Source organism: Eriocheir sinensis, chromosome 19 (assembly GCF_024679095.1).
Source record: "Eriocheir sinensis breed Jianghai 21 chromosome 19, ASM2467909v1, whole genome shotgun sequence".
Lineage (NCBI taxonomy): Eukaryota > Metazoa > Arthropoda > Malacostraca > Decapoda > Varunidae > Eriocheir > Eriocheir sinensis.
Genome location: NC_066527.1, coordinates 5,227,363 through 5,293,101, shown reverse-complemented (window position 1 = coordinate 5,293,101; position 65,739 = coordinate 5,227,363). Strand labels below are relative to the sequence as shown.

The window sequence follows — 65,739 nt, the reverse complement described above, 5'->3', positions numbered from 1 at the left end:
CCGGTGTGTAGTCACGAGGGACAGGCGGTGAAGAACGGCACTCGGGGCGACCCTCCCATTATTCGCCCACGCTGCCGTGTCATTAATTTTCATTCACTGGTGTAATTTTGTTGGCCGAGTCTTTTCTCGAGTACCTCAGTCCATTCTAGTGGCTATATTTCTGTTCATAGAGCTGTACTGACCACTGTGACCTATGGGCTGATGGCAGCCTATCTATCTATCTATCTATATCTATCTATCTATCTATATTAGGTAGGCATTAGATAGGCGGTGGCCGAAGTGATAGCGTACTGGACCCACATTCGCCGCGTGATGGACGACGCGGGTTCGAATCCTCACGCTACCACTCGGATTTTTCGGTCACCGCCGAGTGGCTTAAAACTACCCACATGCTGTCCTGAAGACCACCCATCAACCCGGACTCTAGAGGAAGCCGTCCAAGCGAATCAAGTACGAGTTCCGGGGGCAGCATGAGCCAATGCAAGATGGCGCCACTATAAACACTCGCCTGCGCCAGAACGGGCTGGGCCGACCATCAGGCCCCACCTGGAAGAAGCCTTGGGCCGACCATCAGGCCCCACCGGGAAGATGCCTACCGGCGCAATAGGCAACAACGTAAAAAAAAATAAAAAATATATATATATATATATATATATATATATATATATATATATATATATATATATATATATATATATATATATATATATAATAAAAGAATACCTGTTCTGGTATTCGTCTGAACACGCGCCAGTCCTACTGTTCTGTGCCCTCTCTCATAAGAACTCTGCGGGGCTACTTGTCAGATTTTGTTTACTATCTATTTATTGTTTACTTTCTCTAACTACTCAGACACAACTGTAGTGGAAAGCCAACAGTTTTATGCCCTCACAAAGACTGTGCCTACCCCATAATAGTAGCACTGTTCAACTTATCTACTAAGCGCCTCCGTGGAGCAGTGGTTATTGTGTCTAACTAAAAAATCCGCGGGCCTGGGATTGAATCCCGGCCTGCTGGACAGTTAGCGCACAGCCTACCCAGCTTTGCATCCTTCCTCTCGGGCCAGTCGATAAATTGGTACCTGGAGAAACCTGGGGAATATAAAATTGTGGTGACCTTAATGTTAATGGGCTCTTACTCACCACAGGCTTAAGGGCCAATGGTACGGGGACAAGCACCGAGGCCGCGGGCAGCTACAGTGTATGCTCCTAACCTTACCTTGCTCATCTTTCTGTCTTCAGGAAGGGTTGGAGGTTTTCTGAATCCGTCCATGAGGTAACAAGGAAAGTATATTGTTTAGCTAACTTTTTGTTTAGTAGATTTGCAGAATTTCTACCACAAGTGTTGCTACTACCATCATCACTACTACTACAACTACCACCACTACTACTACTATCAACAGTGATAGTAACCTCCATCTCTTCCCACACAGCAGCTGACAATGAGAGAGATCCAAGTCCATTCTTCATTTTATTGTATGAAAAAGTAAGGAGCTTTGAATCTATAACATTATAATAATAGTAATGATAGTTAAATAACCATACATCCCTCCATTTGATTCTTGGTAATGTACACTATATACACAACCTTATTATGTACAGGTATATACAGGAAACACCAACAATATATTACTCTGGGTGAGGCTTCTTCTAAAACATTCTGTCAACAATAAAAAAAAAAAAGAGAAAAAAGATGATGAGCTAACCTGGCATCTTCCACAGCAGGTTATTTAAGGCCTAGGATCTACCCTTAACCTCTCGGGGGTGAGGGGGGCGGGGGGCTGGCTTGTGCCTTGTGGGGGCGGGGCGGAGCGAGACAGGCAAGGAGGGGGAGGGGCGTCAGGGAGGGGCTGCAGTGTAACCCTTCCTGCACGCTGCATATACTCACTAGGAAAGTACATTAAAAACAGGATAAAATATGTTTGTTAATTTGTACGCATCGGTCCATTGAATACTCGGGAAAAAACTATACTCGGAAAAATTTAACCATGGTGTAAAAATGAAATAGTAAAATCTTGGATCCCACTTAAATTTTTCCGACTACCTTTTTCCCTACGACGAGTACTGAATGGAAGGCTGCGTACATACTAACAAACGCCCTTAACCGACAAATGGGAGTGAGCAAAGGATGTCCCACCACACATGATGACGACAGCCAATTCCGCATTCCATCAAGTCCAACAATAGTACTTCATTATACCTAAGTTTTGAAGCAGTCACAAAACCTAACCTCAGAATGCTGTGTTTGGCATCGTTGTTACAATTCATTCTGCAAAATATTCCTTTGTTAATTATGCTAGAGGACTTTCATTACACTCAACAGTATAGTGACTGAGTTAAATTTTGAAGCAGCTGGATAACAAGTATATAACCTAACCTTAGAATGCTGTGTTTGACTTTTGGCTTCGTTGTTACAGTTCATTCTGCAATACATTTTTTTAGTTCACTATACTAAAGGATTTTCATTACACTCAACATTGTAGTGACCAAATTAGTTCTGTAGCAGCCAGATAACTTAACCTTCGAATGTTGTGTTTGGCATGGCTGTTACATTTCATTCTGCAATACATTTTTTTGTCATGTATCACTTTGTATTGCTTCCTAGGTCCTCCTCTTGATCTTCTCTGCTTATTCACACACTCAGCTTTCCTATTGCATTAAACTGGAGGACTTTCAAAGGTGCAGAACTGTATACACTGTCCTTCTGTCTGGAGTTACAAAGAGAAGGGATGATATACGAGGCGTTCAGTGTAAAAGGGGCGACCAAACCAATTAAGGTGATATTTTTCTGTTTTTGGAAGCATCTAGCAGGTGTTGAATTCTTGCTGCATCATGTAGTGGAGCAAGTTAAGGAAAAAAGTGGCCTCAGGTGACTCGTAGGCCTAGAGTTCCATGATTATCCTGTCAAACTTGGTTGGCGTGGGGAGTGTAGAAACTGGAAATCGCTTTATAACATGATTTGCTCAAAACTATAAAACGTCAGGTCACCCCTCTTACATCATACACCTTATACACAGTGCTGCCCCGACACATACACTTTTCAAACTTCCCCTTTATACACATCTTTCTTGATCACAGTTGACAATGAACCGTGGGACTTATACACAAGCACATAAATTAACCATACCTCTAGACGCTCCCTTTCAGATTAGCAGCTACATCATTTAGCAGGACGGGGAGCACTATGAAGGTTTTGGATTTGGCAGCGAAAGTATTAAACGTTATCTCTCAGTTACAGGAATCTATGCATGTACGCCTAGCTAGTATAGACTAAACTTTTTTTTAAGCTGTCCTGCAACTGTCCCATGCAAAACGTAACGGTAATTTTACTATGATAGTACGTACAATGAAAATCTTGTCTTGGTACCGGAGTTCACTTTCTCCTTGCACAGTTTGCCGCGTACAATGTTATGTAATACTAAAGTTCCTTAAGCTCTCCTGTAACTATCGCATGCAGAACAGAACAGAGTAACTTCACAATGATTTCATGATAATAAATTTGTCTTGGTACCATATTTCACTCCCTTTGCACAACTTGCACCAAAAAACTGCAAAACGACAAATATGAACACAATAGCTTTTAGTCACATTGTACTCCCTCCACTCCCTGTTTCCACGATTTCCTGTTAATATTAGTAAAATGAAAACTATGACCACAATACAGCTTTTCGTAAATGTGCTCCACTCCCTGTTCACCCAAATGTCTGTAAAAAATTATTAGAGGTTATGAAAATAGTTGTAGAGTGAAGACTATGAACAAAATAGAGTTTTTAGTGATAATGTACTTCCCGTGACAATTTTCTGAGGTCACCAGACATCTGCCCCGCCCACCTGGCTGCTCCCTGACAACGACAAGACCCCACGCTGTCCTTGCCCGGCCCTCACCCACACCACCACCACAGCATCCTCCCCAACACACACACACACACACACACACACACACACACACACACACACACGCATTGAACGCTCTGAGAATTAGACACGTAACCACTAAAAGAATGGATACTTAAAACATAAATATACACGGGTAGAAAAAGAGAAAAAATATAAAACGTTTACCTCGTAAGGAATAATAATCCACCACCAGCCTCCACCTTACTTATACGGTTGTGTGGCTCACGTTTGGTAAGTCTGTGTTTGGTTGAGAGAGGAAAGGAGTTTGTTCCGTATCTTTGACGTGTTGCAGCACCCTAAAATGATGATGACGATGATGATGATGATGATGAATACCTGTCTCTTGATGATGTTAAAACTGCATGTGTGTGTGTGTGTGTGTGTTGTGAGATGCACCACACTGATCAGGAACACAATTGTGGCTGAGAAGCATAAAAAGAAAACACACACAGTAGTTATCAATTTGTACACACCGCTCCAATAAGTACGAACATATAAGAAAACCAAATAAAAAATACCGTACTTGGGAAAATGTAGGCGCGAAAAGGAAATATTGCCCCTCTATAAAGTAAACTAGTCACCCTTTATATAAACTACCGACCTTTTTTCTTGAACCGTAAACATGAAATTGTCAAAAATCAAGTGAAAAAAAGAGAAGGGATGTAAAAAATAAAAGGAAGAAGATTTTTACTAATATTTCACTTATAATTTTCTACCTCATTGATATTCCTGAGTAGATTTTTAAATAACATGGAAAAAAAAAAGTTGTACAAAGAAAAAAGAGGATATTGAGGACATTTCACTTACTTTTCTGCCTCATTAAAAATCCCAAAGCAAATTTTTTTCCGATAAGAGTACAGACTGAAACGGCAGACACAAACTGAATGGAAAATAAGGACAACAAACAAGAAGAAGAAGACAAACTGAACACCCCATAACTCAGGTGGGAAGGAAGGAACGGAACACCTTGCACCCAGCACTCGTAGGAACCACATAGCAGAAGCTTGGGAACAGAGGAGGAACAGCGGCAATAATAATAATGATAATAATAACACAGTGCGAGAGGCTGGCTCTGGCATCAAGGTTGAGATATCACATAAAAACACCAACGAGGATCGACAGTGCGGAGAACGCGCTCCCATGGCCTTCGGCGCTCTCCTAACCACCTCATTATTTAGTTTATCACAGTAACTCATATAACGTTCATCCACCTCGCACACACACACAAACGTTCACACACCTGATTCATATTTTTTTTTTTTGTCGCTGCCCTGCCAACTAGTGTCTTCCCTCATCTCTGCCCCCCCCCTTCCTGTATTGATTGGGGTATATCATGTCCAATAACAGTATTTCATCACACTAAGCATAAGTGTCATGTTAAATTTTGTAGCATCTGGATAACCTGACCTTAGAATGCTGTGTCTTATGCTAGCCTAACCTAACCTAACGTGGCGATCCTTTCCCTAGACTCCTTGCTGATTGGTTTAAGGCTATTTTTTGATACGCTTCATGGAAAAAAGGACCTAAACCATGAAATAATCTCATTGACTTACGTATAAAAAAGTTTGGGTTAAAGTTGACATTAAAAGCCATGAAGATAGAGGAGTCCAGATAGGTGATTGGTTGGACTATTTCTTGTTACGTTTGACAGAAAAAAATGACGTAAACCATGAAATAATCGCACCTTAACTTACATATAAAAAAGTTTGGGTTTAAGTCGACATTAAAAAACGAGATTAGAGGAGTACAGGTTAGGTGACTGGTTGGACTATTTCTTGTTACCTTTGAAAGAAAAAAATGACGTAAACCATGAAATAATCTCACCTCAACTTGCGTATAAAAAAAGTTTCAGTTGAAGACGACACTGAAAATGAAAGAATCTCGCCTGAACTTATGTATTTAAACGGTTTGGGCTGAAGTCAATAGTAGGAAGAGATATCGCCACTGTTCCTGGTTGGTGATTGGTTAAGGCTATTTTCTGTTATGTCTGTTAGAAAAAAATTACCAAAACCATAATATAATCTCTCGCAAACTCATGCATAAAAACAGTTTGGGTTATAGTCAACTGAAAGAACCGAGATCACCGCAAATCTAGACAGGTAATTCGTTGGGGCTACTTCTTGTCACCTTCGACGAAAAAATGGCCTACACCATAAATCAACCTCTTTTTAACTTAGGTATGAAAACGGATTGAGTGTAAGTTGACCATACGATTAGAGATCACTGTTAGACTTGGGAAGTGGTTGATCAACCCGTGGGCTTCGGCTATGGGAAAGACGAGAAGTGGCCGAGAAACGACAAAATTACACTGCATTTTGAGACTAAGAAAACAGCATGGAACGTACATCAGAGTACTCCTCTCATAACCATTAAGCTGTTAAAAATATTTGCTTTTACTCAAACTCCATTCTTTTAGGGTGGTGTTTGTTACAAATTAAATAGTCTCGTGACGCGTGGCATCTAGCCAAGAGTCGCTTGTTGTCTGCTATAGAATTTGACAAGTGATTACTGTATGGATAGCTAATTCAGTATGCCATGACCTTACAGCACCACCTATGACAAAAAAGCCTACCTCAATATCACTCACCCACCACAATGACCTCAGGCATTCATGGTGGGTTGCGCTATGCCACCACCGCCTACAATTAGCTCGAATTAGGGGTTTTATGGCGAGCCCTTTTTAGGGTCCACCGTACCACAGCCACGACTCGTGAAAGCCCTGAAAAGGGTCTGCCGACGTTCTCGAGTTAAGACTGTTTTGTTACGTTTGATGGAAGTAATAACCTAAGCCATAACATAATCTATTAACTTGGGTATAAAAAACGGATTGAGTGTAAGTCAACCATAGATTAGAGATCACTGTTAGCTTCGATAAGTGGTTGATTAAGACTGTTTTGTTACATTTTATGGAAAAAATAACCTAAGCCATAACATAATCTATTAACTTGTGTATAAAAAATGGATTGAGTGTAAGTCGACCATAGATTAGAGATCACTGTTAGTTTCGATAAGTGGTTGATTAAGACTGTTTTGTTACGTTTTATGGAAAAAATAACCTAAGCCATAACATAACCTATTAACTTATGTATAAAAACGGATTGGGTGTAAGTCGACCAAAGATTAGAGATCACCATTAGTTTTGGGTAGTTGATTAAGACTTTTGTTACTTTTTATGGAAGAAATAACCTAAGCCATAACATAATCTTTCACTTGTGTATAAAAACGGATTGAGTGTAAGTCGACCAAAGATTAGAGATCACTGTTAGTTTTGGGAAGTAGCTGATTAAGACTTTTATTACGTTTGATGGAAGAAATAACCTAAACCATAACATAATCTATTACCTTGTGTATAAAAGCAGATTGGGTGTGTCGACCATACGATTAGAGATCACCGTTCATTTTGGGTAGTTGATTAAAACTTTTGTTACGTTTTATGGAAAAAATAACCTAAGCCATAACATAATTTATTAATCTAAGTAAAAAAACAGATTGGGTTGAAGTGGACTGTAAGACTTGAGATCATCTTCAACAGGCTGAGGTTATTTTTTGTTATCTTTGATGGAAAAAATTACCTACACCATAAAATAATCTCACTAACTTGTATATAAAAAAAATGGTTTGGGAAGTCGACTGTAAAATTAGAGATCACTGAAAATTTAGGAGGTTGAGGAAGGGGGCGAGGCATGAGGGATTAGCCCAGTGACATCAACTATGCTTACTCTCATTGTGACATAGAACTCACAAATGTATGTCTGCCAATATTCCTTCAAACTTCTTCACTGCTACACATTATGCTTGCCCCTGCCTTGACCTGACCTGACCTGACCTTACTGCACACACCAACACAGACCACCACCTTGCTTATCGAGGTGGGGGACGCTTAACTTTCCCTAACCTCACTACACAGCAACACACACCACCCACCCTACACCTTGCCCTATAGAGGTGGGATATGTTTAACCCGGTAGCTGCGGGGATCGTTTCTGAAAGGCCCCTCTAAGCGAGAAAAATGAGAAAAAAATCATCACTCACAAACCATTTCATAATATATATCAACACATTTGTGATCAGTTTATGCATCATCTATTTTGGGGGTTTATATCATGGCAAAAATTTGGCCCGTCGCTGCTACACGGTAAAGCCACAAATTTGGCCCGTCGCTGCTACCGGGTTAACTTTCCCTAACCTCACCACACACACCAACAGCCCACACCTTGCCCTATAGACCTGGGGCACACACTGAACAGCGGCTCACACTACAGCAGCTCAAACCCATTACAATGTTCATTACCTAATAAGCCAATCTGATGTGAAGTTTACGTATGGAAAACCACATTCATTCACACACATACATTCACTTACACACACATACACACACACACACAACCTCCCTGTGCAATATCAAAGCACCAAGATAGCAAGAATTCCTGTCTCCAAGCGGCTACTACATAACAAGACTCCACTAGAAGCTACGGTCAGCTCCCCGGGCCACACCCTCCCCTGATTGTTTGTACATAGCCTAGTGTGTATGCGGTCAGCTAGAGCATGAGAGTGAGTGCTTAATCTTATGTGTATGCATGTATTAAATGGCTTATGGAAATGTGCTTCTAAATGAAAGTATGGAACATCCCTTGGCGCGTAGACGTACAAACATTCCATCTTCCAAACGCACGCCACACTAAGAACCAAAACGCTAGGGTGAAAACTGCTCTCGCGTCGGAATGAGGAAGCGAGCGGATTATCGCAGGGCTACACAACCTGGGCAGCTTCTAATGACAGGTAAGGAACACGGCGCTGCACCCCAACCCTTTGAGAAATGCACCCGTCCCCTCCCCTCCCCCCTCCCTTCCCTTCCCTTCCTCCCTGGCAAACAACTACCTTAGCCTAGTCTTGTCACGTTGCCCACCACTCCCCGACAAGGCTGAGGCTAGTGCGATCTTGAGTGAGGAATGGCGCGGGAGGAAGGGACAATATTGCACGAAAAACAGGACAAGATTGCCATTCAAAAGGACAAAGAAACCGAAAGCCTGGCTACGTTACGAACTGCTCTTGCTACTGAGTGCTGTCTCTCCCTCTTGCCTTCCGTCCTTTCTTTCTTTAGCACACTTTGTATCTTGAGGAGTGTGTGTGCTTGGGATGGTCTCGCTTATAACACATCAATTCCACATGACAGTCACCAGAGTGCAGCACTACCACATGAAGTCTTGCTTATACACTGTCGTTGCAAAGAAAAGGTTTAACAAAGTTTCCAGTGTGAGGAGAAACACCTCGTAACGCGACTCATCTACTCTTCGTCCTGTAGGAAAATATTGAACTCTGCGAGAACAACGATCGTGTTTTCCTCGTGGGTCACGCTTGAGACTGTCGGAGTAAGGCAAACAGAACTACATTTGGCTTCCCCTGGCTTAGGCTTAATACTCCTTGTGTTGTTCGTTACGCACACACACACACACACACGATGGAAGGACACACTGCTCTCCTTGTGTTGTTCATTACGCACACACACGCACATGACGGAAGGACACACATGAATTCACGCACGAAGATATTTGCAGCGGAGAGAAAGTGGTGTCGTGTGATTTCTCGGATAATGCGGCTTTTTAATCTTCGTTGCGACTGCCGTTTGTATTAGGGCAGAACAAGATGAAAAAAAACTATGCATCCCTTGATAATGTCCCCTGAATCCATGTATGAAATGTGCAATGATTCCAATTTGTCAGTTGTTTTTTTGCTCAATTATATGTTTGTCAGAAAGAGCTAGAATGTTTATGGATGGGATGAGGGAGAGAGAGAAGGAAGAGAATCACACACACACACACATTAGTTCAGATATATATATGTGTGCAGACTCTTCACACACACACACACACACACACACACATTAGTTCAGATATATATATGTGTGCAGACTCTTCACACACACACACACACACACACACACACACTCAAGCGCACTCCAAAAATGTTATTATACATATTAGTTTACGGAACCTTGCTTTTTACCCTTCCCTCTTAAACACAAAACATACATATAGCACCTGTTTTTTTCACTGGGATAACTGCAGAGACACATAAAAATAATAATAATAATAATAATAATAATAATAATAATAATAATAATAATAATAATAATAATAATAATAAAGAATAAAGTAGTAATTCAGTCTGCTTTCGACCACTCATCCAGTTATGTGGCAACCTCGCTGGGTCCTGAGTGCCTGGATGAGTGGGTGCCGTCCCTTTTTTGTACTCTGTGGGCACCCAAAAACAAGGGTCGGATTCGTCAAGCCATTTACGAGACATGCCGTTGGTGGTGAGTCTTCTGGTAACTTCATCCGCGAGATATGTTACGAACTGATATCTTTCCCTCTTGCCTTTCATCCTTTCTTCAGCACACATTGTAATCATCAAGCCTATTACTGTCACTACTCCTGCTACTAACTCCCCTCTCTGCCTCTCATAGTTGCTACATTCTACAATTAGGTGTTCCACTGTTTCTTTCTCCCCTGTCCTACAGCTACAGTTCTGGTTTACCCCGTCCCTGTTCCTGCCATTTACCTCCAGGGTTCCCGTTCTTGCTTTAAACAATAGCTTGCTCCCCCAGTCTCCTACATGCCAGTCTACTCCCTCTGGCTTCTGTTTCCTACTGTACCATCTTAACATCAACTTGCCACTCATTCCATCCTGCCATTTGACTTGTCCGTTCCTTTCAACTTTCTTCTTCACATCCCTGATCTCCATCTCATCCCACTCCCCTCCCCAGCGGCAACGAACGAAGGGACGACCTGGCCAGCACTTCCTTTGTTGCCATCGGAGTCGCCTAAACAATAGCTTTCGTAGTGGACAGACATACCAGAGGACTTTCCGACGACAGGTCTTGTGAGAGGCTTGATGAATCCGGCCGCAAGACAATAGCCACGGCACACTAACCTGGTTCAGCAGCTCCACCGCCCCCTCTCTCATCCTCCCTCCATACTAACACCGACTCCTAACTCCAACCTCCTTTCATCCAACCAATCGCCTCAGCTGTGGAAGAGGGGGCGGGGCTTATGGACCAACTTAAGTGTACGGTGTCTATGATTTCGCTCCCCACTTTGAAGCATAAACGTTAGATGGAGAAGAGTTCCGAGATGGTGCGCTGGCTACTTTACACGCACCGCTGCTATTAGTACTTGTATTGGGTAAAAAAAACTAGTCTGGGGTTGAGTTATGAAGATTAACTGTTGTCGAGATGAAGATTGGTGAGAATTCTGTGTTGGCGACGGTAATTATTTTGTACCTCACTATTTTTTATTTCTACTTTTTGCTCCATCTCTCTATTCTCCACTTTCTCTCTTGTCACTATACTCCACTTTCTACTCTCCACTCTCTCTCTCTCTCTCTACTCTTTACTTTCTCTATTCTCTATATTCTCTTTCTTTTCTCCACTTTCTCTCTTTTCTCCATTCTTTAGTTGAGCTACAAAGATTAACTAATATCAAAATGTAGATTGGTGGAAGTTCGTTTTTACAATATTAATCCCTATATCTCACTTTACTTTCCAGACTATTTTTTTTCTAATACGAGGACTAATGGCAAGGGTGTACACAAACTGACCCACCAAACCTACAGGAGTCAAGACGAACGGAGGAATCCAAGCCTTCAACAACACATTACAGAAGACTTGAAACCTCGTCGGCTGAACACTGTAAACTTTGGCTTTCCTCAATGACCATCGGAACAGCTTCTCAAATAATGAACTCAATAGAAACACTGGATTTGAAGCACTGTAGAGCAACACATGAATGACAATGCTCGCTTTCGTTAGTTTTTTTTCTTTACGTGATGGGATAAGATTCTCCTATTGTGTTAGCTTTCTAGAGCAACAACACATTAATTGCTCGCTTGTTTTCCCCTTTACGTCATGGGATCAAGTTTCTCTGATAACGTTTCTCACCTGAACCCACAAGAAACTATTAAATATGAATAACGTGCCATCGCCAAATGCAAACATTCAAAAATATAATGAAAGCAAGTCCTTAAAGAGTACACACACACACACAAAAAGTTCATCATAAACACACCACTTTGTAACTAGAGAGTGATATCAGGATCTTCACAAATCAACATAACCCCGTTCCCCCTTCTTCTCACACTAGGACGAACACAAAAGGATGAAAAAGGAAAATGTAAGACAAAATTCACTCTTCCAAATGGATACGAAGGTTGACGGCGGACTCCCTCACAACAGCAACAGCCGAAGATCACACGAGTCACCGAGTTATCAGGTCCTGAACACAAACACTGGAATGACAACGTTTGAGCTCCAGAGAACATCGCAGCTCCCTCCCTCCAGCCACACACCAACCCCTCCTAAGTACAGATGAGGATCACGGCTCAACGAAGCTTGCCGACACGAGGCTAACACTTGGGTACTTCTGAGGATCGTGGCTTTGTCTCCCCAACACGAGGCTATCATTTGGGTACTGGTAATCGTGGCCTCCTCTTGCCGACACGAGACTTAAGGCTGTATTTTTAAATGTATCGGAGCCTCAGTTCACCTGTTTGAAAAGCCTCTTGTAGAAGTTACTGGGGTTGTCATGAACTATTTCGTGATGCTACGGATAGTTTTGCACGATCTCTGCATTCTGAACAGGAAAATCAGTCATAAAAACCTGGTCACCCTTCTCTGTGGCCTTGGAAAATGGTCGTAATGGGTGCCCGATACATTTAGGAATCTTACATTGTGGTACTTCTGATTATCATGGCTTTATTTTGCTAACACGAGACTAACCTTTGGGTACTTCTGCGTGTCACAAATTTATGATCCCTCCCCAAATGGCTTTATCTTGCTGAGACGAGACTAACTTTTGGGTACTTCTGAGGGTCACAAATTTATGATCCCTCCCCAAATGGCTTTATCTTGCTGAGACGAGACTAACCTTTGGGTACTTCTGAGGGTCACAAATTTATGATCCCTCCCCAAATGGCTTTATCTTGCTGAGACGAGACTAACTTTTGGGTACTTCTGAGGGTCACAAATTTATGATCCCTCCCCAAATGGCTTTATCTTGCTGAGACGAGACTAACCTTTGGGTACTTCTGAGGGTCACAAATTTATGATCCCTCCCCAAATGGCTTTATCTTGCTGACACGAGACTAACTTTTGGGTACTTCTGCGTGTCACAAATTTATCCTCCCTCCCCAAATGGCTTTATCTTGCTGAGACGAGACTAACCTTTGGGTACTTCTGCGTGTCACAAATTTATCCTCCCTCCCCAAATGGCTTTATCTTGCTGACACGAGACTAACCTTTGGGTACTTCTGAGGGTCACAAATTTATCCTCCCTCCCCAAATGGCTTTATCTTGCTGACATGAGACTAACCTTTGGGTACTTCTGGGGGTCACAAATTTATCCTCCCTCCCCAAGACTAACATTAAGGTACTTGGAGACATGGTACAGAAAGAGCCCATGACACCCTCACGCAAACATGACCGCTTATGCCTCCCCGTTGCCCTCCTAGAGATCACCACACGACATTTACCAACACAAGTCTACCGTCACAGCAACTCAAGCCTGGATGCAACATACGAAGGGGAGTGTTTGTGTGTTCCCCTCGCCCTTGCCCCTCCCAAGACTCAGCGAGGGACTGCAGAAATGGACGAGCTCCCTTGAGGATCAACAAGAGTAGAGAAAAGCCACCCTTGGGCAACCCTCGCCATACACTGTTCACACCAAGACCACCGAAACTTGTTGCCTTTGTTAAGTACAAAAAGCTGATAAGGAATTCGTAGGGTTGGTGTCCGTGAGTGTGTGTGTGTGTGTGTGTGTGTGTGTGTGTGTGTGTGTGTGTGTGTGTGTGTGTGTGTCCTCTTTTGTGCAGACTAAGTCACCAAGGAGTCATTCTGGACACCCATGGATTAACAGCCTTGACATCACCCTTGACCTGACCCACACTTCTCCAGTACTGACCTGCTTTGTGTTCTTGCAAATAGAAAAATTATATTACACACGGAAGCACATGAAGAACAACAGGGCCGGGTAACTTCTGCTCTCCTCTCCCTTGGTGTGTGTGCCAGGCCCTGTAGGGAGAATGTACAGTCTTGGTGGTGTGCAGGGAGTCTTGAGTGTGTGAGACGCTGCACAGGGCACATGCTTCCTTCCCTTCTTCATGCGCTGTGTCCTGCCCTGCGCTGGATGGCTCACAGTGAGAATAGAAAATGTTGCCTCCCACCCCTTAGCACAAGTCCCACACATGTACCCCACTGACACATTTGGTTCAGTGTTGTTTTCTGCAACTTCAGCCGTGGATATATATCACCTGAGGGTGCGATGAACTGCAGGATGAGGACGTGTTCATGGCACACGATGCTTTTCATCACAGGAGAAAGAAATTCAATAAGCGACATGAAAATGAGAAACGCCAAGCAGGGACACCGGCACAACGCCCAGCAAGCTTTGGGCGCCAGGGGCCGCGGCGACATATAAAAACAGGCGTGGTCGGGCACCCCCGGACACTGGACACCCGCCCGGCTACACCTCCGCCCCCAGGTCCTGCACCGCTCCCTGGGCCACGGGCACAAACTTGTCCTCGATTTGCACCAGCAGGATACAGCGGTCCACGTGGGAGCGCAGGCGGGGGTCGGGGTGGTGCGGGGTCCAGGTGTGCACCACGGGGCCCTCCATGCCCTCCATGGGCACCCAGTGACCCCAGAAGCTCCGGCCGCCACGCTTCCTCATGCCCTCGTCCGGCCACAGCACGTCGATGCGCCGCCCGAGGTTGAGCGTGTCGTAGACCTGATTGGCATCGATGATCTGTGGCAGAAGAGTTTTAGGGGTCAGCAGGGTGAGCAGGTCATTGTGGAGAAACCTAAATGATCACTAATTTAATTACATGTAATCAACGTGCAGTGTTGACATTCACCCCGGCACGCCAACACTGCACACACTGCTGTGGGTCGGCCCTGAGTCCCGCCTTACCCGGACGCGCTGGATGTGCCTCTCCGGCGGTGGCGGAGTGGTGAACTTCTCCTCTGGGTCCTCCTGCAGGGTGGTGCAATCCTCCCGGGGACTGGCCCCGTCCCAGGTCACCTCCCGCTGATGCACCTCCCTGGCACCCGATGGGACCGCCGGGGCCACATCCCGTGCTGGGGTGGACAAGGAGGAGGAGGGGGTGCTGCGGCTGCCAGAGGACAGGCCCTGCCGGGACCTCTTCTCCCCGCTGGGCAGTGAGCCCTCCCGGCCCCCATGCAGGGAGGCCTCCCGCCCACTGTGGAAGGACTCTCGACCCCCATGGAGGGATGGCTCCCGCCCACTGTGGAGGGAAGGCTCTCTCATGCTGTGGAGGGAAGGTTCCCGCCCGCTGTGCAGGGAGGGTTCCCGTCCGCTGTGCAGAGACCCCTCCCGCCCACTGTGTATGGAGCCGCCATCCCGCCCCCCGTGGAGGGAGGGCTCCCGGCCGCTCCACTCCCTGTCCTTGCTGCTGGCCGAGCCCTCGCTGAGGCCATCCCGGTCCCGGGGGTCGAGGCGGCCCAGCCCGGCCGTGGTGTCCCACAGCAGGCCGGCCATGCTGGCCAGGGTGGAGGTGGACTGCTTGTTGGCCGGGCCCACCACCAGCGAGGACACGGTGCTCACGATGGAGCCCCGGTTGGCCTGCAGGGAACCCCGGGAGAGTGAGCCGCCCCGCCCCAGGCTGCCCGTAGCCGTCACCAGGCTGAGGCCGCCCACCTGGGACCCATCCTGGCTGCCCCCAGACCCCAGGCTGGGGGGCACCGTGGTCATCACTGCAGGAACACAAAGATTACTGCCACACCCCCACACCCACCTCCTACACACATCCACTGCTAGACTTCATCAACAACCATGTGAAAGTCAAACTTTAACAAAGCTGTGCATGTGGGTGACCATCTCATCTAAACACAGCATCTTCTCTCTATGTCTGCCTGCCTTCCCCTCTCTCAGGCAGTGACAGTAATGGCTCACCTTGGTGGAGGGGAATGTTGGGGTGGTGGGGCTCCGCAGCGCGGCTACACTCGTCATTGAGGCCGGAACTCCCACTGGAGCAGCCCTCGCCACACCGCTGACGCACCCTGGGGGACCAGTGTGATGTTACCCACCGCTCACCTCAACACAGCCTCACCTCCTTCATCTCACCTTACACAAACACACACACACACTCACTCACTCCAACTTAGCTGAATAGCCTCACTCACTGCCATTTACTGACCTTTATTTTTAACAATCAATTACATTTTAACTAACTCCATGACTGCTTTTATCTCACACATTACCATTAGCACATTAAACTCAACCATTCACCATGTGTCCTTTCCTATAAACCTGACTGATTATATTTTATGTCTACCATCAACACAATAAACCAAGCCTCGGAACATCTCTCCCTTCCTCGAGAACACACCTTTTCCAGTATCCGATGAGGGTCTCCTTGTTGAGTTTGAGGCTGATGGGGTGGCTGCAAATGGCATATTCCTGACCTACAAGACTGCTTTTATCTCACACTAACTCAACTTTACATCCTTTCCTTCCACACAAGAAAGAACACACCTTTTCCAGAGTCTGATGAGGGTGAGGCTGATGGGACAACCTCAAATAACACTTATATTCCTTACTTACAAGACTACTTTTATCTCACACTAACTCAACTTTACATCCTTTCCTTCCACACAAGAAAGAACACACCTTTTCCAGAGTCTGATGAGGGCGAGGCTGATGGGACAACCTCAAATGACACTTATATTCCTTAACTATAAGACTGCTTTTACCTTCCTTACTTCCAGCACACCCTCTAAACATTCCTTCCTTCCACACGAGCTAACCTTTTCCAGAGTCCGATGAGGGTCCCCTTGATGATGGTGAGACTGATGGGACAACCTCAAATGGCACATATATTCCTTAACTTAACTTTTACCTTCCTTACTTCCAGCACACCCTCTAAACATTCATTCCTTCCACACGAGCTAACCTTCTCCAGAGTCCAATGAGGGTCTTCTTGATGAGGGTGTGGCTGATGGGACAACCTCAAATGACACTTAGATTCCTTACCTACAAGACTACTTTTACCGTCCTTACTTCCAGCACACCCTCTAAACATTCCTTCCTTACACACAAGAGCTAACCTTTATCTGAGTCCAATGAGGGTGAGGCTGACTGACTGACTGAGGGCGACTGCAAATGGCACTGACGTTCCCTAACTACACAAACTTACTACAAGCACCTAAAACTGAGCCTCCAAGCAGCCCTTCCTTCCACGCACAAACTAACCTTTTCCAGAGTCCAATGAGGGTCTCCTGAATGAGGGTGAGGCTGATGGGGCGGCCACATATGGCACTGATCTGCTCGTTGGTGTCGCTGTAGGAGGTGGTGAGCGGGGACACATAGATGGGGTAACCGATGGGCTGGTCACAGGACGAGTTGATGATATTCCGAAGGGCCTGCTTGGCGTTCTGGATGGAGCCTCTCTCGGGGTTTCGGTTCCGGAGGTAGACGAGCTCCTGCTGCTGCCCCGCCCACAGGCCCCTCACGCACTCCCTGTTAACCTTGATGACCCGGAATGACAGGTGGCGTTTATTGAGCATGATGATCTTGTACTCGTCTGCCCCGTCGTCCATAACGTGCCTGTGTGAGGGTGAGACGAGGGGAGTGTCAGTAGTGTGTGTGTGTGTTAGGAGGATTACGGTGAAGACAGAAATATACAATCATCCCTCAAATAGTACGGTTTTGGTTTTATGTGGATTTTCATAGAAGATTTTTTTAGGATTTTTGAATTTCCCGATGAGCAGGAAATTCAAAAAGATCTATGACAATCCGTATAAAACAGAAACCGAACTATTGGAAACTGTACTATTTGAGGGGCGACTGTACTAGAAAGAAAGGAGGATCGGTATTTGTAAGTTGAAAAAAAGGAAAAGGAGAAAAATTAATGCTGGAAAAGAAGGAAGAGACAAAAAGACGTTTGGCAAGAAGGATGAAGAGAAAAAAGGATGTTAGAAAGGAAGAGGAGACTCGTTGTTTATACAGTTGAAAAAAAGGAAGAGGAAAATAATGTTTGAAAGGAAGAGGAGGGAAAATAATACTTGAAAAGATTATCAGAGAAAGAGTGAAAAGGAAAGAGGTATAAAAAAGATATATAAAAAAAAGGTTTGTAGAGATAAATTTTAAACGGGAAAGGGAGAAAAAAAGTTCATAAAAGGGAAGAGAAGGAAAAAAAGATACTAAAAAAGAAGGAATAGGAAGACAGACGTTTATACAATTGAAAAAACAGAGGAGTTAGGAAAAAAAAGGACACTGGAAAAACTATGAGGAGGAGCGAGAGCATGCCACTCAAGGGTAAATAAGGACGCTAAACGAAGAAGAAAGAAGCAGCATAAAGTCGGGCGGGTCACCTTAGGGCCAGCAGGGAGGGCTTGCCGGAGAGCACAGCATTGCGCCAGGTGGGGTCGCCCTCGTGGGAGATGACCAGCTGGGCCTCGTGCTCCAGGATGGCATTGTACAGAGACTCATGGTTGTCATACTCGTCAGGCAGCATGAAGTGGTCCTGGGGGAGGTGGATGATGAGAAAGGAAAATGGGAGGAATGGAAAAAGATGGGATACTTTGGTCGGTATTATCAGACACTTTCGCTCCTAACATCAGGTATTTCTAAAGGTCAAAGAGGGGGTCAGACGAGTTCTAATGAGTGTTTCTTCAGGTTCATGGTACAGGGGAAGGGTCAAACTACCACCAGGGTCATGAAACTACTCCTGGAAATGCCCACAACTCCTTGGAAAGCCTTGTCAAATAGGTGCTCTTGGGCAATGAAATGTTTGCTAATACGACCCTTAGATTTTATGTACATTAGCGTAAAAAATTTGGCTTTTACCCCAAGATCATTAATTTGATTGGTTATATTTCATCCCTTCACTGGAAAAATTAGCGCTTTTGGCTTTTACATAATACTTCTTTGTCTTCACAGCTTTAAGCCCTTTTTTTTTGGGGGGGGGCTTGGGATATGAGACCACAGAGGCAGAGAAAGACCTGGGACTATATCTTACCAGGCTGACCGTGAAAGCCAAATCCATGCCAATCACAGCAGAGGGGTTAATTAGTCTTCCATAACAAAGGTTCAGTCTCTACATCCTCACCTGGTGCAGCTTAAGGCTCATCCTAACCCCCGGCGCCACCACCTTCCTCAGCAGCTCCATGTCCGAGAAGACCCACTCGTCCCGCATGGAGGTGATGCGGAAGTCCCCCTTGAAGAGAGTGTGGAGCCCGTGCAGGAAGAAGTCCACGCTTGACATGGCGTTGTGCGAGGCTGCCCACAGTGCTCGCCTCCCTGCGGTGACACGTGGAAATGACAAACTGGGAACATGTCGCCTTAATACAAGTTTGCGTACAGAGAAGTGATGTGATGCAGTATGTATTTGTTTATTTCCTTTCATTCTTTTATCTATTTATTTTTTTACAGGAAAAGGAGGATTGACAAACAGACAGACAAATTAGCAAACAAAAAAACACACAGAAGGCAAACATATTAAGAGACGAAAGACAAACAGAAGCAAAATTAACACACAAGAAAACAAACAAGACAAACAGATTAATAAACAAAAGACAAACTAACAGAAGACAGGCAAACAGAAGACACACACACACACACACACAAACAAATAGATAAATATATAAACAAGCAAATATAACAATGATAAAATGATAAAATGAAGGCAGGGAGAATCAAACCACTCGGAAATCACTGCCGCAACTCACCCAAGAGACTGAGTGCCAAACAAAGGGAGATCAGCTGAGACTCCCGGCCACTCTCCAACGGCTCATCCCTCTCCTCCGGGTGCTCACTCTCACGGCGGGACACACAGTACACCACCCACTCATGGTACACGTTACAGAAACTGGTGCGCGTGATGCCGGACTCCTTGAAATCGTAGTCCTCGTCGATGTTGAGGTTGAACATGGGGTCCAGGTCCACGAATTTCTTGTCCCGTGTGTGGGCAAGTGAAGCGTCGATCTCGGCCTTCGTCAGCCACTCCCGCAGCCGCCCCGACCGCACCGTGTAGAAGATGATGCTCTGTGGGGTGATGAAGGGTGATAATTGGAGTAATCTTGTAGAGCACACTTGTCTCATCCTCTCCCTTGCTGTCTACCCAATACCTCCCTCCAGACCCTTGCTGTCTACCCAATACCTCCCTCCAGACCCTTGCTGTCTACCCAATACCTCCCTCCAGACCCTTGCTGTCTACCCAATACCTCCCTCCAGACCCTTGCTGTCTACCCAATACCTCCCTCCAGGCCCTTGCTGTCTACCCAATACCTCCCTCCAGGCCCTTGCTGTCTACCCAATACCTCCCTCCAGGCCCTTGCTGTCTACCCAATACCTCCCTCCAGGCCCTGCAAGCATTTCCACACCTTTAATATAGAAGGAGAATGTGTTGATTGTTGTACTCTCTTCTTTTTATAGAATCTTAACCCGGTAGCAGCGACGGGCCAAATTTGTGGCTTTACCATGTAGCAGCGACGGGCCAAATTTGTGGCTTTACCGTGTAGCAGTGACGGGCCAAATTTGTGGCTTTACCGTGTAGCAGCGACGGGCCAAATTTGTGGCTTTACCGTGTAGCAGCGACGGACTAAATTTGTGGCTTTACCATGTAGCAGCGACGGGCCAAATTTGTGGCTTTACCGTGTAGCAGCGACGGGCTAAATTTGTGGCTTTACCGTGTAGCAGCGACGGGCCAAATTTGTGGCTTTACCGTGTAGCAGCGACGGGCCAAATTTGTGCCATGATAGAAACCCAAAAAAATAGATGATGCATAAACTGATCACAAATGCGTTAATATATATTATGAAATGGTTTGCATGAGTGATGATTTTTTTCTCATTTTTCTCGCTTAGAGGGACCAATAAGAAACAAGATCCCTGCAGCTACTGGGTTAATCTTTGTACTTCCCCTCCCTGAGACCTCATTCTAGGCCCTCTTACCTTCATTATGCATCACTCTGCCTTTCCTTACTTCCCTAATACATCACTCTTGACCCTCTTGCTTTCCTAATCCTACATTCTGGCCTTACCTGCATCCTAATACATCATCCTATAGATCATTTTTAACCTTCTTACTTTCCTGGTACTTCACTCTGCCTTCCCTTGCCTCCCTAATACATCACTCTTGACCCTCTTGCTTTTCTAATCCTACATTCTGGCCTTACCTGCATCCTAATACATCATCCTATAGATCATTTTTAACCTTCTTACTTTCCTGGTACTTCACTCTGCCTTTCCTTCCTTCCCTAATACATCACTCTTGACCCTCTTGCTTTTCTAATCCTACATTTTGGCCTTACCTGCATCCTAATACATCATACTGAAGATCATTTTTAACCTTACTTTCCTGGTACTTCCTTTGCCTTCCCTTCCTTCCCTAATACATCACTCTTGTCCTTCTTGCTTTCCTAATCCTACATTCTGGCCTTACCTGCATCCTAATACATCCTATAGATCATTTTTAACCTTCTTACTTTCCTGGTACTTCACTCTGCCTTCCCTTCCTTCCCTAATACATCACTCTTGTCCCTCTTGCTTCCCTAATCCTACATTCTGGCCTTACCTGCATCCTAACACATCATCCTATAGATCATTTTTAACCTTCTTACTTTCCTGGTACTTCACTCTGCCTTTCCTTGCTTCCCTAATACATCACTCTTGTCCCTCTTGCTTTTCTAATCCTACATTCTGGCCTTACCTGCATCCTGATACATCATCCTATATATCATTTTTAACCTTACTTTCCTGGTACTTCACTCTGCCTTTCCTTGCTTCCCTAATACATCACTCTTGACCCTCTTGCTTTTCTAATCCTACATTCTGGCCTTACCTGCATCCTAACACATCATCCTATAGATCATTTTTAACCTTCTTACTTTCCTGGTACTTCACTCTGCCTTTCCTTCCTTCCCTAATACATCACTCTCGACCCTCTTGCTTTCCTAATCCTACATTCTGGCCTTACCTGCATCCTGATACATCATCCTATAGATCATTGTTAACCTTCTTACTTTCCTGGTACTTCACTCTGCCTTTCCTTCCTTCCCTAATACACCACTCTTGACCCTCTTGCTTTCCTAATCCTACATTTTGGCCTTACCTGCATCCTAATACATCATCCTATAAATCATTTTTAACCTTCTTACTTTCCTGGTACTTCACTCTGCCTTTCCTTGCTTCCCTAATACAGCACTCTTGACCCTCTTGCTTTCCTAATCCTACATTCTGGCCTTACCTGCATCCTGATACATCATCCTATAGATCATTTTCAACCTTACTTTCCTGGTACTTCCTTTGCCTTCCCTTCCTTCCCTAATACATCACTCTTGACCCTCTTGCTTTTCTAATCCTACATTCTGGCCTTACCTGCATCCTAATACATCATCCTATAGATCATTTTTAACCTTACTTTCCTGGTACTTCACTCTGCCTTTCCTTGCTTCCCTAATACATCACTCTTGACCCTCTTGCTTTTCTAATCCTACATTCTGGCCTTACCTGCATCCTAATACATCATCCTATAGATCATTTTTAACCTTACTTTCCTGGTACTTCACTCTGCCTTCCCTTCCTTCCCTAATACATCACTCTCACCTTCCCTTGCTGGCCCTTCCACTGGTTTCTCACCTTGACGTAATAGGTAATGAGAATCTTGCGGAGTTCAAAGATCTGCAGCATGGAGGCGGCTGAGTTGTCGGAGATGGAGTAGCCCTCGAGCACGTACTTGGTGGCAGTGACTTCCCAGGCGAGCCAGCGCTGGTTGAAGGCCGCATTGGCGCTCAGAAGGTGCGGCAGGTGGCCCGGCTCACAGCAGCAGCACCCTGGGAAGACGGCAGCAACACACACCAAGTTAGTTAGTTAGTGTGGCGAATATGTGTGTTATCTAAGTGTAGGAAGGACTAAAGTCAAGCCATTTCAAATAGTCCGTTTGGGCATTCGATTCTGTGGGACCTTTCCTCCCCTCTGCTCTGCCACATAGTCCCAACACCTATTTTTCCCTCCATGTTTTCTATTGGTAACATATGAGAGGAAGGGATAGGTGCTGGGACTGTGTGGCAGCGCAGAGGGGAGGCAAGGACCCGTGGAATCGAATGCCCAAACAGACTATTTGAAGTGGTTTGACTATAGGTTATGATTTACAAAGGGTTAGGTTACTATTCAAGGAGGGTTAAGTTATCATCTTATCTTTTGGTTAGGTTATACTTTAAGGAGACACCACACACATACATCGGTAGTTAGTTAGTTAGTTAGGTGTAGGAAGGACTAGGTTACAATTTAAGAAGGGTTAGGTTAAGTAAATACCAAACACACACACACACACACACACACACACACACACACACACACACCTGCGTCCTCCTCCACGCCCTCCGAGATGGCCTCCACCTCCCGCTGCTGACAGTAGGTGCCGCGGAACTCGAGGCCACGCATCTGGAAGGTCACCAAGCCATTCCCAAGCTCAATGACGTGAACCAGACAGTTGAGGTAGTCCGAGGCCAGCACAAAGCAGTCCCCCTGACCCACGGCGCCCCACCGACCTGCAATGGCAACAGAAGAGGAGATACAAGGTTAACATTGTATTTCTTAAAGTGCAAAAAGCAAGAAAAAATAAATGTTATGTGTTCAATCTTCATCTCTTTACTGAAACATAAAAGATAAAACAAAACTAAATCCCTGTGCAGACAGCCATTCTGTTCCATTTTCTATATAGAAACATTTGATGGGCCTTTACTTAATATTTTGCAGTCTTTGTTCTTTTAATTCTTTACTGTTAAAAAGATGTAAGCCAGCTACCAGCCGGTGTGGGGCGTGACTCACCCAGCAGGAGGTCACCGCAGAGAGAGTGCTGGAGGGAGCGTGTGAGGTGCTCATAAAAGATGGAGTTGAGGTTGTTGTCGTCAGAGCCAGGGTTGCGCTCCAGGTGCGAGGAGAGGCGCGTGTTGGAGTGGTCGACCCGCTTGGTGTTGTAGTCCCGCTCCCAGAACTTGATGGGGCGGATGTAGGAGGTGATGAAGATGGCTGAGCCCAGGATGGGGTTGAGCGGCGTGGATAGGATGGCCGAGACCGCCGCCTGCACGAACAGCATGGCGGAGTGCGGCACGCTGAAGGGCTGGGCGAAGGCGTGGAAGGCGGAGCCCCAGGTGATCTGCCAGGGGGCGATGTAGGTCACGATGAACTTCATCTTGAGGAGGAATTCGTAGACGCGGGTGAAGATGATGCCCATGACGAAGTAGTCCACAATGAAGGTCTCTGACTTGCCCTTGAAGTCCCAGGTGAAGAAGAGCTTGGCGAAGGCCAGCGTGAGGTACTGGAACTGTGGCTGTGAGTACACGCTGCGCAGACACTTCACGCCACACACCACCGTCATCAGCGTGCCCACATTCACCCCAAACTTGTTCACCAGGACCGGGGCGTCTTTGGTTAAGGCACACAGGAACAGCAGGGGGTACACAATGTTTTTCTCCAGGATGCACAGCCCCACGTAGAGCCGCTCAAACCACATGATCTTGGCGGCGTCATACACCTCGTACTGACTGTACTCGTGGGAGCGGCACACGGGGTGCGCCACACACAGCCAAGGCAGCTGCTTCCTGAGCTGGGGCACCACGTAGTGCGTCAGGAAGCCCAGCAGCGTGGCGATGATCAGCAGGCCGGTGAAGAGATTAGGGCCGTCGCCGTCCAGCAGCACCGTGAACACCGTGCTGGAGTGGACAGCAAACACCAGGGCAGCAGTGGCGGTGCAGGCGATGGCGTCGTGCACCAACCGGGCGTGCACGGTGGAGCGCAGCTTCTCCGGCAGCGGGTCAGTGAGCTCGTCCGCCTCCTGGGGGGGCTGCGGGGTGTCTCCGCCAGCCTCACGCCGCAGCTCCTCAGGCCACATGTGCTGCTGGATGAGGCGCCACAGGGTGGTGGGGTCGGAAGTGGAGCGGCTCAGGTGGTAGCTGAAGCCCACGGCCAGGCCGCAGAAGATGGAGTAGAGGATGTGCTGCGTCTGGGCCTTCTCCCTCAGGCCCCCATAGGCAAAGCCAAAGAGGAAGAGGACGGTGAGGAGGGAGCGGCCAATGCAGTAGACGGCAGACACCAGGCTGGTGGTGGCATTGCCGCCAAACACGTGGATGTCCGTCTGCTCCAGCAGGTACATGAGGAAGGTGTTGACCTGGGGCAGCAGGCCCAGGCTGAAGAGGAGCGGGAAGAACAGCACAAACAGCAGCAACACGTCCCGGCACTGCTGCAGCAGGCCCGGGTCCATGAAGTCCAGACCATAGAGCACAAAGTGGGGCCGCTGCTCCCCGGTGCTGTCCAGGTAGAGCTGCAGCAGGAGTATCATGCTGCAGCACACCACAAAGTACACCGGCCGGCTGTACAGCACCACGCGGTTGTAGCCATGCGTGGGCGAGGCAGCGTCCGGCTGCACGCTCTTGAACAGCGAGTACTGGCAGCTGGCCATTACCAGGCAGAAGAAGAGCACGTCCTGCTCCTGGTAAAAGTCCCGCTGCAGCACCAGGCAGCCCAGCACCCCCACCAGCACCGCCAGGAACACACACACCAGGTTCTCCCACACGGTCATGTTGCGGTCCAGCAGCGCCAGCAGGAACAGCCGGTCAAACCTTACCCTGATGGAGGTGTTGCCACACAGCCGCAGGCGGTAGTAGTGGAGGGTCTGCGGCGCCGGCGTGGGGAACTTGAGCTTGCTGGAGGCCAGGGCCAGGTCCACGCCAACGCCGCCAGCCCGCAGGCTGATGCTCTCCAACGACTCAGGGTTGATGAGGGACCCGGCCGCTGCTGCCGCAGCACGGTTGCTGGAGCGCCGACGCTCAAACAGGGCGTTGGTGAACAGCTGCAGAGGGTTGTGGGGTGCCCCGATGCTCAGCAGCTGCAGGTGGTGCCGTGTCTCAGACGACAGCAGGGGCAGGTCCCGCCCGCCCCTCGGCCCCACGCTCACCCGGGGAATGGGGTCGGGGTCTCCCGCACCCTCCAGACCGCTGCGGTCGGGGTCCCGCCCACCGGAGGCTGGGGGTGAGGAGCCCCTCCTTCGGGCCACAGTGAGGGCCCCGCTGGTTGCCTCAGACACAGGCGAGGCCTGGGAGGCCGGGGCCTTGACGATGTCTGACCAAAGGGGAGGCGAGAGGGGGAGGGAGGTGGGGGGGAAGTGATTGTCCAGGATGATGGTGAGGCCAGAGCACAGGGACATGGAGGAGCTGCTGAGGGAGCTGTCCTCCCGCGCCAGGCCCCCTGTGGTGCCCCCGCCGCTGCTGCCGCCATTGACGCCAGTCTGGCCCCCAGGGCCACTGCGGCGCAGCAGCTTGCTCAGCACGCGATTGTCGCCCCCCGCAGGGGCCACACTGGAGGCGGTGCTCACCCCGCGGTCGTTGAAGGTGTAGGTGAACCAGTTGCCCTGCTCGTCCTGGAAGCAGTGCACCGCCCCGTCGCTGGTGTCCTCGTGGGACGCTGCCAGGTGGGTACCAGGGGAGAGTGGGGGCACACCCTCCGCGGGGGAAACGCACTCCGTCGCCCCCCCGCCCTCAGGCCGCTTGTCCGGGGGCAGGGCACGGTGGGGCCGGCTGCTGTTGCTGCTGCCCTCGTCCCCGCTGTCCCCACCACCACCTCGGCTCATCCAGGACGGCAGCATCCTCTGAAAGACACGACAAATGTAGCCCCTCAGCCACGGCCCGGCCCCTCACCGCCACACCTCATGCGGCAGTGAGGGGCCTCCAGGCACCACACCACTAACCCAGGACCCCTGCTACCCAACACCCAGCAGGACAGACGTGTTCTTGGGCCCCACACCGCAGGGGCTGAACTAAACATTCTGACGCCAAACACTGTCACCCTCCAGAGCATGAGGAAGCCACTCACCTGTGTGCCCTGACTGGGCCTGGCAGAGGTGTTGTCATGGTGGTGGTGGTGGTGGTGTGGCTGGTGTTGGTGCTGGTGCTGCTGCTGTGGCTGGTGGTGGTGATGGTGGTGAGGCGGGGAGTGGGCGGAGGTGGTGAGGCTGGTGGTGGTGAGGGCAGTGGTGGTGAGGAGGGTGATGTCCTGCGGGGGCTCGCTGGGGGTGGTGGGGGGGGAAGAGGAGGTGTTGCCCGCCACGTGCCTCCTCCGCCTCACCGCCGGCTTCCTGTACAGGTGGGTCTCCGCCGGGTGGTCTGAGCCGCCAGCACTGCTGCCACTGCTGCCGCTGCTGCTGACGGTGGCCGGCGCCTCGGACAGCAGGGCGGCCCCCTTCACGGCCTCCCCAATGCCACCCTCCTGCTCCAGCCGCTGCTTCAGCACCACCAGCTTCTGGATGTCACGGTGGCACTGTTGGGGGTCGTGCAGGGAGCTGTTGAGGATGTCCAGCAGCCGCCGCACCAGGTCCTCCATGGTGACCGCCGCTTCGCCCCGCCCCGCCGCACGCTGCTCCCCACCCTCGCCCACCTCCTCCACCACCACACCCTGCCGCCGCTTCTTGGGGATGGCACCCTGTGTGGCTGTGCTGGGGTGGCCACCGGTGGCCTCCACGGGGCTCTCCGGGGAGGAGCGGATCATGTTCCAGCTGTCATCATCGCTCAGCTGGGAGGACAGCCGCCGGGGGTGGCCGCCACCGCTGCGTGCCACATCGGCAAACTCTGAGTCCGAGTCACTGTGGGAGAAGAGCCAGTCCAGGCCGGGGCTGGACGAGCGGCTGTCCGGCCCCCCTCCAGGCACGCCCTCCGCAGGGCTCCTGGCGGGCCGCGGCCCACACTCCTCCCCGGGGCTGGCCTGCTCTTCCCCGCCCCCCGTGCCACCGCCACAGTGGGCAGGGCTGCCCTCCCCAGCCACTGTGCAGCCCCCCCCGGCACCATCACAGCCCAGGGCTCCCTGCAGGCTGAGGCGGTCGGCCAGGCTGCTGAGGGTCTCATCTGAGCTGCTGGAGAGCTTCACGGCACTGAGGGTGTCTGAGCTGCTCTCCTCGTCGGCATACATGTTCTCAAAGGTCAGTGTGCACACCCTGTATGCCTCGCCCCCGCCCCCACTGCCCTCCACTCTGGGCCGCTCCCTGAACTTTGAGGTGATGGCCGAGCTGCTGCGGAACACCAGGGGCTGGTAGGCCCGGCCGGGGCCCCGCTGGCCATGTTGGACCAGGCGGGAGCCCCCGGACCGAGCCCTCCGCCCGCTGGACCCCTTCCCCTCCAGGCTCTGGTGGCGGGTCAGGAGGGGGGAGTGGGAGCCCTTGGCCGGCCCCTCCTCGTCCGTCTCCCCCTCGCTGGAAGGAAGGAGGTGCTTGTGTTACCATGAGGGCTGCCAAGTCATCCTGCCACACACACAACACAAGCAGTAAACACACCAGAAAAAAATGGCAACTCATACCTCCACTCAAGGCACGGTAGAGAGAAGAATGTGACTGCTGCCTATGACACCCAGGACAGTGTGATGCCAAATGGGAACATGATGGAAGGAAGAAGAAACCAAGAGAAAGTATAAGTTATTTTTTCCCTTGACCCCTTCACTACGGCCAGGCCAAAACAGTGCCCCGCGCCGTATCCGGGATCGCCGCATGTGCCAAATTTCAAATGTCGCTATTGAATATAACAAGCTTTCAGACATAAGCTCAACATAATCACCATGTATTATAGATGAAAACATGCAGAATTAAATGGTGAACATAAAGAAACATAAATTGATAATCTTGAGATGTAAGCATAAAAATAGAGATAAAATAACTTGTATATTGGCTAAAGTGAGCCAGGACGCAGTATGCACGACCTCGGATATGGCACGGGGCACGCAAGGACACAGTATACGCGTCCTCGGCAGAGCTGGGATTCTGTAGAAAAAATCTACCACCGGTATCGGTAGTCGGTAGCGAGCCGCGTCCAATCGGTATCGGTAGATCGGTAGATTTTTCAGAAATCTACCGATCGGTATAGATTCGGTATTGGTAGATTAAAAAACTATAATTATATAATAAAAAAATGCTTTTAAAGGCCCATAACACACTTTTTAAGTTATTTCTCTCTTATTTCGGTTAACTTAAGAATAGAAGTAAATTAGAGTCTTTTAATACCTTTTTTAAGTTCAAAAATACATAACTTATTTAATAAATGAATTTCTCCCTCAAAAAATAAACATCAAACTGAAAAAAAGTTAAATTTAAACAAACTAGACAATACAGCATTATTTATTAACTTTCACAAAATAAATTTCTTCCCAACACAAAAAAAAATTAAGTTTGTGTCATCAATTTGGAGCCTAACCTAACAGAGCCTCACTCCCATGGCCTCTGCCCAGGACACGTCCTCAAGTCCACAGGGGGAAGGAGACGCTGCCTCCACACCTCACCTCTCCCGGCAGCTGCCTCACACGTGACACTGGCTTACGTGACTATCCTCACTCTGCCGCGTCCCTCTTACAGGGTTCACACACTCCTACACACGGGCCCCGCCGCGCCACATACAAAACACTCACTCAACACACAGCATATCCTAACCTCTGGTTCGTAACAATATGATTAAATAGTTCACTGACTTGATCAAAACTTTTTTTAATGTAAAATAAAGTTTAAAAAAGGAAAATCACTTGAAAAGTTAAAAGCACAAAACGATTAAGTGCTGCTGGGTGGACTTAAAAACACTGCCACTTAAAACACTAGGCGATGAGGCTGAGCACGTTGTCGAGAGCGTAGGAGCTAGAGCGTAGGTGTAGGCTACTCGCGTCGGCAGGCCAAACAAGAGTGGGGCTCCCGCCAAAACTTTTGGCGGGAGCGAGAATCTGCTAGGTCGTGGCTGCCTCTGATTGGCTGAGAACGCCCAGAACGGCCAATGATTGGCTAAGCGTGATGACGTCAAAGTAATACCTGGAATTTCCTGCTAACTGCTTCCCATAGATGCGCTCGAACGTGTTGAAACTTGTCCGTTTCATTTTGCCGGGGTCGTCTTCTCTGAAGTCTTAACAAAAAGTCCTACGCTTTTCAATCTACCGATACCGATTGACTGCCAATCATGCGATCGGTAGCGGTATTCGGTAGTTTCTTCAAAATACCGAATGATCGGTATCGGTAGCAGTAATCTACCGCCGGTAGTACCGATCCCAAATGTCAATCGGTAGTCCCAGCTCTGGTCCTCGGATATGGCACGGGGCACGCAAGGACGCAGTATACGCATCCTCGTGTTGAAGGGGTTAAGTGGAAGTAAGAAAACAAGAGGATGAGATGACATTTTTCCTTTTTCTTTAGTTTGAAATGAAAAGATTATGATGCAGGGAAGAAAGAAGACAATGGGAAGAAGAAAAGGGGGAAGGGGGCATGTTTTGGTAATCCCCTTTCTCTTTATTGAGTTTGAAGCAATATTATGAGGCAGAGTATGGGAGAGGCGTCATACAGTGGAGAGTGAGACAGAGAAGGTTGCAATAGTTCGGACATGTGAGAAGAGAGACAGAGGGTGGAGGAAACGTAAGCACCTGGAGGGGGAAATGGAGAGGAACAGTGACACAAGACTTGGAGGTGTTAGGAATAGAGGAAGGATTAGCACTGGACCAAGCAAGATGGAGGAGGATCATTGCACACCCAACCCCCAAGAATGAAGAAGATAGACTGTAAATGAAGAAGAAATAGAAGAAGAGGGAGAAGTAAACAAGGATTAGCACTGGACCAAGCAAGATGGAGGAGGATCATTGCACATCCAAACCCCCAAGAATGAAGAAGATAGACTGTAAATGAAGAAGAAAAAGAAGAAAAGGGAGAAGTAAGCAAGAAGGATTAGCACTGGACCAAGCAAGATGGAGGAGGATCATTGCACATCCAAACCCCCAAGAATGAAAAAGATAGACTGTAAATGAAGAAATAGAAGAAGAGGAAGAAGTAAGCAAGAAGGATTAGCACTGGACCAAGCAAGATGGAGGAGGATCATTGCACATCTAACCCCCAAGAATGAAGAAGATAGACTGTAAATGAAGAAATAGAAGAAGAGGGAGAAGTAAGCAAGGATTAGCACTGGACCAAGCAAGATGGAGGAGGATCATCACAAGTTTGACCCCCAAGAATGAAGATGGACTTAACCCCTTGACTACAGATTTCCTACAAGAAGACAACACCAAGCTACAGGAGTGGAACAAAAAGTGGCTGCTACAATTCAATGAAGAACAATGTAAAGTCATGCACCTTGCGAGGGGATATCCAGCACACCAAACCACATGGGAAGCACCCCACTATCCACCACAGAGTCAGAGAAAGATCCAGGACTATTATGTTACCAGGCTACCAGTGGGGCCAAATCCGTGCCAATCGCAGCGGACTGGTCAAACAAAAAAGAAGAAGTCAGCGGGAAGTTTTGAGGTGCCGCCCTTACCTGTTGGCGGTGCAGCACATGGAGGTGGGGGAGCGGTCACATGGCGAGGGGGTGGTGGTGGTGGTGATAAGGGTGGAGGAGATAGTGGTGGTGATGGCCCCGGCACTATTGGCCCTCTCCTCACCCACGGACTTGTTAGCCGCCTCAAGCCCCCATGATGGCGGCCCCAGCGACAACTTGCGAGTGTAGTGCTGCTGTGGCGGTGCTGGCTGGTGGTGGCGGTGACGGTGAGCACCACCACCACCACCACCACCACTGCTTCCACAATTCCCGGCACTTGCTATGGTGACCGCCGGGACTGTCTGTTGTTGTGGTTGTTGTGGTTGAAGGGTGCTACTACTGGTGTTACTACTGTGGTGATGGCGGTTGTGGTGGTGGCTGTGGCGGTGGTGGCGGTGGTGGTGTCTGCTGCTGCTGTTTCTACCTCCCTCGTCACCTGTTATGACCTGTGGAGCAAGGTTCGTTAAGGCCTCTTCACCTTGATATATCACTTTGGGTTGAATACTTTATAGCTCACAGTACACTTACCTTTTTTTTTAGTCAAGGAGACATAAAAGAAAGAAAATGGTCAAATAAATGGTATGACTTATTGATTTTTGCAGCAAGGGAGGCAGGTCAAGGGTAAAAAACAGAGACGGCAACACACACAAAAAATAAGCGAGACTCGGCTCCAAGAAAAGAAAAAAGAATAGAGGCCAGAAGAGGTCCATTTCGGGTGATGCGATGCCAATATATCCAACCTTATTTACCCCTTTATTTATGTGTACCATGAGTCACTCCCCCTACTGTAAGGAAATGAATAAAAAAATAACAAAAAAAGACTGTCTCTCCCCGTGAATAGAAATAATGAAAACCAAAATAAAAAACGAAACAAATATAAACAACAACATGAGGAATGACACCAACGAGACACAAAAATGGCACTACTATAAACACTCCCGCCTTCCGTACCTCTAAACTGACAGGGTGCGAGGGGGGTTCCGCAGCAGAGGGGAGGGAGGAGGGAGGGGAGGGGGCGGCGGAGGAGGAGCCCCCTGCCCCGACCCCCCCTTCCAGCCCGAGGGAGCCCGCCCCCCCGTGCAGGCTGGGGCGGAAGTGGACGCTGCTCCCCTTCTCTCCTGGAACAAAAAAGGAATGTTGGAGATGACGGGATTTTTTTCTTTTTTTTTTTAAGTGATTATGATGTGGACAAGGACAGAAAAAAGTGACTAAGGACAAAAAAGAAGTGACTATTTTTTTCCTTTTTTTTTTGTTCAAGATTATGAATGTGTGGACTCTCTCTCTCTCTCTCTCTCTCTCTCTCTCTCTCTCTCTCTCTCTCTCTCTCTCTCAGGAAAGATAACACCCTCAAAATTGATTAATAGTGTGATATCTCTCTCTCTCTCTCTCTCTCTCTCTCTCTCTCTCTCTCTCTCTCTCTCTCACCTTTGGCACTTTTGGAGTAAACAATATCCACCGAATGGGAATCACAGAGCGAGGCCGTTGCGATGGACCCCGCCGAGGCCGCTATCCTCCGCAGCCGCTTGTGTCCCCGCCCTCCGCCGCCACTAACACCGTGCGAGGCAGAAGCGACACTATCATCCCCGCCGCCAACGCTCCCGCTGCCGCCGCCGCCACTGCCACACCACGCCACGGACTGTTGGGGTTGTGGGCGTTCCTCATTAGGGTGTGACGATGGTTGGATTCTAAGGTCTGTTAACCCTTAAACGGCGGTGGAACTCTATATAGACGGTTCAAAATTCAGTCTCAGTTTTGTATGGCAGAAATATAACAACACTTCCAGATTGCGGTAGAATCCATATATAGATGATAGTTAGAACACATCTTTATGCTACGGTCCTAAGCTCAGCAGTGACTATATAGATGATTCATTTTGGGGAGCTACTCTTCAAATACTGCCGCTGTTTGAGGGTTAATAGCTTAGTACTTACGCTTAAAGGGATATAGCACGTAAAAGAGCAAACATACTTCAAGAGTTTACAAAATGGATTTATAACATATATGAGACAGAAAACTGAGACAAAAGGAATATTTAAGCTGCCACACCAAAGACTTAGGAAAGAAAGATACAGACATTGAAAAGATAATCGAATACTACAAAAAACAGAGGGAAAGCACTTGAAATATATACAAGAAACTGAAAACATTGAGAGGAAAGGAACAGTGAAGCACCAACACTATAGACTTATAAAGACACAGATGTTGAACAGAGAATCCAATACCACATGAAACAGAGCGAACAGATTTAAAATGTGTAAAGAAACTTAGAAGGATCAAAGCAAAGGAAACAGCAAAGTACCAACACCACAGACTTATAACGGTAAAGGAGTTGAAAAGAGAATCTGACACCACGTAAAACTGACAGAGCAAATGTAACAGAAATATAAGGCATACAATAGAGTTTGAATGGACAGAAAACACAGAGAAAAGAAGCACTGCAGCACCAACACCTCGGACATTCAAAAAGACAGATATTGAAAAGAGAATCCAATACCACAACAGACAGACAGACCAAACACGAGAGTTTTAAAACGCATCCAAGACAGAAAACGAAACTCAAGAAACATAGACAACGGAAGCAATTCAAGACCAACGCCACGGACACAGAAGATGAAAAGGAGGATCCAACACCACACGAAAGCGAGGAAACACTTAAAACGCAAACAGGAAACTGAGAGACACCAAGACGAAAGGAACAGTTCAAGACCGACACCACAGCTACTTATATAAAGATAGAGAAGACGATGAAAACACTGAGGCACTTTTATTAGTGAGTGTGTGTGCTTGTTGGGGGGGTGGTGGGTGACCTGGGAGTGCTTGGCTATGATGGGGTGGTTGAATGTCTCGGTGATCTCCGCCACACTGCCCAGCATGCCCTCCGACACACACAGGCCGCGCCCCCCACCACAGGGACCGCTGCCGACACCTCCGCCCATCCTTCCACTCTCTGTGCCGAAGAATAACAGGGAAATGAGTTCTCGGTATATGATTTTTTGAAGGCAACGAAACAAGACTGACCCAAAAATAAGTTATCGAGTTTTTTTTTAGACAATAATAACATTATATGGTTTCTTTAAAAGTTACAGGCTTTTTTTCATTATTGTTTCCTTTTTTCTCCCCTTGAACTGTTTCATTTACTGTAAAAAAAAATTAGAGCCCAAGAAATAAGTTAAGACAATTTTTTAAGGATAATAATAACATGATATTTTTGCAGGTATTTAAACAGAAGAATGACCTATAAATAAGTTCTCATCACACTTTAAGATCATAATAACCAAAAAATGAGTTATCTGTATACTTATATTTTTTAAGCTAAGTGGGACAAATAAAAATATAAAAACAAGTTCTCAGTATACACATTAATAAAGGAAAGAATTAACAAAAAAATGAGAAGAGAAGGAGGAGGAGGAGTTGGAGGAGGAGGAGGAGGAGGAAAGTAAAGGAAGAAGACAAGGAGGTACAAGATCAGGAATACAAGGAGGAGGAGGAGGAAGAAAGGGAAGACAAGAAAGAGGAGGAGGTGAAAGGGAAGACAAGGAGGAAGAAAAGGAAGACAAGGAGGAGGAGGAAGAAAGAGAAGACAAGAAAGAGGAGGAGATGAAAGGGAAGACAAGAAGAAAGAAAGGGAAGACAAGAAGAAAGAAAAGGAAGACAAGGAGGAGGAGGAGAAGAAAAGGAAGACAAGGAGGAGGAGGAGGAAGAAGAAAGGGAAGACAAGAAAGAGGAGGAGATGGAAGGGAAGACAAGGAGGAAGAAAAGGAAGACAAGGAGGAGGAGGAGGATGAAGAAAGTGAAGACAAGAAAGAGGAGGAGATGGAAGGGAAGACAAGGAGGAAGAAAAGGAAGACAAGGAGGAGGAGGAGGAAGAAGAAGGGAAGACAAGAGGAGGAGATGAAAGGGAAGACAAGGAGGAAGAAAAGGAAGACAAGGAGGAGGAGGAAGAAGAAAGGGAAGACAAGTAAGAGGAGATGGAAGGGAAGACAAGGAGGAAGAAAAGGAAGACAAGGAGGAGGAGGAGGAAGAAGAAAGGGAAGACAAGAAAGAGGAGGAGATGGAAGGGAAGACAAGGAGGAAGAAAAGGAAGACAAGGAGGAGGAGGAGGAAGAAGAAGGGAAGACAAGAGGAGGAGATGAAAGGGAAGACAAGGAGGAAGAAAAGGAAGACAAGGAGGAGGAAGAAGAAAGGGAAGACAAGTACGAGGAGGAGATGGAAGGGAAGACAAGGAGGAGGAAGAAAGGGAACACAAGAAAGAGGTGAAGATGGAAGGGAAGACAAGGAGGAAGAAAAAGAAGACAAGGAGGAGGAGGAGGAGGAAGAAGAAAGGAAAGACAAGTAAGAGGAGGAGATGAAAGGGAAGACAAGGAGGAAGAAAAGGAAGACAAGGAGGAGGAGGAAGAAGAAAGGGAAGACAAGTAAGAGGAGGAGATGAAAGGGAAGACAAGGAGGAAGAAAAGGAAGACAAGGAGGAGGAGGAAGAAGAAAGGGAAGACAAGTAAGAGGAGGAGATGGCAGGGAAGACAAGGAGGAAGAAAAGGAAGACAAGGAAGAGGAGGAAGAAGAAAGGGAAGACAAGAAAGAGGAGGAGAAGAAAAGGAAGACAAGGAGGAGGAGGAGGAAGAAGAAAGGGAAGACAAGGAGGAGGAGGAAGAAGAAAGGGAAGACAAGAAAGAGGAGGAGAAGAAAAGGAAGACAAGGAGGAGGAGGAGGAGGAAGAAAGGGAAGACAAGTAGGAGGAGGAGATGGAAGGGAAGACAAGGAGGAAGAAAAGGAAGACAAGGAGGAGGAGGAGGAGGAAGAAAGGGAAGACAAGTAAGAGGAGGAGATGGAAGGGAAGATAATGAGGAAGAAAAGGAAGACAAGGAGAAAGAAAGGGAAGACAAGAAAGAGGAGGAAGAAGAAAGGGAAGACAAGAAAAAGGAGGAGATGGAAGGGAAGACAAGGAGGAAGAAAAGGAAGACAAGGAGGAGGAGGAAGAAGAAAGGGAAGACAAGAAAGAGGAGGAGATGAAAGGGAAGACAAGGAGGAAGAAAAGGAAAACAAGGAGGAGGAGGAAGAAAGGAAAACAAGAAGGAAGAGGAAGGAGAAAGGTTAGACAAGGAGGATGAGGAGAGGAGAAGAGAAGCAGAAACAATAGAAGGTAAAAAAAGGATGAAGAAAAAGAGGCGGATCAGGAGCAGCAGCCACCACCCTCCTCACCTCTCATCCTCTTGTCACTCCTCTCTTGAGTGTCCCGCGGAGTGCTGGCGGCTGTGGCGGCGGCGGCAGCAGCAGCAGCGGCCTCACACTTGCTGCCCTCCTCGCTGCCGGAGCTGTCCTTGTGGTGGACGTCAGCCTTCAGGTCTGGCGGGACACAGCACAAGACTCAGTAAAAGAATGAAGCTATGACTGATTTGCTAGAAGACTTCACATGTAATACTTGTGTAACTCATATTGACACATTCATAAATAAACTGCCTAAGTCATTTTTGTACTTCATCACCTTGATAAACAAACTGCCTGTCATTTTTTCCATCCTTCAGTAAACTGAAAAAGGGTCATTCACATCATGGACAAAAAAGTTAAAGTGAATTTTACTCCCACACACTCGCAGAGCTTCAAGAACACCACTCCAGACAGGCCACCTGGCCACATGGCAACAGCTGGCAGCCCGCCATTGACAGCTGGAGCACGCCAAGTTTGAAAAACCAGACCTGGCAAGGGTCCTTCAAATGCTGTTCCAGCATTTTCTGGTTTTATGCCATTTTTCATGTTTTTAGGGCATTTCTAACCATTGTAGAAAACAATAATTTAGTGCAAATGCCTGGGATTGGGGTGTATCAAATGTGCACTTACATGCCGGGGTTCAGTGGGCTAAACACTTACAAGTCTCCTCCTGCTTACGACTTGAACTCTTTCAAGAGGAGGGTATCAGGACACCTCTCCTCACAAAATTGACCTATCTTTCGGCCACTCCTCTTGACTCTTTTGTGGGAGCAGTGAGTAGCGGGCTTTTTTTCGTTATTGTTTCCTTTTTGTTGCCCTTGAACTGTTTCCTCTACTGTAAAAAAAAAAAAAAAAAAAAGTGGGGAGTATAAAGACACCTCTGCAACCATTCAAATTTCTCATTTACGACCTTCTCTTTTTTTCACTTTCGAGGAGGAGTTTCTACATTCTTTCTCATTTGTTTTTACCCTTTGACTGCCTCCTTTGCTGAAAGGGAAAACAAACAAACAATGCAAGCCCCCCCCCCTACACCCGCCACCCACCTATCGTCGCCGGGGGCTGGGTGCCGGCGTCCATGATGGAGTTCCGGGAGCTGCATCCGACCGGGGGTGTCTCGCTCTCCCCACCACCACCGCCGCCCTGGCCGCCCCCCACCACCTGCATCTCTATCGCCTCGAACGACCGGCTGGGACGAAGGGAAAAGGCAGCGATTAAGTATGGAAAATAAAGAGAGAACTGACAAAAAACAGATGAAAAAGGAAACAGGTCTGATAAAAAAGTGTAAAAAATAAACAAAAAATGAATATGGAAACAGCACTGATAGAGGAGTAGAGAAAGTAAACAAAAGACAGATGAAGTAAGAAACAGCAGTGATAAAGGAGTGGAAAAAATAAATAACAAGAAAACTTAAAAAAAAGGAAGGAATTGCCAGCGACAGTATAGGAAATAAAATAGAGAAAAATCACAAAAAAACAATAATGAAGGATACACCAATATAAAGTCTAGCAAATAAATATAAAACTGAAGGAAACAGATGATGAAGGAAACAACAATGAAAACGTATAGAAAATAAAATAAAGAGAAAACTGATGGAAAAAGATGATAACATAGAAAAATTAAATGATGGAACACTCGGCAACAAAGATGATGGCAGTGTACTATCCAGCCCTTAAAAAAGAGGACCCATTAAAACACCCATTAAAGAAGTACCCATCAAATCACCCGCTGAGGGAAAGTACCCATCAACATACCCATCACACACTAGAGAAAAACCCATCAAAAGTACCCATTAAAACCACTCATTACACGAGTTACCCATTAAAAAGTACCCATCAACACACCCAATGAAGTACCCATCACCACCCCCGTCACCCACCTCCTCTGCTGGTGCGACGAGGCCTGGTAATGCGCTGGGCTGGTGGAGGCGGTGGCAGTGGCGGCTGTGGTGGCGGCGGTGGTGGGGAGGCCTCCTGGCGGGGGCGGCGGTGGTGCCAGCTCCTCCTCCAGGCATTCGGTTGTGTCAAAGGTGTGGTGGAGGAGGTGGTTGACTGCTTTGATGCCCACTGCCACCACGGACAGAAGGGCCAGGTGGACCAACCATCCCGCTACCCACCACCCACAGTACTGAAAGGCAAGGCAATGATAGGTTAGCTTAGTACTGAAAGGAGCTCCAGTACGACGGTTAACCCGGTATCAGCAGGGATCATGTTTCTTAATGGTCCCTCTAAGCGAGAAAGATGAGAAAAAATCATCACTCACACAAACCATTTCATAATATATATCAACGCATTTGTGATCAGTTTATGTATCATCTATTTTGGGGGGTTTATATCATGGCACAAATTTGGCCAGTCGCTGCTACACAGTAAAGCCACAAATTTGGCCCGTCGCTGCTACCAGGTTAACCATGCTTACCAACCTTACCAAAATGACACCATGTTTTATACAGTTCATTATCCCAACATTCACACCACACACTAACCCCTTAGTTGTGGATTTCCTACAAGAAGACATCACCAAGCTAAAGGAGTGGAACAAAAAGTGGCTGTTACAATTCAATGAAGAAAAATGTAAAGTCATGCATCTCTGGAGGGGAAATCCAGCATACCAATACCACATGGGAAACACTCCACTATCCACCACAGAGGCAGAGAAAGACCTGGGAATATATGTTACCAGGCTACCAGTGAAGGCCAAATCCGTGCCAATCGCAGTGGACGGGTTAATGATACTTGTAAGAGGTGCTGTACACTAGTCAATGATAGCGGTATTAAATTTCCACCAAACACAAGGATGAAACAGTCAAGGCATTATTGGTAATCATACATCATAAGCTGCTCCATTTCATTCATTCTGTTTTGTAAGAGTTTCAAGAGAGGATACAAAAAACACGCTAAATTGCCAGGTTTCCCAATTTGATGTTTTGCAAGAAAGGTTTGGACATGTGAGGAGAAGAGAAGAACACATCCTGAGGCAAGCACTGAACTTTGAGGTAGAGGGCAGAAGACCACCAGGGAGGCCAAGGAAGACGTGGAGAAGGGTGGCGGAGGAAGATATGAGGCTGAACATCACAGAAGAAATGGCTATGAACCGTCAACAGTGGAGGAGGTTCATATCCCATCCAACCCCACTATAGGAAATAAATGGATGTTAAATGATGATGATGATGATGATGATATAACAAAGCCGTCCAACCCCATAAGGGATAATAAGGACATCAAACAAACAGAAGGAAGCATACCAAAGGGTGTGATGTCTTTGTGTTAGTTATATTTTCATGAATTCTCGACCACTTTTCATTTTGGGAAGCAGTAGTTTTGCCTGCCATTTTTCATTGTTTTTATATATGCCCTTGACTGCCTCCCCTGGTGTAAAAAAATATTTGAATCATTTAGACAAGTTATGATACTCTGCCATACAGCCCGTTACAGAAGGGGAAGATATTGGTCAGTATTATAAGACTTTCAGTTCTCACATCAGCTATTTCTAGAGGTCAAAGAGGGGGTCAGTCGGGTTCTAATGAGTGTTTCTTCAGGTTCATGGTACAGAAGAAGAGTCACACTACCACCAGGGTCAAGGAATTACCTACTCCTGGAATTTTTTTTTTTTTTTTTTTTTTTTTTTACAACAAAGGAGGCAGCTCAAGGCACACAAAAAAAGAAAACAATAATAAAAAAAAAAGCCCGCTACTCGCTGCTCCTAAAGTAAAACTGGATATGCTCACAACTCCTACGAAAGCCTTGTCATATATGTGTTCTTGGGCAGCGAAATGTCTTTTAATACGAGCCATTGAGCCCTTTTGTTTGCTCCACACGGCACAACTGATACAAGTGTTGCCCTCCATATAGTTTCTCTAAGGCGAGCATCCCCACAACTCCTATTTACCTATTTTAGAATGACGTCTGAAATTCTCTCTCTCTCTCTCTAAAATTTCCCTTTTCTCTTCACTTTCTCCTCTCTTCTCTTATGCAAACTCAATTCATAACCCTCACCACTCTTTTTCTCTCTTTTATTTCTCTTTTATCATCACTCAGTTGCTTTCTCCTTTATTGCTCTTCTTCCAAAATCATTTTACACATTTTTATTTCCTTTTTCAATATCCCAGTTTTTCCATATCCACCAGCCTCTTTTATACATTTCCTTTTACTCTATTTTCTCCTTTCTAATCTATCTAAATTAATCTAGGTATAGGCTATATGTAATCTCTCTCTCTCTCTCTCTCTCTCTCTCTCTCTCTCTCTCTCTCTCTCTCTCTCTCTCTGTCCTCCACTTTCTCCTCCCTATCTCCTCATAACAACAGATTTCACATGCATTTTGTCTATCTATCTATCTATCTATCTATCAGTTTTGTCTATCTAACAGTTTATCTATCTATCAGTCTATCAGTTTGCCTCACACCTTAAATTCACACCTCTTTGCCCTAAGCTGATCTGATCCTATTTATTCAGTGCTAAGCTTGTTTATAGATGCCCTACACCTGTCCCTTTCATTTGTCTGTATTGCCAAGACAAGGTGATTAAAATTTCATCCCGTAAGTCACAGTATTTAGCTGTTATATATTAGACTTGTAGTGAGGTGTGGGGTAACGTGAGCTTATCTATGACTGAACTATGATTTAAGAGACAGTAGAATGACACTTATATAATATCAAGGGAACCAACACAAGAAGAGGGAGGATGAAAGTATTATCAATAGCTCTAGAGGTTGAACTATGATGTAAGAAAGAGTAAACAGACACACAATTATCAAGACAAGAGATAACAGAAAGGGAGAATGACAAGTGTAAATAGTAACTCTAGGGTATGAACTATGATTTAAAAAAACAGTAAAAGGTCACACAATTATCAAGAGGAGAAATACTAGAAAAGGGAGAATGAGAAGTATGATTTAACAGGCAGTTGAAGGACACAGAATTACCAAGAAAAGAAATATAAAAAGAGAGAGAATGAAAAGTGTGATAAATGGCTTTAGAGAATGTTTGTGAAGCGTGGGGAAGTGGACGATTATATTTCAGCGCTTGCAAGTGATTTAGAAAGAGGAAAAGGGAAACATGAGAGGGAGAATGAAGAGTGGTAACTAGCTCTAGAGAATGTGGGAAGTGTGGGGAAGTGGAGGATATTATTTCACAGCTTGCAAGTGATTTAAAAAGAGGAAAGGGGAAACATGAGAGGGAGAATGAAGAGTGGTAACTAGCTCTAGAGAATGTGGGAAGTGTGGGGAAGTGGAGGATATTATTTCACAGCTTGCAAGTGATTTAGAAAGAGGAAAAGGGAAAGATGAGAAGAAGGAGAATGAGGAAAGTGGTAACTAGCTTTAGAGAATGTGTGAAGTGGCCAAGTGGGGAAGTGAGTAATGTTATTTCAAAGCTTGCAAGTGAGGTAGAGAGAGAGGAGGAGGAGTCAGGAATACTAGGAAGAGGATATTAATAACTCTCACCTCTCCACAGCCCTGCCATATTCCCTTACACCCATTACACTTCATCCTTACCAAACTAGGCCACTCTGAAGGGGTGATGGGGGGGTAGAACTGACCCATACAATGAAAATAGAGAATGGAGATGGAATGGAAGGAAAACTATGACATAAAGGTATTGGAAAAGAAAAATAAGAGAAACAGGAAAAAGGGAAAATAATGATAAAGTTATGGAGAGTGAATATGAGCAACGTAGATGTGAAATAATAGAAAAATAACGACTGGAAATATTGGAGAGAACTTGTATAATGAAAACCCATGTGACATATGTGAAGTACGTACAGGGAAAAATGACTATGTATTAGAGAAAAAATACAAGGAAAACAAGGAAAATATGAAGGAAAAATAATGACAAAGTACTGCAGACTAATCCATACAATAAAACTATCAGAGAAAACCCCTACAATGAAAACCTATGCAACAGATGTGAAGTAGAAGGAAAAATATATCAATGTAATGTGAAAAATATGTGCAATAAAACCTAACAATAAAACAAAGGAGGAAAAATAAGGGCAGAGATGTGGAGAAAAACAAAAAAATAAAAATGAATCAAAGACATGGATTAGAAGGAAAAATTATGGTAAACTCTAGAATGACACCCAATTCAAGACAGCTGATCCAGGCCACCAACAAACCCCCCACATTGCTATTCCACATATCCTTAAACTAGGAAATCCCACATTAAACTGATTATTAGCTAGCAGATGTGGAGTAGAGGACCTGGAAACAGTGCTCAGAGGGGAAAGACTCCGATGGTTTGGACATGTGAAGAGAGCAGGGGAGGATACAGTGCTGGGAGTTTTGGAGAGATCAGAGGTAGAAGGAAGGAGACCAGATAGTAGACCTAGGAAAACAAAGAGAAGGTGTATACGGGAAGAGTTGCCATTGATGGGATTGGATGTGCATCGGGCAGAAGACAGAGAAGAATGGAGGAGAGCCATAAAGTGTCCAGCCGCTCAGGAAGAGTGAAAACGGATGTTAAACGAAATGATGATGATGATTAGCAACCTACTGCCACTCACATGGTAACCTCTCGCTTTAAAGTGTGGCGTAGAGGGCGTGTTGAGTGTGCTGAGGAGGCAAAAGTTGACATGGTATGGTGGTATGGGCACATTAAGAGGAGGGAGGAGGGCCATGTACTACTCGAAGGAGCTGGAGAGGTTGAGGTTAAGTGAGAAGATCAAATGGAAGACCGACAAAACCCTGGAGACGGCGTTTGAATAAAGACATGAGAAGGGCAAAGGAAGAGAGAGAATACGATCACCAAGAGTGGGAGAGACTCATAAACAAACAACCACATAGATAAGAGGTAAAACACAACAGGGAACGGAGGGCAAGTAGAGTCAATAACACACATCAAAACACACACCAAACACTCACCAGGTAAATAAAGAAGAGCGCACACACCAGCTAGAGCCACAGAGGAAAAACACACAGGTATTAAAAGGACAAAACACACAGGTAGATAAGAGGGAGAGTACTGTAAGGGACACAGGGCAGGTAAACATAATAAAACACACACCAAACACCTCCAAACACTCACCAGTAGATAAAGAAGGGCGCACACACCAGGTAGATAGAGGAAAAGTATTGCAGAAGGTAGAGCAGGTAAACCAATTAAGCCGTTCACCAGGTAGATATAGGAAACACACACGACAGGTAGACTAATGAAAACACTCACCAGGTAGATAAAGAAGGGCGCACACACCAGGTAGACCCAGATAAAGATGGAACAGGACAAAAACACAGGTAGATAGGAGGGAAAGTACCACAGACCCCACAGAGACCAGGTAATTGATTAGAACACCAGGTAACTCCACAAAACATTCACCAGGTAGATAAAGAAGGGCGCACACACCAGGTAGACCCAAAGATACAGATGGAACAGGACAAAAACACAGGTAGATAGGAGGGAAAGTACCACAGAACCCACAGAGACCAGGTAATTGATTAGAACACCAGGTAACTCCACAAAACATTCACCAGGTAGATAAAGAAGGGCGCACACACCAGGTAGACCCACAGATAAAGAGGGAAAGTATTGCAGAAGGTAGATAAGGTTACCGTTCACCAGGTAGATACAGGGAACACACACGACGGGTAGACCAATGAAAACACTCACCAGGTAGATAAAGAAGGGCGCACACACCAGGTAGAGCCACAGGTAGAGGTGGAAGGTGTTACAGAAAACGTCCTGGTGGGGATCATAGAACCATCCTCCCGTTAGCGATGCCCAAATACCCTGCCGAAGGACCTCCACACTCTGCGACCCCATGCCTCCCTGCCTTCCTGAGGGCGGCGCTACACGAGGCTCCTGAGGCTGTTTTTCACGCCATTATTTTTTCCCCGCGCTTCTCCTCCGCCATAACCTCGGCCTCCATGGCTCATCTGGCGCTGCAGCGTTGACAAGTTATCGTACTCATCGCAGTGCTTTTTTCCTACTTTCTGGTGGATGACCTACATACAGACAAACAAAGATGGATAGATAAATAAGGGTTTTGATGCTAGGTTTAATTTTATATGGTTATGTGTGTCGGTGTGAGCGTTTGAGGCTTAAAAATTATGAATACAGTGTGGTGAATACGGTAATCTGGCTCATCTCCGGACAGTGTTGGAACCTCTGCCGTAGGAAATATACACAAACATCCATTTATCGTGTTTTTTGACCTTTTATTGACTTCGATTTGGTGTTTGTGACTTGTTTGTTTCATATTGGTGCTCTTTCTGGGGTGTTGAAATGTGTAAGTCCCCCGAAATCAGCATATATAGGTTACATGTATCCATCCATTTATCTCGTGTTTTTACCCACTTAGAGGCTTTTAATTGGTGTTTTTGTGGTGTTTTATGGGTGAGTTTGGTGTTTTTTTCTTGGGGTATTTAAATGTGTGAGTCCTCAAAATCAGCTTCTAGGAAACGTACACAAACCCCCTTAATTTTGCTTTTCTTTACCCCCTAGTGGCTTTAATCTGGTGTTTTTTATGTTTTTTTTACTGGTTTGGTGTTTTTCTTGGATGTGTAAATACGTGGGTTCTCGAAATCAGCCTCTAGGAAACAAACTGACATTTCCTTTATCTCATTTCTCTACCTCCTATAGACTTGAGTTCGGCGTGGATAATTTTTGTGAGTAATTTCTGGGCTTGTATGTAAGTTTGAAATGCGTGGTTGCTTTAAATGGGTGTTTGTTTTATGCTTTTCTGAGCGTTCCGTTGTCTTGATTTGAGCGAGAGATTTTAACGCGTCCGATTCCGTTGACGAGGCCGTGAAATGTCAACTCATGTCCCTTATATCTAAAACCACCCACTCATTTCTCATCCCTATGCACTATTTCATCTTTTTTTCTCATTAAAATAACACTATCCATCATTATAACATCCCAAACCCATGATATCACGCCCTGTCAATACGATTCCGTTGACGAGGCCGTTAAGTGATTGCTCATATTACCTTATATTTAAATAACCACCCACTTATTTCTCATCCCTGCGCACTATTTCATCCTCTATATCAATTTACATCAAACCATCCATTAAAATATCATCCCAAACCCAAGATGTCATGCACTGTCAATACGCCCAGAGTTGCCAACCTCTCGCCTGCATCCCCATTTAGCTCAGAAAATCATGATATCAATAAAACAAGGAAGGTAATCGGGTAAAACCAATGACTAGATAGAGAATGATACCCGGAAAAGGCAAAATAGCACATGAAAACAGCGCGAGAAAGTAGAGAGAAGGGAAAAGAAAGGCATTTGACGTTCTCTCGCTGGTATTTCTGCCCACGTAACGGAATATGACCACCGTTACTTTTGTCCGTCTTTCACCCCCTCTCTCGGCTCCATGCCCGTTGCCTGACACACATAAAGCCGATTATTAGCCTTTAAACCAATCTTAGGGATAAAAGTCAGGGTAATAGGCAGGTTTTGATACGTATTGTGAAGCTTATTGGACTTCCTTATCAGTCATGACTGATAATGCGCAAGATAAGACAGGTGAATGCATGAAAGGGAGAGCATTCCATTCCTGCAGTCCATTTTTTTTAGAGTCACTGGCACGTTAAACACAAAATATGAGAGAAAATATTTATGTTTTAACCTTTAACACCCACATATAAGCTCTAAATCAAGGGTCAATGCAACGGAGATGAGCACAGAGGCCACGCGCATCTAGAGAGAGAGAGAGAGAGAGAGAGAGAGAGAGAGAGAGAGAGAGAGAGAGAGAGAGAGAATGCCGCAAACTTTACCTATAGCCTTTATTATGTTTGCAACGTGACCCAATGAAAGAGAAGCAATTTATTATAAGAATATAAGGGATATAATAACAAACTTTCAATTAGCTGAGTTACTCTCTACATTACTTGATCAATTATTGTTTTTTACGTTTATGTCTCGTGCTCTCATGATGTTGCAACGTGACCCTAACGAAAAATAGGGTTGGGATCAGTTTATCGTAAAAATGAAAAGGATATATTTTTATTTATTACAGATGGTTAAGCGAATTACTGCCTCCCTGATATTTTAAACACTACAGGCTATATGGTCGTATTTTAAAACATTTCGTCGCCCGAGTTCACATATTCGACAAGGCTTTCATAGGAGTTTTGGGCATTTCTAGGAGCAGTCTTATGAGCGTGGTGGTAGTTTGACCCTTCTTCTATACCGTGAACCTAAGAAAACACTCATTAAAACCCAATTGATCCCCTCTTTGACCTTTAGAAATAGTTGATATAAGAATCGAAAGTGTCTTATAATACCGATCATATTCTTATTAAACATTTCAACGGCCAAGCACACACATTAGGAGTTGTGGGCATTTCCATCAGTAATTCTATGATCCTGGTGGTAGTTTGATGCGAGTAAATCTACCGCACCACAAACGTTAAGAAACACTCAAGAAAGGCCGGTTAATCTCCTTTTTGACTTGGAAATTGTTTAATAATCATGTTGGAGTCGGAAACGTTGGAGATTGACGACCTATATAATAAATTGAATAAAAAAATGGTATCTTAGGTTTATTTCTTTAGACTTTATGATATCGCAACGTGACATAACGAAAGAATAAGGTTAGGAATCAATCACTGAATAGCCTACAAGATATCTTTCAGTTGTTTTAGCGAAATATTGCCTCATTCGCATACTATAAACACTACATATACTTGAAAAAAACAATATCTTAGGTTTATTTATTTAGACTTTATGATATTGCAACGTGACAGAGCGAAAGATAAGGCTAGAAAACAATAATTATTAGAAATCTTTTAGTTGGTTTAACGAAATATTGCCTCACTGATATATTAAACACTACATATACTTAAAAAAATATTATCTAAGGTTTATATCTTTAGACTTTATGATATTGCAACGTGACACAGCGAAAGATAAGGCTAGAAAACAATAATTATTAGAAATCTTTTAGTTGGTTTAACGAAATATTGCCTCACTGATATACTAAACACAACATATACTTAAAAAAAGAATATTATCTTAGGTTTATATCTTTAGACTTTATGATATTGCAACGTGACACAGCGAAAGATAAGGCTAGAAAATAATAATTATTAGAAATCTTTTAGTTGGTTTAACGAAATATTGCCTCACTGATATAGTAAACACAACATATACTTAAAAAAAATATTATCTAAGGTTTATATCTTTAGACTTTATGATATTGCAACGTGACACAGCGAAAGATAAGGCTAGAAAACAATAATTATTAGAAATCTTTTAGTTGGTTTAACGAAATATTGCCTCACTGATATATTAAACACTACATATACTTGAAAAAATATTATCTTAGGTTTATTTATTTAGACTTTATGATATTGCAACGTGACAAAGCGAAAGATAAGGCTAGAAAACAATGAATACAATAATCTTTCAGTTGTTTTAGATAAATATTGCCTCATTCGCATAACCAACACTACATATACTTAAAAAAATTAATGTCATAGGTTTATTATTTTACTTTATGATATTGAAACGTGACACAACGAAAGATAAGGCTGGTAAACAATTAATACAAGAATAAAAGAATAGGTATTTCGTTTCTTCACTTAGCCTATTATATCACAGGTAACATCCACATTGCTTACCTGGATCAAATTAGTTCTTCTCTTATCTTTCTTAACAGCAATGCAGCGTACGTGACCCTGCAGTAGATAAGGACAGAGAACAATAAGCTGAAGGATAGAGGAGAGTATTACATTTCTCCAGTTTCAGTCTTATTCTTAGGTAGGTCTTTTGAGCAGGTTGGTTTTTGTATGGTTTTATGGTATAGCCTACGTTTCACTTTTCCTTATTGGTATTTTCTCTTTCTTACTTTATTTATTTTTTTGTATTTCCTGTTCCGTCCCTTATCTCTTTTATTGATAACGCCTAATCATTTTTTCACAACACTTCTCATCTTCATGTAGGCCTAGGTATATCTCAGTCCATTATTTTTCCTTATTAATCATCTGTTTTTCCTTCCTATTCATCTATTTGTATTTCCTATTCCCTCCTCGATCTCTTTTATTGATTAACGCATACCTAATTTTTTTCACGCTTATCTTCATGTATCTCGGTCCAATATTCTTTCTTATTAATCTTTTCTTTTTCCTTCCTATTTATCTATTTGTATTTCCTATTCCTTCCTCGATCTCTTTTATTGATTAACGCATACCTAATTTTTTCACACTTATCTTCATGTATCTCGGTCAATTATTCTTCCTTATTAATCATCTCTTTTTCCTTCCTATTTATCTATTTGTATTTCCTATTTCCTCCTCGATCTCTTTTATTGATTAGCGCATGCCCATTCTTTCACAACACTTCTTATCTTATCTATACTCAGTCCATTATTTTTCCTTATTAATATTCTCTTTCTCCTTCCTAATTATCTTTTTGTATTAACTATTCCTTCCTCGAGCTCTTTTACTGATTAACGCATACCCATTCTTTCACAACACTCCATATTTTCACGTAATTCAGCTCATTACTTTTCCTCTTTATAGTATCCTCTCTCTCTTTCTTACATAATTTACTTTTTTTTATTTTCTATTCCTTCCTCGATCTCTTTTATTAGGACTCCATACCCATTCTTTTACAGCAGTCTTTATTTTCACGTATCTCAGCTCATTACTTTTCCATTTTAGTATTCTCTCTCTCTTTCTTACATAATTTACTTTTTTTTTTTTCTATTACTTCCTCGATCTCTTTTATTAGGACTCCATGCCCATTCTTTTACAGCAGTCTTTATTTTCACGTATCTCAGCTCACTACTTTTCCTCTTTATAGTATCCTCTCTCTCTCTTTCTGACATAATTTACTTTTTTTTATTTTCTATTCCTTCCTCGATCTCTTTTATTAGGACTCCATGCCCATTCTTTTACAGCAGTCTTTATTTTCACGTATCTCAGCTCATTACTTTTCCTTTTTGGTAATCTCTCTCTCTCTTTCTTACATAATTTACTTTTTTTGTATTTTCTATTCCTTCCTCGATCTCTTTTATTAGGACTCCATGCCCATTCTTTTACAGCAGTCTTTATTTTCACGTATCTCAGCTCATTACTTTTCCTCTTTATAGTATTCTCTCTCTCTCTTTCTTACATAATTTACTTTTTTTTTATTTCCTATTCCTTCCTCGATCTCTTTTATTAGGACTCCATACCCATTCTTTTACAGCAGTCTTTATTTTCACGTATCTCAGCTCATTACTTTTCCTTTTTAGTATTCCCTCTTTCTCTTTTTCTTACTTTATTTATCTTTTTGTATTTCCTATTCCTTCCTCGATCTCTTTTATTAGGACTCCATTCCCATTCTTTCACAACACTTCTTTTTTCACGTAACTCGTTTATTACTTTTCCTTTTTAGTACTCTCTATTTCTCTCTTTCTTACTTAATTTACTTTTTTTTATTTCCTATTCCTTCCTCGATCCATATCCATTCTTTCACAGCACTCCTAATTTTCACGAAACTCAGCCCACTACTTCATCTTATCAATATTCTCTCTCTATTGATCTATATATTTCTATTTCCCCCTCCTTACCCGACATCTTTATTGACGCATTCGTATACTAACACAACATTTATTATTTTTATGTAACTCATCTCATTAATTTTCCTTATTAGTATTCTCTCTATCTCTCTTTCTTTCTTACGTTATTTATTTGTTTGTATTTTCTCTTTCCTTTTTCGATCCCTGTATTACTTTCCACATTCATCCATAATCTTCATGTAACTCAACCCATTATTTCGTCTCATTTATAGTATTCTTTCTTTCTTTATTTATTTCGTTCGTTTTTCTTTCTTTCATTCCTAGTATTTCTCATTCCTTACCCAATCTCTTTATTACTACACATCTATATCGACACGCTTCTTATCCGCGTAACTCAACCCATAATTACAGTTTCAAATATCCTGGTGTTTGCATAGTATTAATTAACCTACTCATTTCTCCAGTCGGCTTGTAGGGACAGTATCACATTACATAGGCCTACGTCAGATAGTTTGGCGAGTCCACGACAGTTTTGATAAGCGATTAATCTGTCACTATTTCAAGTACCTATTTGGGTTTTTTTCGTATAAGTTTGTTTCGGGTCCCTTTTAGTTTATTTATTCATCCCCATCTTCAGCCTTTGGTCTTCATCGTAAGGAGAAAGAGGGAAAAAAAGAGAGGAAACTACAACAGATGAGCGGGTAGAAAAACGGAAACTTCTCACGTAAGGACCAAACTGCAATGGGGAAAGATTGAAAACTAATTATTATAAGTGGCGACATACGTGCTCCATGTCTTTTGGGGGTAGGTAATCTGATATCGAGAACGTCATATGCTCGTGATTGGGGTGACATTGGGGTTGAAAGACGGCTCACGCTCACTGAGGTAACATTACAAGACATTGGGGTAACGTTGGGGTTTATTGGGGTAAAACAGACTCATTGTTATTATTATTATTATTACTGTTAATTATTAAATATATTGCAATGGTAGGACAAGATTGATAGAGAGAGAGAGAGAGAGCGCAATGATGTGATGCAACCAACAGTAATATCATGGTTACACAGACATTTGCCACGGTAATCTTCCATGCAGTGTCGTGTGTGTGTTCTCAAGTTAGATCATATACCTATCACAACAAGAATCTTATATAATTAACACACCTGCAAACTTATACTCATTTAATTCTACCGTCTTAATAAATAGCCTAATCTTTGTGTTAGTTTTCAAATCATAACTAATTTTCACTTCTCTTTTAATGAAGGTAAAAAAAAACCATCTTGAATAATCTTTGTATACGCTAACTTATACTCACTTAATTAATTTTACCGTCTTAATTTTAATAAATAGCCTAATATTTGTATTAGTTTTCAAATCATATCTAATTTTTACTTGAATAATCTTTGTATACGCTAGTTTTAAAGTCGTAACTAATTCTCACTTTTTTTAAAATTTAATGGCATGCAAATCTACATGCAGTTATTTATTTGATTTCTTTATTTATGTATTTTTTATGCTCGTGCTTCAAGTAATAATTTATTCGGCCTTCGTTGCTTGTGAATATAAATGTGTTCTTCCTTTCTTCAAGTTCTAAGTTTTTTTCTTCTGTTCAATAATAGCCTAGCTCTTCCTGTTTAATAGACTACACTTGCATTTCTCCCTGTCTATTTGCATACATTCCCAAAGATCTATCATACATTCTACTCTATCATGCAATCTTTATTTTTATAAGGTATTATTCATTATCATCATCATTATTATTCATTTTTCAACGCTGTCTTATATTCCATCTATCATATTTTTTTTGTCCATCTTTCATGCCTGTCTTTTCATCATTATTTTTTTTATCATTATTATTTATTATTATTCGTTTCTCTATCGTTTATCATCTATTCCATCTATAGTCTATATCTATCTATCATACGTTCCTTCTGTCATTCATTCATTCCTCTTTCTATCATACACTCCCAATTCTGTCTACCATTCATTCCTCTCTGTCTCTCATACATTCTATCATTTTTTTTTTTACATCGCAGCCTATTGCGTCGTTAGGGTTTTTCACTGGTGGGCCCTGATGGTCGGCCCAGCCCTTTGTGGCACAGGCGAGTGTTTTAAAGTGGCGCCATCTTGTTTTGGCTCATATATACTTCTCCCCGGAGCTCATCTTTGAGCCTCTCTTTGGAGCAGTAATCTAGAGTCCGGGTTGATAGGTGGTCTTCAGCAGGGCAGCATGTGGGTAGTCTGGCCACTCGGCGGAACTCATACATTCTTGTTTATCATACATTGCTTCCTCACTATCGTAACCTACATTTTCTCTATCTATCGTACATTCCTCTGTCTATCATTCATTCCTTAATTACTACTAACTCCGAACTATAACTCTTAACTCCTAACTTTCTCCAAACTAACTACTAACTTTCTTCTAACTAACTCCTAACAGACTCCTAACCAACTCCTAACAAACGCCAACAAACTCCTTACAAACTCTTAACAAACCCCTAACAAACTACTTACTCCTTGATAACTCGTAACTAAAACTCGTAACCAACTCCTAACCGACTCCTTACAATGAAAATACTCTGAATTCCTTGCATTTAACGAAGGCTTTTGATCCCTCTATATACTGATAATGGAAGCTGATAAAAAAACGTTTGTAGTAGGGATAAAAACAGCTGTTTCCTCACATCTATATTAGTTCTTTACAGGTCAATAGGTAAGGTAAAGTTGGGAGTGTAGGCTATAGCTGCGCGTGGCGGCGGTGCTCATCTCCGTCGCATTGGTCCTTCGAGTCTGCTGTGATGGGAGGGAAATCTTAGGTTGGTATTTTGAGACACTGTCGGGTCTCACATCAACTATTTCCAGAGGTCCAAAAGGAGATCAGTCGGGTTCTAATGAATGCTTTTTTAGGTCCATGGTACAGACGAAGGGTCAAACTACCAATAAGGCCATAAAACTACCCATGGCAATGCCCTGAACTCCTACGAAAGCCCTGTCCACATCAACTATTTCCAAAGCCCAAAAGGAGATCAGACAGGTTTTAATGAGTGTTTTTTTAGTTTCATGATACAGAAGAAGGGTCAAACTACCATCAGGGCCATAGAACTACCCCTGGAAATGCCCAAAACTCCTACGAAAGCTTTGTCAAATATGTGTGTTCATGCTTGCGTCTCACCAACTATAATGAGTGTTTTTTAGATTCGTGATACAGAAGAAGGGTCAAACTACCATCAGGGCCATAGAACTACCCCTGGAAATTCCTAAAACTCCTACGAAAGCCTTGTCAAATATATGTATTGGGAGACGAAATGTTTAAATGAGGGCCAGTGTCAAATGCAGGTCACCACATGCAGTTTACCTTCCCCAGGTGTCCCCAGGTACCCATTTATCGACCAGTCCGAAAGAGAGGATGAATAGCTGGGTGGACTGCATGCCGATTACCTGAAGGGCGGGAATCGAACCCAGGCCCGCGTAATAAGGATAAGACATAGCTGAAGTATATCCGCATTCCTGTTTACAGTTCTTTATAAGTTAACAGGTTCCTTCCAAATTCCACTTCACAATCTCACTGATAAAACACGGATAAACAACGTCTGTAACAAAAGTAAATTAAGAAAAGTTACAGAGAAAATAAATTAATTCATCAAGAAGAAGAAGAAGAAAAAGAAGAAGGATGAAAAAAAGGAAAATAAATAAATAAACGATAATGCGCTACCTCAAACCTATTTACCTTTTCTTCATTCTCTGACAGGTCTTTATAAATTCCTCTTCACAATCTCACCGATAATAGATAAGCAAATAAAGAAAACAGCAACAGTGAAACTAAATAAAGAAAACCGCCTGGAAATCGCTCATTCACATAGCCTATACAATTTATATATCTCCACCATTACTCAGAGTCCTTACAAACACTATCTCACTGACAAAACATAGAAAAAAAACTTATATGCACTAAAAATCAAGAAATAGCAGAGAAAACAGCTAAAAATGAGTTTTAATACATATTTATTTTTTCATTACACAGTTATTTACGTACCTAGATCCCTAACAAACAATATCTCACTGACAAAACATAGAGAAAAAACTTACATATCACCCAAAAACAAGAAATAAGAGAGAAAACAGATAAATAGGAGCGACCTCTAGGCCTCGGCACGGTTGGCAGCCCTGGCGAGGCAGCGAAGGTCATTGATAAAGAAAATGGCGGGCAGTCACACGCCAGAGCCCGCGGGGGGATGACGTGCCGGCGGCCTTCCCACTAATTTATCGATTCCACCTTTATGGCGCCCCGTAGATATTTGTGGCGACCCTAGTGCCAGTGAGGACGGGAAACACGCGTGGGGGAAATTACGAAGCTCGGGAAAGAGGAATAAGAGAAATACGAGAGATTTTGGTCCAATCCCCTATCTGAATTTTCTTTATTTTTCACTTTTTTTTCTCCATTCCTCCCTTTTTTCCCCTTTACCCTTCTTCCTCCATTTTCCTTATTCATTCCTTTTCCTTCTTCCTCCTTTTCTCATTCCTTCTATTTCTCCTTCCCTCCCTTTTCCCTCATTCCACCCCTTTTCTCCCTTTCCCTTCTTCCTCCCTTTTCCCCTTTTCTCCCTCTTCCTCCTTTTCCTTCATTCTCCTGTTTCCTTTTTCTCCCTTTTTCCTTTTCCTCTCTTTTCCCTTCCTCCCTTTTCCCCTATTCCTTCTTCCTCCTTCTCCTTCATTCTCCTGTTTCCTCTTCTTCCCTTTTTCTACTTTTCCCTTTTCCCTTATTCCTCCCTTATCCCTCCCTTTCCTCGCTTCCTTGTCCCCTTATTCCCCCTTTCTCAGCCCCCATAGTCTCCCAGCCACACCCACAGTATATAATTAACGTCCCTAGTGCCATTGTGAACAGAAAACACGTGAAATATATTAAAAAGCTCAGAAAATAAGAATAACATTTCACCATTTCCCATATTCTCCCTTTCACAGCCCCTTTAGCCACGCCCGAAGCCCACAGTAACCGACCTTAGTGACAGTGATAGGAAACACGTAGAAAATAAAGTAGATCACAAAGCCCAAGTGAAATAGAAGGAAATTGAGTGATATTTGAAAATACCGAAATCTTTACTACTACGATTTCTGCTACTGCCATTACTACTACTGCTACTGCCTGCTAATATACGTGTTCTTAAGCAGTTAACACACGGAAAAGGGCTTGAAAGTAACGTACAAGGCTCTGAAAATAGTGAAACAAGGGGAGAAGAGTGAATTTCGAGATCTGGAGGAAGGGGGAAGGGCAGACCCCAACCACCAGGGGGCAGCAGGCAGGGTCAACCTCTCCAGCCCCTGCCATGCCCCCCTACCGACCTGACCACCTGTAGCCCCCTCCCCTCATGCCCCCAGAGGTCTTGCCCCCAGGAAGGAAGGCTGGGTGAGGGCTAATGGGTGGGGAGGGGAGTGCCAGGGGGGAGGCAGGGGGAGCAGATCAGCAGGTCACGTCCCTCCCTTAGGGTCGCCCAACCCCATGGAGAATAAAAGGAAGAAGGGCGCCGCTCTGGAGAATGGAGACACCTTCCCCACCTGCCCCAAGTCCCCCCAGCCCCCCCCTGCGCCGCCTGTGCCCCCCAGTCCTCCAGCCCCGCCGCCCCCCCATGCCAGCCCCCAGGTATGTGTGAACGTATATTTGTTTTTGCTTATAATATTTTTGTTATTTATTTGTGCAGCAAGAATCGTCAAATGTCTAATCAAGTATTTTAAAAAGAAGAGGAAATCGTTGAAAAACTACTAATTATTCCACACCTTAGAAGATATAATTTGCATTGTCGTGGTATATTGGAAGGACTAAATATGCTGATTGTCAACTAATGATGGCAAAAATGGTAAAAAAAATCCTAATATCTAAACTAACACACTGCCTTTATTGTTTCGTTGTTGTGGTATATTCAAAGGACAAAATACATACCCACTAACTAACTTGATGGCAAAAATGGTAAAAAAAGTCCTCCTGTCTAAACTAACATACCGCCCTGTAGCCAGACTCGCCGTGAAGTTAGTTTGGGTGGGGCCTAATTAACAGTACCTAAGTGGTAAATTCATGGTAAAATGGTAAAAATAAAACTACTAAACTAACATATCACCCTATAGCCAGACTTGCCATGTCAGTTTGGGCGGGTCTCACTAACGGCAAACGGTAAATTAACGGTTAAAAACACCTCCTGAAATTGACCTATCTTTCGGCCACTCCTCTTGACTCTTTGTAGGGGCAGTGAGTAGCAGGCTTTTTTTCATTGTTTTATTCTTTTTGCCCTTGAACTGCTTCCTCTACTGAAAACAAAAAAACACTCACAAAAAAACTAACATACCACCTTATAGCCAGATTCGACCATAATCAGCTTGGGTGGGGGCTCACTAACAGTAAATGGTAAAAAACAAACAAACAACAAAAAAAACATTCCTTCTAAACTATATTACCGCCCTAAAGCCAGACTCGCCATGAAGTTAGTTTGGGTGGGGCTTCATTATCGGTAAATGGTAAATGAACGGTGAACAAGCCCCCTTCCTTCTAAACTAACATATCGCCCTATAGCCAGACTTGCCATGATGTCAGTTTGGGTGTGCCGAAGCCTCTCCCCAACACTGCCGCATCACCCTCTATACATCACTTTCTCTCTCACATGTCAGCTATTTACTTTATTTACTTAGTTTGCAGTTTACCATTGATAAGGTTTCAGGCCCCACTCCACCACGTATTCAATATTCTGTATACATTGACCTGTCCACTGCGATTGGCACGGATTTGGCCTTCACTGGTAGCCTGGTAACATATACTCCCAGGTCTTTCTCTGCCTCTGGTGGATAGTGGAGTGTTTCCCATGTGGTATTGGTATGCTGGATATCCCCTCCCAAGGTGCATGACTTTACATTTTTCTTAATTGAATTGTAGCAGCCACTTTTTGTTCCATTCCTGTAGCTTTGTGATATCTTCTTGTAGGAAATCCGCAGTCAAGGGGTTAAATAAGTTAGCATAGTACTAGGAATATGTCGTGTCTTTGAATAATGGCAAAGAGTTGTATAAATCCCATAACAGGTGACATTTTTTTATTTCTGGCGTCAGCGATCAAAACACTGCGGGTCATATTCTTAAACATTTCACAGCCCAAGCTCACGTATTTGACAAGGCTCTCCTAAGAGTCTTGGGCATTTCCAGGGGTAGTTATATGACCCTAGTGGTAGTTTAACCCGTCTTCTGTACCATGGACCCCCAAAAAAACACTCATCAGAATTCGACTGATCTCTTCAACCTCTGGAAATAGTTGGCATGATGAGTTGAAGTTTCTGACTCCCTCATGGTCACGCTCAGTGACAGCTACTCCAGCAGCTGTCTTGACCCCAAAAGCTAGACTCTGCAGCACTTTGACCCTGAGTTGACCCCACCCAAACTGACTTCATATATAAGTCAGACTATAATTAACCCCTTGACTACGGATTTCCTACAAGAGGACATCACCAAGCTAACGATGAATGAATGAAAATGAAGAAAAATGTAAAATCATGCACCTTGGGAGGGGATATCCAGCATACTAATACCACATGGGAAACACTGCACTATCCATCACAGAGGCAGAGAAAGACCTGGGAGTGTATGTTACCAGGCTACCAGTGAAAGGCAAATTTGTGCCAATCACAGCGGACGGGTTAACCTGATATAGTAAATATCCATATTTCACCCAACTCATTCCAGTGGTTGACGGAAACGAGCAATTTGCAACAGGAACGGCTGAATACAATGCTGAAACCTATAAAAAAAAGAAAATGTCAGTGATTGGCATGAGTCGGGTGTGATTCTATATAAATACTGCAGAAGGCAATCTAGCAAAGCAAAAGTCCAGAATCGCACCCAGTGCACTCTGGGGGTTGACAGGAATGAGTAATTTGTGACGGAAATGGTTATAAGAGTGATGGATAGCATGTTGAAGTGTCAGAAAAATTGCATCACCCTTCTGAGTGAGCTGGGTGTAATTCTGGATAAATGCTAGTAAGGGTAACCTAACTCCACTCTTAGTAACCCATCGCTGCGAAGGTAATGAATAAACGCACATGGCATTCTCTCGACGGTAAACATAATGGGCTTATATCTATTTTATTTATTTTATTTTTGCCCTTGATAGCTTCCTTGGGTGTAAAGAAGTAAATATGGCTAAGATTTGATTTAGGTCACTCTAAAGTTTTCAATAGGAGGTAATCTTGCACAATTTTGAGAGTTGAAACTGATTGAAACTGAATTAGCACACATCAAAACCTCTTGGACACATGTTATTTTGAGATCAATGCAGAAAGTAAAAAAACAGATGAACCAATATAGCTACCCATAAAAAGCGCTGTGAGTCTCTGCTTAGTTGATTCTCCGTCCATTCGCCATTTCCGCTAGCAAACTGAGAGAAGTAAAGGAATAATATTGGTAGTTTTAATTTGCTCTGAGGCATATAAAGTAAGTGGAAAAAGGTAAAGAAATTGAAATGAATGATACAATAATGAATGAATGGTCAGGACTTTATATTTTTTTTTATAGGAAAGGAAGCAGAAGAATGAAAAGAGGAAATAATAATGGTGTTTTTAGTTTTCTCTGAGGCATATAAAGTAAGTGGAAAAGGGAAAAAAAATAGAAATGAAAGAGGTGCAACAACGAATGGATGGACAGTTTACGTATTTTTTTATAGGAAAGGGAGTAGAAGGACAAAAAGAGGAAATAATAATGGTAGTTTTAATTCACTCTGAGGCATATAAAGTAAGTGGAAAAGGGAAAGGAAATAGAAATGAAAGAAATGCAATGATGAATGGATGGACAATTTTTTATATTTTTATAGGAAAGGAAGTAGAATGACAAGAAGAGGAAATAATAATGGTAGTTTTAATTCGCTCTGAGGCATATAAAGTAAGTGGAAAAGGGAAAAAAAAATAGAAATGAAAGAGATGCAATGATGAATGGATGGACAGTTTATTTTTTTATAGGAAAGGAAGCAGAAGGACGAAAAGAGGAAATATCATAACAACGGTAGTTTTAAATCACTCTGAGGCAGTTGGAAAGCAGAAGAGAAATAGGAATGAAAGAGATACAATGGTGAATGAATGGGCAGGGCTTTAGCTTTTTTTTACCTTCACGAAAGGAGGGAGAAGGGCAAAAAAAGGAAACAAAAAAGTTCATTGGCGGAGGATGACCTCTGCACTTTTGTTGGTTACCGTCCTGTTTCAATAATGCCTAATACCCTGTTAGCCCTATTCCTCGTACTAATACATTGCTTCCTTAGTTTTAGGTCAGAGTTCACTAACACTCCCAAATCCCTTTCACACTCTGATCTGCCTATCGCTGTGGAGTCTAAACTATACCCGTGTAATGGGTTGCGTGTTCCTACACTTAGTACGCTACACTTGGTGATGTTAAAATTCATCTGCCATTTCTCTATAATTTCTCTATATTTATAATAATCAACCTTTAATGCGGTGGATGCAAAACCATGTCGGCCAAGAACATTGACTTCCCTAAGCTGAGATGTGACAGCTGCCATTCATAAACTCTTGCTCTATTATCTCACCTCTATTTTGTTTGCTGATCAAGATTGCTGCACTTTTTTCTTTTGGCGAGACAATTTTATTTCATCAGCATCTTGCCTTGTGAAGGTGCTGGTCTATGGCATGTCTGGGTGTTTATCAGTCTGGTATATATACATGTTTTCTTCTTCTTCTTCTTACTATTATTGATATCCATGAAGAGGCATCAAAGTAAAGAAAAATTCCTATAGACTCAGAGTTCCCTTGATGAGCAAACATTTTTTTTTACATCAGAGGACACGGCTCAAGGGCAATAAAAAGAGTACGAAAAAAAAAGCCTGCTACTCACTGCTCCTATAAAAGATAAAAGTAAAGAGTAGCCAAAAAAGAGGTCAATTCCGGGTGGAGAGGTGATGAAAACTCAGACAGTGACTAAAGTAAGAAGAAAAATAAAAGGGAAGGGTAAAAAGAATATGCATTTTTATTAGGCACCAACCCTGCTGCCCTGAAACATTATTAATCAGAATCTTTTGATCTGGCTCCGTATTAATTTTGAAAGGCTCCATACATATATTTACCCGTGTCAGCATCGTTCTCCTGATTGTGTCTAATTGTCAAACCACCATGAGGTAATTCAGGCGTTCTTTTCTGTTGTATGGCTTATTCTTTCTGGCACCAGCACCTTTAACCTGGTAGCAGTGCCGGGGCAAATTTGTGGCTTTACCATGTAGCAGTGACGGGCCAAATTTGTACCATGATAGAAACCCCCCCAAAATAGATGATGCATAAACTGATCACAAATGCATTGATATATATAATGAAATGGTTTGCGTGATGCGTGACTTTTTCTCATTATTCTCGTTTAGGTGGGCCTTTAAGAAACATGATCCCCATAGCTACCGGGTTAATGCTGTGGATGCAAAACCATGCCGGCCAAGAACATTGACCTCCCTAAGCTGAGACATGACAGCTGCCGTACATAAACTCTCGCACTATCACCTATCTCTCCTCTATTTATAAGCTGTATCTCTCTGAATCACTTCGTAGGTCTGCCTCCCCTTGATCATTCTGGTTAATTACACATTTTGCTATTCAGTTCCGTCACTCCACCCAGTATCTTGTTTGACATCTTCCTTGGCATTCACAATATTTAAAAAGTCTGTGGAATGATGAAACACTTGGGACATCCTTGTAAGGGCGCTCTGGAGATTTACTAGATTTCAGCGGCCCATCACGCAATATGTCAGACTTGCAGCGGCTAAGAACTACCTGTTATACTATAGTTTATTTATGATTTAAATGTAATTGACCTTTGATCTTAAAATAAAGTGTCAAATAAAATGTCTTTCTATGTTAATCTGCTCCGTATTGTCAAGTTTCAAAATCTAAAATCTAATTATAATGAAGTGGAATGCTTTACCAAACATAACTGAGTGTTCCTCCCTATCTTTATTTATATTAGAAAGACTCAAGGTTATAATAGTCTCATGTGTATTCCCCTTTTACCATATAACTCTTAAAACGTAGGTCTTATTTAGTACCGTATATAGGAGAATTGAGTGGACACATGTGTTTGGGGGGTTACTGACCAGGCAGCTTATAGTATCCGCACTCCTTCCTCTCTACCCATTCTGTCTCATATAATAATAACGAATGAGGTGAACATGAACCAGACACATAGCAGTGATTAATTTTGTCATGTGTTGATTTTGTATTTTAGTCTTTTTAGCTTGTAGCCTTTTTTTCCCCTGTGTTTAATCCTTCTCTGTGCTACAAGTAAGCCTGCTGTAAAGGTGTAAGTGCCCCATCGTTTAGGGCCCTTTGCAGGTGTTCCAGGTGAATGTACAGTCAAGTGTGGGGCTCACCTCATTAACTTACCTGTTGGCCTCCACACCTTGAAACAGTCATACAAAGGGAAACTGAGTGGACGAGAGAGAGAGAGAGAGAGAGAGAGAGAGAGAGAGAGAGAGAATGGCAAATGAATGAAGGGAAGGAAAATAAAATAATGGAAAGGGACAGAAGGGAAGGAAAAGAAATGAAATGAAAGAAAGGAAAATAAAAAAAGGGAAGGGAAAGAAAATAAGAGAGAGAGAGAGGCCATATTTGTGCAGTGGGATACCAAGATGCCTATGTTAATGCCCTTTTATTTTTTCGCTACTATACGTGTACCCTGGCAATTTGCAAAGCTGAAAGTCGAGGGAAGAAGCTACATAAGTATTTGTAAAGCGTCAGGCCAGGGTGCTGTGTGTTAGTGGCCTTTTAATTTTTTGCCAGTGTACGGTATATACTTTGTCAACTTACACAAACATACATCAGGGAAAAACCGTATATTCGTAAAGTCTCGGGCCAAGATGCTGTGTGTTAAGTGTTGTTTCGAGTGTTTGCCAGCATCCTGTCAGTTAACGATTCTGGACATTGAGAGCATACGCTATAGCTGCGCATGGCGGTAAAAATAGAGTATCAGGACACCTCTCCTCCTGAAATTGACTTCTCTTTCGGCCACTCTTCTCCAATCTTCTTTAGGGGTAGTAAGCAGCGGGCATTTTTTCATTATTTTTTTAAGCCCTTGATCTGTCTCCTATGCTGTAAAAAAATAAGAAAAAAAAATAAGAGTGAAAAAAAGTATAAAAAGTAAGAAAAAGAAGTAAGAACAATGTAAAAATGGTCACAACAAAAACAACAACAAAAAAAACATCCTCGTCCTGTTGGCCCTTTGAGCTTGTGGTGGGGGAGAACCCTTAACTCGAAACAGGGGCAGCGTGACATCTGGGTTACCGCAGTTTGCCTTTCCCAGGTTTCCCTAGGTACTCATTTATCGACCAGCCCGAATGAGAGGATGAACAGCTAGGTTGGACGCGTACCGACTGATCAGGCCGGAATTCGCAGATAGGCACGCTAACCACTGCACTGCTGATGGTCATAATTGCTGTGGTAGTGTCGTTTAGGATTTGTTTGCAAGCTAACTTCTGGTGCGCACAGGGAAAGAAGAAAAGAAAAATATAAAAAGTTGTAGCTATATTTTCCAGCAGTAGAAGCAGAGCAAAAACACCAAGGCATCCATGTTAGGTGGAGTAGCTCTAGGAGTTAGGGCGGAGTTCGTAATACTGAGCCCGGATACCCTGAGAGGTGAAGGGATGGATGAAAGGGGATGGAGGTGGAAGAGGAGGAGGAGGAGTGGAATTTTAACTTATTTTTGGGGATATTTTCATGCTTGTTAGACTTTTAAAGGAGTCACCCATTCTTTATTATTAGTGTTCTTGTCCTTGTTTTTTTTTCTCCTTGTTCTTGTTCATTTTTTTCTTCTTAGTGATTATCAGTTTTCCTATTCACACACACACACACACACACACACACACACACACACACACACATTAACACACCTATTGTAGAGATAAGCCGCAAACACACACGGCAACAATCACCAATCAGAAGAGAACAATAAGAGGACAGTTACGCACACACACACACACACACACACACACACACACACACACTGATACATTCCTCCCACTCTCGGTCATTTGTTTGTACTCCTATTTCTCTTTCCTCTCCTTGTGTCGCCGCCTCCGTTCCTGTAAATCAAAACAAAACAAAACAAAACAACGTCCCTAGTGGTGGTGGTGGTGGGTGACATTGAGGTGTTGCTGGCTAACCTACTATTCTTTACATGGTTGATCTCCTTGAAGGGGTCACCTGCTTCTACGTCCCTACCTACCTACCTACCTGTGTGTGCGGGGGGGGTGGCGGGTTACCTGATGTGTTGGGTGGAGTTTGCTTATTATCCTTGTGTGTTGATATTGTGGTGATGATGATAATGATATGAACTAGGTACCATTCTTGCTGTTGTTGCTGTTACTGTTACTGTCACCACTATTGCAAATATCACTACTACTACTACTACTACTACCACTACCACCAATAACAATGCTGATACTACTAATAATGGTGATGATACAGCTTATGATATTGATTGTAAGATGTAAATATAAATAGTGGTTGTTTAAACACAGTAACCTATCATCATATTTATATATTTGTGCTTGAGATATTCCTACCATATAAATTCTATTGGTTCTAAGGCTACAAAAAAAGAAAGAATAGAAGTGATTATATTTGTATGTATGTATGTATATGTGTGTCATTATGTATGTATGTATGTATGCATGTGTCATTATGTATGTATGTATGTGTATTGTGTGTGTATGTGCTGATGATATGGAGAGAGAGAGAGAGAGAGAGAGAGAGAGAGAGAGAGAGAGAGAGAGAGAGATTAACTATTGTCTTCAGAATTACCATGATAACGGTTAATATAAAAAGAAAATGCCTCTATTCTGGGTATTTCCCTTTTGAGAGAGAGAAAAAAATAATGAAAAGAAAAAGAAAAAAAAATGTGTGTGCTTGAGTAAGTTTGAAATGTGTGTGTATATAAACATACTAATCCTGTTTTTGTTTTTTTTTGTTGCTATTTGTCATGTTTTTGTGCCTCTTAAATCTCATAAATCTCTACAATTGTGTGTGTGTGTGTGTGTGTGGTGTGTGTGTGTGTGTGTGTGTGTGTGTGTGTGTGTGTGTGTGTGTGTGTGTGTGTGTAAACTTGTAATACACACAACATATTATTTTGTTTTCTAAATCATTCTGTTCATCATCTTTCTGGTTTGTGTGTGTGTGTGTGTGTGTGTGTGTGTGTGTGTGTGTGTGTGTGATAATAATGAAGATAATTAATGGTTTATTTATATATTTACTCTATTAATATCTTATCTTTTTAACCTTTCTTTCCTTAACCTTTTTGCTATTTCTTTTTTCTTTCTTTCTTTATCTTTCCTTAACCTCTTTACAATCTTTTTCTTTACATTCTTTCTTTGTGTGTGTGTGTGTGTGTGTGTGTGTGTGTGTGTGTGTGTGTGTGTGTGTGTGTTTACCTATTTGTAGTGTACAGGGCCTGAGCTCACTTCTTTTTCTTTTACTTCTTCTTTTTCCTCCTCTTCTTTTTTTTTCTTCTTTTTCTTCTTCCTCTTCTTTTTCCTCTTCTTTTCTTCTTTTTCTTCTTCCTCTTCTCTTTCTTCATCTTCTTTTTCCTCTTCTTCTCCTTCTTCCTCTTTTTCTTCATCTTCTTCTTCCTCTTCTTCTTCATCTTCTTCTTCTTTTTCTTCTTCTTCTTCTTCTTCTTCTTGCTGTACTTTGTTTGTTGTTGTTGTTGTTGGTGGTGTGTGTGTGTGTGTGTGTGTGTGTGTGTGTGTGTGTGTGTGTGTTTTTGCGGATGCAGGTTTTTGTGTGTGGCGTGGTAAGGACACAGGGACCTTCCTCTGGTCTGTTGTGTGTCACTTTGATGGACAACAACTTCAGGAGGTGTTAACATATGTGTTCTGACCCCTCCCTTCCCCCCCTCATCCCTTACCCCTATCCTCATCCCCCATCCTCCTCCTTATTCTATCATCAATCTCCCTCTTTCCTGTTTTCATTATGTTTTTCTGTGTCTCAGGAGATGTTTGAATATGTGTCCTAACCTCCCTTATCTCTCACCCCTCATCCCTCCTCCTCCTCCTCATCCTATCATCAGTCTCCCTATTTACTGTTTTCATTATCATTCCTGTTTTCTTTGTTTCTCTGGGTCTTAGGAGGTGTTAAAATATGTGTTCTAATCCCCTTTATCCCTCATACCCCACCCCTCATCCCTCATCCTCCTCCGTATCCTACCATCAATCTCCTTTCCTGTTTTTATTATCATTCCTGTTTTCTTTGTTTCTCTGGGTCTCAGATGTTTAAATATATGTTCTAATCCCCTTTATCCCTCATCCCCCACCCATCATCCCTCCTCCTCCTCCTCATCCTGTCATCAATCTCCTTTCCTGTTTTTATTATCATTCCTGTTTTCTTTGTTTCTCTGGGACTCAGATGTTTAAATATATGTGTTAACCCCCCCCTTATACCCCTCATCCCTTGCCCTTATCCCCACTCCTCATCCCCATCCTCCTCCTTATCCTGTCATCAGTCTCCCTCTTTCCTGTTTTCATTATGTTTTTCTGTGTTTCAGGAGATGTTTAAATATATGTGTTCTAACCCCCCTTAATCCTCCTCATCCCTTATCCCGCACCTCTCATCCCTAATCCTCCTCCTTATCCTATCATCAGTCTCCCTCTTTCCTGTCTCTGTCCTTCACCTCCCTATCCTACTGTCTCCCTTCTTCTTCCCCTCTTTCATTTTTTTTTTTACATAATTTCAAACACTCCTTTTCTCCTTGTTTTCTTTAGATCTTGGTGTTTTCTTTTTTTTATTTGGATCGTAACTATCACTTTCTTCTTCCCTTCTTCCATTATGTCTGTTTTGGGTGTGTCTGTTCTTTCTTCTCTGCTTTCATT

The 65,739-nt window shown here is 43.9% G+C and overlaps 2 protein-coding genes across 49 annotated transcripts in view; one reads left to right on the top strand and one right to left on the bottom strand.

Annotated features, from left to right (window-relative positions):
* Positions 1-5,761: 5,761 nt before the first annotated feature.
* On the bottom strand, positions 5,762-44,283 carry LOC127000596 (pecanex-like protein 3). 35 transcript variants are annotated; one of them, XM_050864489.1, is made up of 21 exons: positions 44,020-44,283; positions 38,302-38,549; positions 37,469-37,611; positions 36,420-36,563; positions 33,986-34,170; positions 32,649-32,859; positions 32,175-32,341; positions 31,224-31,669; positions 26,776-28,144; positions 23,737-26,551; positions 23,268-23,456; positions 22,546-22,739; positions 19,636-19,951; positions 19,017-19,207; positions 18,280-18,431; positions 17,159-17,512; positions 15,860-15,966; positions 14,858-15,660; positions 13,040-14,692; positions 6,817-12,965; positions 5,762-6,680 (listed from the first exon to the last, which is right to left on the bottom strand). In XM_050864489.1, exons 1-19 carry the CDS (start codon positions 44,170-44,172, stop codon positions 14,411-14,413), a joined length of 8,469 nt encoding a protein of 2,822 aa, XP_050720446.1. In that variant the 5' UTR covers positions 44,173-44,283; the 3' UTR covers positions 5,762-6,680; positions 6,817-12,965; positions 13,040-14,410. The 35 variants fall into 35 exon arrangements, with proteins under 35 accessions (XP_050720446.1, XP_050720459.1, XP_050720451.1 ...); XM_050864502.1 differs by having other exon boundaries at positions 5,762-6,833; positions 6,970-12,965; XM_050864494.1 differs by having other exon boundaries at positions 5,762-6,952; positions 7,083-12,965.
* Positions 44,284-54,070: 9,787 nt separating this feature from the next.
* LOC127000592 (mitogen-activated protein kinase kinase kinase 11-like) overlaps positions 54,071-65,739 on the top strand; it is a 151,018-nt gene continuing 139,349 nt past the window's right edge. For all 14 annotated transcript variants that reach the window (XR_007754326.1, XR_007754328.1, XR_007754327.1 and 11 more), the window contains exons 1-2: positions 54,071-54,182; positions 54,827-55,502. Coding sequence is in view for 11 of the 14 variants with exons in the window: in XM_050864486.1 (XP_050720443.1) it covers positions 55,362-55,502 (141 nt within the window). In the remaining 3 variants the exon portion in view is untranslated. The remainder of the gene's footprint in view (positions 54,183-54,826; positions 55,503-65,739) is intronic.

Bases quoted from the DNA above. Each gene is read 5' to 3' on its own strand.
- LOC127000596 (XM_050864506.1), bottom strand. From the start codon at position 44,172: ATGGGGTCGCAGAGTGTGGAGGTCCTTCGGCAGGGTATTTGGGCATCG. The intron at 34,171-36,419 runs GTGAGGAGGGTG...TCTTCGGCACAG, and splicing joins GAGTGACAAGAGGATGAGAG to AGAGTGGAAGGATGGGCGGA. The intron at 23,457-23,736 runs GTGAGTCACGCC...TTGCCATTGCAG, and splicing joins CTGCGGTGACCTCCTGCTGG to GTCGGTGGGGCGCCGTGGGT.